This window comes from Tachypleus tridentatus, chromosome 10 (genome assembly GCF_004210375.1).
Source record: "Tachypleus tridentatus isolate NWPU-2018 chromosome 10, ASM421037v1, whole genome shotgun sequence".
In the NCBI taxonomy this organism is placed as follows: Eukaryota; Metazoa; Arthropoda; class Merostomata; order Xiphosura; family Limulidae; genus Tachypleus; species Tachypleus tridentatus.
In genome coordinates, this window is record NC_134834.1 from 28,172,972 (window position 1) to 28,245,060 (window position 72,089).

At 35.1% G+C, this 72,089-nt stretch overlaps 3 long non-coding RNA genes across 3 annotated transcripts; all 3 read right to left on the reverse strand.

Annotated features, from left to right (window-relative positions):
* Positions 1 to 4,691: 4,691 nt before the first annotated feature.
* LOC143228035 (uncharacterized) lies at positions 4,692 to 5,427 on the reverse strand. Its single transcript, XR_013015152.1, has 2 exons — positions 5,272 to 5,427; positions 4,692 to 4,990 (listed from the first exon to the last, which is right to left on the reverse strand). It is a non-coding gene; the product is annotated as an uncharacterized LOC143228035 (long non-coding RNA).
* A 13,056-nt stretch (positions 5,428 to 18,483) lies between these two features.
* Positions 18,484 to 35,106, reverse strand: LOC143228037 (uncharacterized). The gene is made up of 2 exons (XR_013015154.1): positions 34,585 to 35,106; positions 18,484 to 18,586 (listed from the first exon to the last, which is right to left on the reverse strand). It is a non-coding gene; the product is annotated as an uncharacterized LOC143228037 (long non-coding RNA).
* Positions 24,715 to 27,142, reverse strand: LOC143228036 (uncharacterized). The gene is made up of 2 exons (XR_013015153.1): positions 26,517 to 27,142; positions 24,715 to 26,144 (listed from the first exon to the last, which is right to left on the reverse strand). It is a non-coding gene; the product is annotated as an uncharacterized LOC143228036 (long non-coding RNA).
* Positions 35,107 to 72,089: the final 36,983 nt, after the last annotated feature.

Consider the following 72,089-nt stretch of genomic DNA (forward strand, 5'->3'; position numbering starts at 1 on the left):
GTATGGAGTAAAATAGATCCATGAGTATTTGTATGGAGTAAAATAGATCCATTTGTATTTGTATGGAGTAAAATAGATCCATGAGTATTTGTATGGAGTAAAATAGATCCATGAGTATTTGTAAGGAGTAAAATAGATCCATGAGTATTTGTAAGGAGTAAAATAGATCCATTTGTATTTGTATGGAGTAAAATAGATCCATGAGTATTTGTAAGGAGTAAAATAGATCCATTTGTATTTGTATGGAGTAAAATAGATCCATGAGTATTTGTATGGAGTAAAATAGATCCATTTGTATTTGTATGGAGTAAAATAGATCCATGAGTATTTGTAAGGAGTAAAATAGATCCATTTGTATTTGTATGGAGTAAAATAGATCCATGAGTATTTGTATGGAGTAAAATAGATCCATGAGTATTTGTATGGAGTAAAATAGATCCATGAGTATTTGTATGGAGTAAAATAGATCCATGAGTATTTGTATGGAGTAAAATAGATCCATGAGTATTTGTATGGAGTAAAATAGATCCATAAGTATTTGTATGGAGTAAAATAGATCCATGAGTATTTGTAAGGAGTAAAATAGATCCATTTGTATTTGTATGGAGTAAAATAGATCCATGAGTATTTGTATGGAGTAAAATAGATCCATTTGTATTTGTATGGAGTAAAATAGATCCATGAGTATTTGTATGGAGTAAAATAGATCCATGAGTATTTGTAAGGAGTAAAATAGATCCATTTGTATTTGTATGGAGTAAAATAGATCCATGAGTATTTGTATGGAGTAAAATAGATCCATTTGTATTTGTATGGAGTAAAATAGATCCATGAGTATTTGTATGGAGTAAAATAGATCCATGAGTATTTGTAAGGAGTAAAATAGATCCATGAGTATTTGTAAGGAGTAAAATAGATCCATTTGTATTTGTACGGAGTAAAATAGATCCATGAATATTTGTAAGGAGTAAAATAGATCCATTTGTATTTGTATGGAGTAAAATAGATCCATGAGTATTTGTATGGAGTAAAATAGATCCATGAGTATTTGTATGGAGTAAAATAGATCCATGAGTATTTGTATGGAGTAAAATAGATCCATGAGTATTTGTAAGGAGTAAAATAGATCCATGGGTATTTGTATGGAGTAAAATAGATCCATGAGTATTTGTATGGAGTAAAATAGATCCATAAGTATTTGTATGGAGTAAAATAGATCCATTTGTATTTGTATGGAGTAAAATAGATCCATGAGTATTTGTAAGGAGTAAAATAGATCCATTTGTATTTGTATGGAGTAAAATAGATCCATGAGTATTTGTATGGAGTAAAATAGATCCATGAGTATTTGTATGGAGTAAAATAGATCCATGAGTATTTGTATGGAGTAAAATAGATCCATGAGTATTTGTATGGAGTAAAATAGATCCATAAGTATTTGTATGGAGTAAAATAGATCCATGAGTATTTGTAAGGAGTAAAATAGATCCATGAGTATTTGTAAGGAGTAAAATAGATCCATGAGTATTTGTAAGGAGTAAAATAGATCCATGAGTACTTGTATGGAGTAAAATAGATCCATGAGTATTTGTATGGAGTAAAATAGATCCATGAGTATTTGTATGGAGTAAAATAAATCCATGAGTATTTGTAAGGAGTAAAATAAATCCATGAGTATTTGTATGCCAGTGAGAATTGTTGTAGCAGCATATTTGATATTCTGTGATTTAACCCACCCACTGTTGAATTTACAAACGTTTTTGGTTTGTTTAATGTTAATCGGAAACCTATACAATGAGCTATCTGTGATCTTCCCACCACGGGTATCAAAACTCAGTTCCCAGCATTTTAAGTACGGAAACATATTTCGGGGAGACTAAATATCAGTTTCTTTTCTTTAAGTACTTCGTTGATTTGGAATATCTAAATGTTCATCATGGCTATCCACGATTTCACAATTGAACAAGGCAAAATTTAAAGTTGAAAACTCATTAATGTGTGTATGTTAGCTCACTTTCATTGTAACCCTTGGAAAGTGGGCCTCAGTGGTACAGCGGCATGTTCGCGGGACTTACAACACTAGAAACTGGGTTTCGACACCCGTGGTAGGCATGTCACAGAGCGACCTTTGTGTAGTTTTGTGCTTAATTACAAACCTGGAAAGTGTGACTCAAGCAAGTTACAAAGTCCAAGTTCATTGGATAAGCTAAATTGAAAGGGGGAACGCTTGTGTATGCGAGATAAATAGTTTAATATACATACGGCTAAAATGAGTGGTATTTTTCGCATACCGAAATTATGAAACGGTCAGTGAGTATTACTACATAAACTGATTATGCTTTACAAAATCAGTCATTTAACAGTTAGGCTTCGAACGTCTCAACTTGATCAAAGAAAGGATGTTCACTTTCCATTACTACGCACGATAGTGTTTGATAAAAGCCTGTTCAATATGTTTTTCTCAACTATAGAAACTACCTAATCATTTTAACTCGTGCAGAATAGGGTCAGCAGAAGCCTTCTGAGCTCCTTCCTCTGTTGTTTAGGATTTTCTTCAGTTAAGGCTCTTTAAAAGCATGAAGTGATATCATGGAAGATTATACGAATATATATATATATTTATACCTACCAGATCTAACTCACTCCACTCAAAGAGAAGTGCGTCATTAACTAGCTTTTCTAGCGAAATTTAAAATAATCCTGTGAACATTTAATGAACAGTGACTGGGAGAATACAGAAGGAAAATAATAAGTCACATCACTAAGACTTCACAACTTAACACGTGGTAAATAGCTCCTTTAGCAGTCCTGATGTCTAGCCGTGATTACTGAGCAGATAATGTCTTCTGACTAAGCATTAACAATTAATGGGATGCTGTTACCTTGACATTTAGGGGATTAACTTCTTTTGAAATTCGTTTTTTAACATTTGAAGACTGGCGTGTACTCTAGCAGACAAAACGTTCTTAAGTTTATATAACGTAATTCCTTTATAAAATTAATATCACACGATAATCACGCTCTAACAACAACATAACACGAGTCGAGGATTACACACCTGTGAAGAGGAGAAAATGAAAGAATAACGTTTTTTTTCTGTTCATTATTACGATGGTGGAACTTCTTATGTTAAGGACGTACTAATTAATTAGATCTGGAATAGTGTGTGTCCGCCGATGGAAATCAAACCCCGGATTTTAGCATCGGAAAGCCAAAGATTTACCGCTGTCCAGCAGTGGAAAGTTAGTCCTCGAAATATAAATATTTAATCTACAGAAGGTTTGTTCGTTTGTTGTTAAGTACAAAGCTAGACAATGGATTATCTGTATTGTGCCCACAATGGGTATTGAGACCCAGCTTTTAGCGTTATAAGCTTGCAGACTTACCTCTGAGCCACAGAAAGAAGCAAAAATAGGGAAAATCTCTGTATCTCAATTAACATACAAGTTTATATTGTTTTCAGGTACCACTAGTCAATCAAATTATTATCGTGTTTAGCAACAATGCACATTCTAATGAATAAATTATCAGTGCTTCTTAAAACAATGTTGCCCCACTCCAGTAGCATAGCGATATGTCTGCGGACTTACAATGCTAAAAACCAGGTTTTGGTTTCCGTGGCGGGCAGACCACAGATGACCGTTTGTGTATCTTTGTGTTTATAATTACACACAACCAAATTTAAAAATATTAAAACAAATACACGAGTTTGAAGGGTATCACATAGTTTCATCACTGTTTACCCTTCTAACCACGAGGTCAAATCAATTGTTACGATATTCCTGTCAGTCACATAGAACCGAAAATTAATAAAAAAACAACAAAGGGAGCAATAATAAACTTTTCTGAATGACAGACTGTGATTGGTGTTGTTATTAAAGCACGAGCTTCACGTTCTATATATATTTTCCTTTGTAGACAATTGTACCTTTCTAAAATTTCTTAAGAAAAAAAATTGTATCTCACATCTGTCTCTCTTAGCTGTTGGAATGTTTCAGGTACGATATGAAATTGATTTAATAAAACGAACGTCTGGTATTAAAACCTACACATGGCTGATTGTGGAAATGTTGAACGAGTTTCATAGTTTTAGTTTGAGCTATAATTACAGCGTTATCAGGAACTTCAACTCTGTTAGTTTGAGATTAGGATGATTAGAGACTTCATCTCTGTTAGTTTGAGATTACTGTTATTAGAAATTTCGTGTCTATTAGTTTGAGATTACTGTTATTAGAAACTTCGTGTCTATTAGTTTGAGGTTCCTATTATTAGAAACTTCGTGTCTATCAATTTGAGGTTCCTATTATTAGAAACTTTGTGTCTATCAGTTTGAGGTTCGCATAATTAAAAACTTTGTGTCTATCAGTTTGAGATTCCTATGATTAGAAACTTTGTGTCTATCAGTTTGAGATTCCTATTATTAGAAACTTCGTGTCTATCAGTTTGAGGTTTCTATTATTAGAAACTTCGTGTCTATCAGTTTGAGGTTTCTATTATTAGAAACTTCGTGTCTATCAGTTTGAAGTTCGCATAATTAGAAACTTTGTTTATTAGTTTGTGATTATCACGATAACTAGTGATGGCAGTAAATATTGTTTGTATCTTTAAATTAAGTAACTCGGTTGGTCTGTAAGTTAAGTGAAGTATATCATTATAAAGGTATCACAACCAAATATCTTTCAACAACAATATAGTTCTTGAACTCTCTTACACCTCATTTTATTCTTATAAGTTTTCATAAGCATATATAACATATACGTACATATTGTAATAAGTTAAAATGCACAAAAATCATACATATTTTCAATTCGAAACGAACTGGACAACAAGTTTTTCACCATAAGCCACTCCGATTCATCGTAGCTGTATTCAAATCTATTTTCGTTTGTTTTGAGCTGATAAAGATTTTGGTTCGTTTTACAGTTTCGATCAAATTGTAAAAGAAAAAGCAGCCATCTTTATCTCGTTTGCGTATTACAACTGCACTCTTCTTGAATTGTTGCAAACATACAAACAACAAAAAATAAACTAAATGCAACAAACATACAATAAACTAACTGACAAAAAACCAACAGATATGTTACCCTTTATCGCCTACTTTATTACATAGGCAGACGTACGGATTGATCATTCTCACCGCCGCCAAACGGTTCGAAAAATGCACAAGGCTTAGTAATGCTTATAAAGTTGTTATCTTAGTTATGTGACCGTAATACTAATAATAAAAGTTTCAAAAACAATCATTTTCTGTGTCCAAGAGCATCAACTTACGCATATCATGTGATCAATCGGTTACCGTATCAAATCATCGTCAATCAGAAGATAATGAATGTTATGCCTGTTTGTGATTTATAAATACCAGCTAAAGGATGAGTCCAATATGAAGGGGCCCTGCATGGCCAAGTGGTGAGGGTACTTGACTTGTAATTTGAGGGTCGCGAGTTCGAATCTTCGTCACACCAAACATGCTCGCCCTTTCATCCGTGGGGCGTTATAATATGACGGTCCATCCCATTATTCGTTGGTAAAAGAGTAGCTCAAGAGTTGGCGGTAGGTGGTGATGACTAGCTGCATTCCCTCTAGTCTTACACTGCTAAATTATGGAAGGCTAGCGCAGATAACCCTCGAGTACCTTTGCACGAAATTCCAAACAAACCAAAACAAGTGGCTAAAGTAGTTTTTTTGTTTCTCTGGAATTGAATAAGCAAGATACGAAACATATGCATGCTGTTGAAACAAATCACTCAAATAGGTTATATATATACCATTGAATATCGAAACTTTAATTTTAATTTGTAAAGTAAACTTCACAGTTTAACACAAAGTCAGCGTATTTAAGATTTTTTAAAATATAAATTTGCAGAAACTTTTAAAGTTACACTATTTGATTTTTTGGTAGAATTTTATCAGGGTTATTGAAATTCTATATCCGAGCACAGTACTTCAGAGACTTGGTTAAAGGAATACTACAGCGCTTCTCAAAGTGTGGGACGCGCCAAATAAATGATTTCTAGGGGAGTGCGAGTGATTAGGGTGAAATCAATAGATCATTAATCTAAAATTAAGTATTTTAATACGAATTTCATTAAGTGAAATAATAAGTAATTACTTCAATATATACAACATTTTAATACGCATTTGTAGATTAGAGTGCGTCATGATATGTAAGGCGGTTCCAGATTTTTTTTACAACACACTGAAGTGTAGACTGTGAAAAAACAAAAGCTTCCTTATAAAGGGAAGAGCAGAAGCTTGATAGTACTGTTGAAATCCTTCCTCCTCTCTCAAGAAAAGAAGTGATGATAAAACGAGTCATGGCTTTTTGAAAAATCTCACTGTTAGCTGTTTTGTGTCGGTTTTAAATTATTTGGAAAAAACCCATTAAATTCAGATGATTTACTAACACTATATTTAAAGTGGTAACGACAGTTGTTTTTTTTTTTCTTCACGGACAAACTGGGAAGTTTGCTTCTAAAAAAAGATAGGGTCAATCTTTTGAAAGCTCTCGAGCTCACGGGTTTTAACATGTATTACGACTTCTTGAACTTACGTGTTTTTCTGACATTATGAATTTTTATATAATCATAGTTTAAGTATATTCATTAGGTCAGAAAGCTAAACAATGAAATATCTTTGTTGTGCCCACCATGTAACTGAATGGTGGTGTTTTTGCATTACGATCCTTTAGTTCTCCCTTTAAGCTACTGGAGGGAGACACGTTAATTAGACAAGTCTACCATAACATAATGTATGTTCTATTATCTTGCGATCTCGTGAATTAGTTGTTATTTTGCGAACTGATGCACTTCGACTGTTTGAGAAACTGTGGGGGGGGGTATTAGTACAAATAGATGAGAAGTTACACGAACAAAAATACACCCCCAAACACACACACACACACGCATTTAACTGGCAAAAAATTTGGCAATTTTATTTTATGTTTCAAAGTCTCTACGTATTAACCCCTTCTTTAGGGCGTTAACTACTTGTAACCCAGTCTTGCAGACAATCCATTTTTTCATGTCTACATCGATCGACAAGTTAAATAGTGTTCAACGTTTTAAAAAAAAACATCTCTTCAACAATCATGGGAGGGGTAACAAGCGGTGTCTACCAGCTGTAATATCTACCGAGTAACTGCAGGTAATATATATATATTACTTGCATACGTAAGAATAAATCACAAAGTGAGAGAAATAAATAAGAGAGTTAGTCATGTTTCTGTAAAAGACTGTAAGCCAGTCTTGTTGCTGCGGGATGCTTTAATTTTTCCTTTTAATACTTGTATGTTTACAGTTTGACAATGTATATATTTTTTGCTTATTAATAAATTTCTTTGTAGTTCAGCACAAAGCTGCACAACCGGGGTAGTATCAATGTTGTGCCAATGACGGGTATCGAAACCCAGTTTTTAGCGTTATAAGACTTAATACTCTCCCTCTGTGTGAGGGTGGAGTGAGGCTTATTAACAGGAATGAAAATCAGTGTCGTCGAAGGCGATATATTCTGTTATTGTTTATTGTTATATAAAAAGTTGTTGATTGGTTGATTATTGAATTCATCGCATAGCTTCTCCAAGTCTAGTACATGCGCTAATCGCCTCTAATCTTGAAATGATAGACTGTATGGAACTGAGATAGTCAATGTTGTGAAGCTGTCACGCTACAACGCTCCCACGTCTGAAAGGAAGACTATATTCCATGAAGGATTTCGATTCCACAACCAGTGACGTCCAATCTGAGCCACCTCTTCACCGAACCATGCTAGCTGTAAATATGTTCTCTTCGTTTCTTAGCGCATATAGTCCAGTGTGCAGCTTTGGTTTAACAATCTCCATTTCTGTAGCAGAACTGTACGTAGGAACAAAGAGTTTGTTTGTTTTTGTTTTTGGAATTTCGCACAAAGCTACTCGAGGGCTATCTGTGCTAGCCGTCCCTAATTTAGCAGTGTAAGACTAGAGGGAAGGCAGCTAGTCATCACCACCCACCGCCAACTCTTGGGCTACTCTTTTACCAACGAATAGTGGGATTGACCGTAACATTATAACGCCCCCACGGCTGGGAGGGCGAGCATGTTTGGCGCGACGCGGGCGCGAACCCGCGACCCTCGGATTACGAGTCGCACGCCTTACGCGCTAGGCCATGCTAGGCCCGGAACAAAGAGAATCTAACGCTTTGTTCTAAAGTATCTAATTCCAAACTATCAAATGACACGTTCCATAACTGAGTTAAAAACTCAACAATTTTAGTAGTTTTCATCATATGCTTTATAAGAGTGTGTAATTGTATTATTATTATTATTATTTTATGTTGTACAGAGGTGTTTGCGAACTTATACTGCTAGAAACCGGGTTTCGATACCCGTGGTGGGCAGAGCACAGATAACCATTTGTGTAGTTTTGTGCTTAACGACAACAGTTTTGATATATAAATATTGTGATTTGTAATTTCTGGTTTAACTATTAGTCTAACCTTTACATTTTGAATTTTTGATCTGAAAGAAAGGCTTCGAATTATAGCAACAATAAAACGGAAAATAAAAACTTTATTCAGTTACTTACGTTCCATTCAAACACCTGTTAGACCCAGTTGTCGAAAGTACATAACATCCGATCCCACTCAAAGTGTACTCTGAAGAGGGCCGAAGAATACAAAAACTAACAGCTGTTTAAATGTTACTTAGCATTTTACTACTAGAGGGCACCACTGAGAGAAAAGTATTAATAGCTAAATTTATAACAACAGAGATGTTAGTTACAAATAATCTTAAAACGCCCGCACACAATAATAAAAACTAATTGTCCGATACAAAACTTGCAGTAGTTTACTATCAGACAAAAACACAGCAAACAAACGTAGCAAAAGCCAATTTGACTTTTATAACAATGACAACAGACTCGTTCCTTCAGTGATGACGAGAAACCCACTTGTTGAGAAATTTATATGCAAAAACGGCTCGTTTGGGCTGAGAAAACCTTTGTGAACCTGACGATGACCGAAGAAGGTCGAAACGTTGTTCGCTCTTCTATGTAAAGTGTTTTCTCAGCCCAAACGAGCCGTTTTTGCATATAAAAGACTCGTTCCTTTGGAATAAGAATTGATTTTATACATCAGAGGGCAAACTGAGTTAATACTTTTCTACTACTTGAAACGAGTTGAAATTTGTAAGTTTAATTGTTTGAATTTCGCGTAAAGCTACTCGAGGGCTATCTGCACTAGCCATCCCTAATTTAGCAGTGTAAGACTAGAGGGAAGGCAGCTAGTTATCACCACCTACCGCCAACTCTTGGACTACTCTTTTACCAACGAATAGTGGGATTGAACGTATCATTATAACGCCCCCACGGCTGAAAGGGCAAGCATGTTTGGTGTGACGGAGATCCGAACTCGCGACCCTCGGATTACGAGTCGAGCGCCACCTGGCCATGCCGGACCAAACCTTATTCATTGTAATTTGTGTATTTTTGCTTTAGTTTAATTGGCCCGGCATGGCCTAGCGCGTAAGGCGTGCGACTCGTAATCCGAGGGTCGCGGGTTCGTGCCCGCGTCGCGCTGAACATGCTCGCCCTCCCAGCCGTGGGGGTGTATAATGTGACGGTCAATCCCACTATTCGTTGGTAAAGAGTAGCCCAAGAGTTGGCGGTGGGTGGTGATGACTAGCTGCCTTCCCTCTAGTCTTACACTGCTAAATTAGGGACGGCTAGCACAGATAGCCCTCGAGTAGCTTTGTGCGAAATTCCCAAACAAACAAACAATTTAGTTTAATTACAGCTAAATTTTATCCCATTTAAAACTACCAATAAATACACTTATAATGTTATTCTACGACCTAGAATTAGACCTTTTTAAAAACACCGATAAACTTTTAATATATTGTTGGACAAAATGTTTATTAAAGTGTATTTATCTACGACTCTTGTTAATATACTTTGGAATGAAATGCAGGGACATATACGTTTGGATAGTGAGGTGCATGCGCATTTTCAGGACAGACAAAACTGAGTAATGTTATGTAGATTATGTATATTAATTTGATCTTCCATATAAGTGGACAAAAATATTTCCCTCACTTTAAACTATAGAAATATTATAAATGACAGACAATCCCTTAGGTAGAGTGAGGTAAGACTTGATGCGTTCCTACTATATAGTAGTTCAAAATTAGGGACGTTGTCAAATAGCCTTCAAAGATTTGTCTCAAATACAGGTGTCATATTCATATAACTATGAAGAATTGTCCAGCACGCTACACTACACGGTTTTAACAAAATCCTAAACACTCATTTAAAGGTTTCTAAATTTTTTATCTGCAATCTTCTTTGGGTAAAGCTTTGGATTTGGGGGCTGGTGAACTTATTCAAATTTGCGCGATACTAAGAAATATTCCCTTTAAATTGTGGAAATTTTATAATAGTGGCAGTTGATCCCTTAGTGATGCTGGGTTACCCTGGAGTTCCCACTTGATGATATTTTGTTCTCTGCATGACTCAACTGACTTCAAAATTTATGGAATTATTGTGATCATTTTAGAATTATAGATTAGAAAGAATAAACAAGAATATATTTCTTCTTACTCAGAAACATGTAACTCACAAATAGCCGAGAAACAACCAATGTGTCAGTTTGTTACGTGAAAAACAACCAAAGTGTCAGTTTGTTACGTGAAAAACAACCAAAGTGTTAATCTGTTACATGAAAAACAACCAATGTGTCAGTTTGTTACGTGAAAAACAACCAAAGTGTTAATCTGTTACATGAAAAACAACCAATGTGTCAGTTTGTTACGTGAAAAAAAACCAAAGTGTTAATCTGTTACATGAAAACAACCAATGTGTCAGTTTGTTACGTGAAAAACAACCAAAGTGTTAATCTGTTACATGAAAACAACCAATGTGTCAGTTTGTTACGTGAAAAACAACCAAAGTGTTAATCTGTTACATGAAAAACAACCAATGTGTCAGTTTGTTACGTGAAAAAAACCAAAGTGTTAATCTGTTACATGAAAAACAACCAATGTGTCAGTTTGTTACGTGAAAACAACCAAAGTGTTAATCTGTTACATGAAAAACAACCAATGTGTCAGTTTGTTACGTGAAAAACAACCAAAGTGTTAATCTGTTACATGAAAAACAACCAATGTGTCAGTTTGTTACGTGAAAAACAACCAAAGTGTTAATCTGTTACATGAAAAACAACCAATGTGTCAGTTTGTTACGTGAAAACAACCAAAGTGTTAATCTGTTACATGAAAAACAACCAATATGTCAGTTTGTTATGTGAGAAATGTTTGTTTTTCTGTTTGAAGTTGAGCCCAAAGATAAACAAAGTGATATATGTGTTCTGCCTACCACGGGTATAAAAACTCGGTTTCTGGTGTTGTAGATCTGCAGATGTACTGTTGTGTCACGGTTTCTGGTGTTGTAGATCTGCAGATGTACTGTTGTGTCACGGTTTCTGGTGTTGTAGATCTGCAGATGTACTGTTGTGTCACGGTTTCTGGTGTTGTAGATCTGCAGATGTACTGTTGTGTCACGGTTTCTGGTGTTGTAGATCTGCAGATGTACTGTTGTGTCGTCACCAAGCAGCACATGAAAACAAGCAACACATCACTCCTCTATATGAGAAACAACATGACCACTGAATAAATGATACTGAACGAAGTTACAAAGAAGGCAGTTAGAGTATACGTACTTGTATTTAAATACGTATGTAGGAAAAATTAAAGTACTTGTATTCAAAATTATTAATAACATAGTATTCGTATTCACTGAATACTTTAGTGAATGTTTAATGTTAAAGCAGTAAATGTAAACTTTTGTATTCAATAAATTTCTAGACTCATAACTACATCAGCTGCACGTTCATTTCTCTTTTAGTATAAACTTCGTTCCCACGTGAGAACCAAGTTTGTACTGAATGGGAAATTAACACATTACTCTATAGAAAACAACGTAATATAATATGTCATTTGATAGATGAAAACCTTAGGTTTCTATTTGGAATATAAATAATATAGAATTGAACATAAGAGAAAACTGAATGTGGTAAACGGGACGTGACTTTCTATTTCATAGCTGTGTAACGAAAGACAGTTGAAAGCTATGGAAATTATGCTTTGTCTGAGTGATGATAATATTATAATGAGTAATTTATGTTGGATTTCGTACTTCTTGGCGGCGTGGTAAATAAATGGATGCGTAGAGAAAAAAGTTACATTCAGGGAAATTCGGAATTTTTTAAATGATACCTTATAAAATTAAGAACTTAAATATTATATACTTATAAAAAGTGGATTATAAGCTACAAATTTTTGCTATAAAGATTGGTATAACGTCAAAAATTAGTTTAATTAAATTGTGAATGTAAAATATTAAAAACATCGTGACAGGACAGTAAAAGAGGCGAGAGGGTGAAATCAGGTCAGTACTCTCCAATCATTTCCAAAGGGCCCGGCGTGGCCAGGTGGATAAGGCATTGAATTCGTCTTCCGAGGATCGCGAGTTTGAATCCTCGTCACACCAAACATGCTCGTCCTTTCAGCTGTTTGCGTGTTATACTGTGACGATCAATCCCATTATTCACTGGTAAAAGAGTAGCCCTAAGAGTTGGCGGTGGGTGGTGATGACTAGCTGCCTTCCCTCTAGTCTTACACTGCTAAATTAGGGAGGACAAGCGCAGATAGCTCTCGTGTAGCTTTGTGCGAATTTCAAAACAAACCAAACCACCTCCAAAGCTATTGTATTACGTGGTTATTAACCCAGACAAATCACTTGAGAGAATCTGAGATGGTAACTAAAGTGTCTTCGGTGGTACATGAACACTTCATGATTCCTACTGCTAGACCTAATCATATCAAAGGAAAGTATAAATGCTATGATCTGACTATTTCTACTTTGGGAGAAAACACTTCTAGTTCTAACCTGCTGACACATCTGAAGGTAAGCCTTTTTTATTGTGTTCACTTATTTAGTATTATATGTTTATTATTTTTATTGTAAACTATGTTCTATACTATGTAACTGAGATATTTATATATTATAATTTATGTTGTGTTTTTATCTCCACCTGGAATAGCGGTAAACCTTCGGATTTACAACACCAAGATCAAGGGTTCAATTTCCCTTGGCGGACACAGTAGATAGCTCAATTTGGTTTACTATAAGAAAACACACACAGATTTTTTAATATTAAAAAGTATATTTTATGGTTAAATATAACTGAAATACGTTTATGTTTTTGTTTTTCTAGTGTAATTATGAGACAGAGCTACAAAAGTCTACATCTGGATCTGCCTAGGTGCAGCAGTCTACAGTAGCACCGTACTGTACAGAATTAACAGAATATGTCTACACATCCTCATCAAAAGCACATCACTAATTAACCCTCGTCAGAAGCACATCACTAACTAACCCTCGTCAGAAGCACATCACTATCTAGCCCTCGTCAGAAGCACATCGCTAACTAACTCTCGTCAGAAGCACATCGCTAACTAACCCTCGTCAGAAGCACATCACTAACTAACCCTCGTCAGAAGCACATCACTAACTAACTCTCGTCAGAAGCACATCACTAACTAACTCTCGTCAGAAGCACATCACTATCTAACCCTGGTCAGAAGCACATCGCTAACTAACTCTCGTCAGAAGCACATCGCTAACTAACTCTCGTCAGAATCACATCGCTAACTAACCCTCGTCAGAAGCACATCGCTTACTAACTCTCGTCAGAAGCACATCACTAACTAACTCACCAATTTTATTGCTGATACATTGAAATCTTTTCCCACTCGCAACCATTTGTCCACAACGACAAGTTTTTTCGATACTGCAACTTCTGTCCAATATCAATGTCATTATGGTTATCTGGAGTAGCAGAAACACGAACAACTTTCTTGGAGTCAGTGGTCATTTTATACTTGACTGGGAAATGAAAGCAGTTAGCCATGCTGGCATGTCAAGAGGCTTCACACATTTTATAACATTTGAGCTCAGTATGATGAAATAATACATCTCTAACATTAACAGTAAGGTGTTATATGTGACATGTGATAACGCATCCAACTTTATCATGTTTTTCTGCTTGCCTGGATTTAAACCGTAAACACTATCTAGTGCGAGAAAAAGTGACTCACAAGATGAGCTTTTAGGTGAATCTGAGTCATAAGATAATTTATCCGAAGATGACCCCTAGTTTACCAACACGCTACAATCTGTGGTCTGGAATGGCATGAAAATTATTTGGACCACTCCTGAAAGTAATTTTTAGAGCATCAATCATCGTGTTATACATTTGAAAAGAAAGGCAAGCAACTGATCTACTAGAAGGACAGGTCAGAGTTCAGTCGGTAATACCAACACGTAGGAACTCAGAAGTTGGACAATTTAGAAACTCGTACATCAAAAGTTGCTTTTCATGACAGACCTACTTTGGTCACAGTACTGACACCTTTTAAAGAGGCGACATATTTCATTCAGGCTCAGAACACTGTTATCTACAGTTATGTAGTGTCATGTGTTTATAGATCGATGCCTGCGACTAATAACATGCAGTCCAGGTATAATTTCAACTATGTGTTGAAGATATCTGGTGTTTCACTAGACCTGTGGACTACAAATCCAATCATGCAACATGAAATCAAAAACGATTCTTCAACAAATAATCCAACAAACATGGATCCAAAAGAGGATTATAAGCCCTTTCCCTCACAAAAGATATAAACTCTTTCGTTTTTTTGTTGTCTCTAAGAAACCAGCCACCTCATCTTCAGACGACACAGAGATCAACATTTACTTCGATTGTCCTTGCATTCCAGAAGAACGCAGCCTTATAGATTATTGAAGGGTCCATTGTATATTGAAAAATAAAAGTATTGAAATGTTATTGTTTGTTAAAATTTTGCTTGTTTCAGTTTTTTGAAACGTTTGTTTCATGAAATAAAAGTATGGACATATTATCACCTGCTGTTTCATCATCATTGTATATTACCTGACAAAGCATTCATGAGTACATTCCTATCTATCCGTATTGAAGTACTTAGCATTGTTTCTGTATTGGTATTAATAAAAATATGAAGCGTTCCTGTTTATACCGGATTTACAATCTCCTGGTAGATACACAGGTTACAAAAGATATTTTGAAAAACTCAGCGATTTAAAATGATAACAAATCTAGTCTGGAAAAAAATATCAGCACACAAACGGATATATTGGTTGTTTCTCATGTAGCAGACTGACATATTGGTTGTTACTCATGTAGCAGACTGACATATTGGTTGCTTCTCATGTAGCAGACTGACATATTGGTTGCTTCTCATGTAGCAGACTGACATATTGGTTGTTACTCATGTAGCAGACTGACATATTGGTTGTTTCTCATGTAGCAGACTGACACATAGGTTGTTTCTCATGTAGCAGACTGACGTATTGGTTGTTTCTCATGTAGCAGACTGACATATAGGTTGTTTCTCATGTACCAGACTGATATATAGATTGTTTCTCATGTAGCAGACTGACATATTGGTTGTTTCTCATGTAGCAGACTGACATATTGGTTGTTTCACATATAATAAACTCTGCTTCTGACTTAGTGATGTGTTTATTATTCCTTATGTAACAGACTTCTGATAGAGCAGACAATCTTGAGACAGAACTGTTGAGCCACTAGTACAATAAATATTCATCATGCGACAGACCCCTTGAAGTAGCTGTACTGAAAGCATGAACTCAGAGTGGTTTTAATGTATTGGAAATTAATTCACATACAGCAAAACTAATAATAAAATGAACACAGAAAGTGTCGTAGTTTCAGTGTATTGTTAAATAAATGATACACAGCAAAACTAGTGATAACATTAACACAGAAAGCGTAGTAATTTCAAATGTACTGATAACGAGCGTAAAGATAAGAAAAGGAAAACCACATTTACCAGCTACATAACGATGTATATTGACGTAAAGATAAGAAAAGGAAAACCACATTTACCAGCTACATAACGATGCATATTGACGTAAAGATAAGAAAAGGAAAACCACATTTACCAGCTACATAACGATGCATATTGACGTAAAGATAAGAAAAGGAAAACCACATTTACCAGCTACATAACGATGATGCATATTGACGTAAAGATAAGAAAAGGAAAACCACATTTACCAGCTACATAACGATGTAGGAAAACCATATTGACGTAAAGATAAGAAAAGGAAAACCACATTTACCAGCTACATAACCATATTGACGTAAAGATACATTTACCAGCTACATAACGATGCATATTGACGTAAAGATAAGAAAAGGAAAACCACATTTACCAGCTACATAACGATGTATATTGACGTAAAGATAAGAAAAGGAAAACCACATTTACCAGCTACATAACGATGTATATTGACGTAAAGATAAGAAAAGGAAAACCACATTTACCAGCTACATAACGATGGATATTGACGTAAAGATAAGAAAAGGAAAACCACATTTACCAGCTACATAACGATGTATATTGACGTAAAGATAAGAAAAGGAAAACCACATTTACCAGCTACATAACGATGTATATTGACGTAAAGATAAGAAAAGGAAAACCACATTTACCAGCTACATAACGATGGATATTGACGTAAAGATAAGAATAGGAAAACCACATTTACCAGCTACATAACGATGTATATTGACGTAAAGATAAGAATAGGAAAACCACATTTACCAGCTACATAACGATGGATATTGACGTAAAGATAAGAAAAGGAAAACCACATTTACCAGCTACATAACGATGGATATTGACGTAAAGATAAGAAAAGGAAAACCACATTTACCAGCTACATAACGATGTATATTGACGTAAAGATAAGAAAAGGAAAACCACATTTACCAGCTACATAACGATGTATATTGACGTAAAGATAAGAAAAGGAAAACCACATTTACCAGCTACATAACGATGTATATTGACGTAAAGATAAGAATAGGAAAATCACATTTACCAGCTACATAACGATGTATATTGACGTAAAGATAAGAAAAGGAAAACCACATTTACCAGCTACATAACGATGTATATTGACGTAAAGATCAGAAAAGGAAAACCACATTTACCAGCTACATAACGATGCATATTGACGTAAAGATAAGAAAAGGAAAACCACATTTACCAGCTACATAACGATGTATATTGACGTAAAGATAAGAAAAGGAAAACCACATTTACCAGCTACATAACGATGCATATTGACGTAAAGATAAGAAAAGGAAAACCACATTTACCAGCTACATAACGATGCATATTGACGTAAAGATAAGAAAAGGAAAACCACATTTACCAGCTACATAACGATGCATATTGACGAGTTCATAGAAACGACAAAAGAAACGTAGCAACTTACGTGTTTCGCATACCGGTGTTTAAAATAACACTGTATTTCATAGGTTTTCTTGATAACTGTTGTCTACTTGAATGAATTCGACGTATTCGTAATATGAAAACACTCACTACATACCAGATCCTCTCATGGTATTTGTTGTCCAGTGATATACGTTAAACATGTTGTGACAGTAAGAATGGTTTGTTTGTTTTTGAATTTCGTGCAAAGCTAGCCCTCCCTAATTTAGCAGTATAAGACTAGAGGGAAGGCAGCTAGTCATCACCACCCACTGCCAACTCTTGGGCGAATCTTTTACCAATGAATAGTGGGATTGACCGTCACATTATAACGCCCCACGGCTGAAAGGGCGAACATGTTTGGTGCGATGGGGATTCGAACCCGCGACCCTCAGATTACGAGTCGAACGCCTTAACCCCTCTGGCAATGCCGGGCCTACAGTAAGAATGACGTGATATTTTTAATACGCAGAATTAGTCACCCTAATCTTTTCAAAAAGCGGTATGTCTGCGAATTTACAACGCTAAAAACCGGGTTTCGATGCTTATGGTGGGCAGAGCATAGATAGCCCATTGTGTAGCTTTGTGCTTAATTCAAAATAACAACAACAACATCTTTTCAAATATTAACGTGTAGTGCGAATAACAGATATAAAACCAACAATTCTCAACTTCGAATCTTTTACTCGAGAAATGTTAACGAAACCAAATCGAATGTGTCGAATTGAAGCTTGTAAGGTCCAAGATTCGAGCCCCTTAAGTTCTTTATGGAGTATTCAAAATAATTTCACAATTTTATCAAAATTATATACTTGATATATTTATATGGATGGCAGAAAGAAAATGGCACACACACAAACACAATAGTGTCAGTTATGCATAAAAATAGCCTTTCCATTTTTTTCATGACATATAACTTTCTAACCAACAGTCTTCCCCATTTTTGTCAAACATAGAAAAATCAAGAACATTTATTGATCATTAAAAAGAGATGACATCGAGGGCGCACGAAGTCAGATTTTAATCCCACGATGGTAGCGACACCTCACGATAGCCGCTGTCACACGCACAAGAATTAGGTGAACATCTTATGCAATGTTCAGCAGCTACTATGAATGTCTATCATGACGAAAAGGGCATTATACCAGGGAGTGGCGCTGCAGGCTGGTTCACAGTTCTTAACACATACCGGTCAGATGATGTGGCATCGCTGATATTACATGTAAAATATTTAGAGTGCAAATAGTTAAAATAGGTTACCATAAATTCATATATATAGATATATTTATAGATTATGAGTGGCTTTAAAACGTTTCTGATGCATAATAAACACTAGATCTGTGACAATTGTGTCACATTAAAATTATACTGTTCAAGTGCTCTACAGGTTATCTCGGTAGGCCCGCGATAAATCTACTGATTTACAACACAAAAATGCGGACTTCTATTCCTCACTGTGGACAAAGTACACTTAGTCATCGCGTAGCTTGGCACTAAGAAGACAACAGTTTCACGGAGGCTTTGGCCAGGTGATTAGGATGCTCGACACGCAATCTGTGGGTTGAGAGTTCGAATCCCCGTCACACTAGACATGTTCGTCCTTTAAACCGTAGGACGTTACAAAGTCAAGGTCAATCCCACTATCCGTTGGTAAAACAGTAGAACAAGAGCTGGTGGTGGGTGGTGATGACTAGTTGCCTTTTCTCTAGTCTTACACTGCAAAATTAGGGAGAGCTAACTCAAATAGCTTTTGTGTAGCTTTGCGCGAAATTCAGAAAGAAACAATTTCATGAATTATTTATTACATATTATAACAGGATATTTGCTGCATGACGTTTGTTTCTGTTTATTTGTTTTTCAATTTCGCGCAAAGACACACGAGAGTTATCTCCGCTAGCCGTCCCTAATTTAGCAGTGTAAGACTGGAGGGAAGCCGCCGTCAACACTTGGGCTACTCTTTTACCAACTAATAGTGGGATTGACCAAAACATTATAACGCCCCACGGCTGAGAGGGCGAGGATATTTGGTGCGACCGGGATTCGAACCCGCGACCCTCAGATTACGAGTCTTAACTACCTGGCTATGCCGGGCCACTGCATTACGAAATAATAAAAATATAATGGAAAGCATAATAACAAAGACAACAATACAGAAAGAATAGTTAGTACATAAACCAAAATTCTGGAAGTTACTGTATATATAGATACACAGGTAGAGAATTAAAGAAAAATAAATGCTAAGTCTTCCCCATAAGCAAACGTGTGAATTTCAAAAGCTGTGGTAGAATGACAATTGTTTTTTTTTGCTATCTTCCTTAAAGTTGTTTTCGTTTAGTTGCTATCATCTATATTTGAATATTTTACTTTACCAACAGAAAAACATAGGCAAAGACCCAGAAATTGGCAGAGTATCAAACTGGTATATGAGAAAGATGAACACGCATGTTTGGTTGTTTTACAATTTTTCGCGTATGCTTACACAAAAGCTAACTGTGCATGACCGTTGAACCGATAGACGAGAGACAAAAGGTAGCTAGGCAAACAGTACCTGTCGGTTATCATTTTCTGATCCTACTAGTTGCTCTAAAGTGTGGGTCGCTTTGGTAACGGTTTGTTTCTAATTAAAGACAAAGCTACACAAAGGAATATCTGTCCTCTGCTCACCATGAGTATCGAAACCCGGTTTCTAGCTGTAAAAGTCCGCAGACATGCCACTGTACCACTAGGGGGCCTTTGCTAACAAAAAATATTAATTCTCAGTACGGTCAGCTAGAAACTAGGCTACACACAATCTATGCAAAAGTTACAGTTTTTTAATAGAACCAACTGATCTGATCATGTGTTTTTACTACAATATTTATTTTTTCTAAATTTGATTTTTTTAAGTTACTCATTAACACTCGAATCAGTTGTTTAAGTCATGTGTCAATTATAAACCTTTTTTTTTTTATCTGAGTTGACATAATTACCTCAATTACCTCTTTCTTTCTTTGTGAACCTGACGATGACCGAAGAAAGTCGAAACGTTGTTCGCTCCTCTACATAGTGTTTTCTCTATCCATACCAACAATTTTTACATTTATATTTTTCTTTCCAAGTGGGTTTTCTCGTCATCACTGATTTCTATATCAGTGTTATTTTCTGAAGTATTTTAATGTTTATTTATATATCTAATCTCAATACAATCGTATAACATATTATGTTCTATTATGATAATTATAGACTAGTCGTAACATAATATGTTGACATGAAATGTTTTTCCCAGGAATGTAATAACTCCCAGCTCTGACCATTAATATTTTTCTCTAAAAATATTCCATTTGAAAAGTCCTTACGCAAGACTGAGAAGGTCCTTCATGGCTTCCCGGTTGTCATTTGCTGCCAAACTGCTTAATTATTTATCGGCACATTAAAACTTCCTTTTGGAGGTACGTGGTGGACATACCTCCTTAAAATAACCTCACTCACAATTACCTACAGACGCGACCAGTTTGCATCTTTGTTACTTTTTGCGAGTCTCGTACGTTTCCTTCCTTCCGTCAATCGTTCGAATCCTAGAATTTAGATGGAACTTAATAAACAACGATACAAGTAACGGACTGTAGTTGATAATTGACAGGAAATTATGTCTTTAACAACCGGAATGGTCGTTGCTCCGACTATCGTATTCCACGAAATGGAAGAACAAAAAAAAATGAATATTTTTTTCCCCAAGTAACTTTTTCGTTCTTACAGTATTCTTCCGCGGTTAGTTTTTTTTTTTTTGTCATGCACAGCCAGTTTGTACGTGCTTATTAACGCGGTGTATGTATTCATTATCAGATTCTTTATATGTTTCTGTACGCTATTCATGTTGTTATCTATACAGAAACAAATACGTTATAATTATGTATTCATATGTGACACTTAGAAATTTTTTGCACCAACATTTTTTTTCTTCTTAGAAATATCTACAAACTCGTCATATTGGTGTAAACTATAGGAGTGATACACTACAATGTCGTCATAAGGGGGAGTAAACAGTTGCTAGAGATACCCCGCGAGTGTGCGCCTGCATCTGTATTCACCAAGTATATGTAAAGGTAATCGGTCTGGTTGTGAACGCTTTCCTTGGTTGTGCGCGTTTGTTCCGCATTCTTGAATGAGCAACATTCCACACTGTGAAGTCGTATTGGAGATTATCAGACACGAACTTTAGACACGTGCCTGCAAACATGCTAATACATCTAACTTTACTCTGATAACGATAAACATTACTTCGTTATACAACCTGTATTATTTGCATCCTTGTGCAGTACATACTTTGACTTCTTTGTATTAAATTGAAAATGTTTATATATTCGTCGCAAAGTTTAAGTTTACCATATTTATATAGATATCTATATAGATGCATATGTGTATTCGTTAGAAGTACAGTTCATTCCATTTGCTAACCTCTGTTTCTTTGCAAGCTTTTTTTGTTTTGTTTTTAATATAGTGGCCTTATCGTTTATTTACACAACAGCATAATAATATTAAAGGTTTTCTCTACGGTAGCCAGCAAGAAGAGACATTAACAATAATTTATTATTATATAGATTTGTGCTTAACAAAAAACCTAATAACAGTAGTTCAATTACTTGGGTAGTTGGAATATCACTATGTAGCAAAAATGGTGTTACATAGTGTTATGGGAAATTAGTTCAATTCAATTAGTTGATTATTTTTGTGACAATCGAATTAATCGCAAATAGTTATAATCAGAAAAATAATGTCAATTAATCGATTAGTACACGCGATACAGATCGATGCAATCATTGCTCGTGGGAAGTCAATTGCATTACCTGCATTAGAGTACACGAACTTATATTAACACTATGAAACTTATAGTGAAGTCAATCCCCATGTAATCCGAGACTGATAAAACTAAACACAAATATTAACACTATGAAACTTGTAGTGAGGTAAATCCCCATGTAATCCGAGACTGATAAAACTAAACACAAATATTAACACTATGAAACTTATAGTGAAGATAATCCCCATGTAATCCGAGACTGATAACACTAAACACAAATATTACCACTATGAAACTTGTAGTGAAGTCAATCCCAATGTAATCCGAGACTGATAAAACTAGACACAAATATTAACACTATGAAACTTGTAGTGAAGTCAATCCCCATGTAATCCGAGACTGATAAAACTAGACACAAATATTAACACTATGAAACTTGTAGTGAAGTCAATCCCCATGTAATCCGAGACTGATAAAACTAAACACAAATATTACCACTATGAAACTTGTAGTGAGGTCAATCCCCATGTAATCCGAGACTGATAACACTAAACACAAATATTAACACTATGAAACTTGTAGTGAGGTCAATCCCCATGTAATCCGAGACTGATAACACTAAACACAAATATTAACACTATGAAACTTGTAGTGAGGTAAATCCCCATGTAATCCGAGACTGATAACACTAAACACAAATATTAACACTATGAAACTTGTAGTGAGGTAAATCCCCATGTAATCCGAGACTGATAACACTAAACACAAATATTAACACTATGAAACTTGTAGTGAGGTCAATCCCCATGTAATCCGAGACTGATAACACTAAACGCCATATTGTCAAGATTAACACCAGAACAACGACTAAACTCCACAGTAAACAAAACGTCTCCAACACAAAGAATTAAAATTAAACTAAATATTACTAAACAGTTCGTTTACAGATAACAATATGTAACACAAATTTTGTTCCTGGATAGTATGTGTTATTTCTTAATTTCTTATGTTGCAAAAGTACAGAAAATGGCCATTATTCCCTTCAAACTTTGCTTTTGTGACCTGGATAATGAAATTTAGAAATTAACTTATTTTCTATGTAAAAACGGACAAACTTGCACATTTTTATTTACATAAGGTCTGAATAAAACAACATATGAATCAAGATTTACATGTATTTATACTAAAGTTATACAAAATTGTTTAGAAGTGAGTAGTTTTTCTAGATTTGCGACTGTAATTTAAATCGCTTTCACGTATCGGTCCCCAAACATAGTCTCCCATCATGTTTTCGTTATATACTCCCAGATCACAAAATTAAAGTTTGAAGAGAAAAATAGGTCTTTTCCATTTACTTTAGGCACAAGCAATTGGGAAATAACACTTTCTGCCAAGGAACAAGAAAAAGTAAAAATGTTGTTACATAGCGTAATTTATTCATCGCAAGTGTAGTAAACCACTAATTCAACCGTACTGAGGTCTATACACTTAAAATGGTCTATGTGGTATCGACGCCATCTGAAGTGTAATTAGAATAACCAGTTTTATCCCAGTGAATATATTTTAGGAATGCTATCGAAGCATATTAGTTATTGTATTCAGAGATAGTGATTTAACTATTTGTACGTTCATATATTTATATATATGTATATACGCGCGCGAGAGAGAGACACACGTACGCTTTTTCAACACAACTGTTCATGTGACGTTAACACACTGATACTTACTAAACATTTTTGGTTTTAGCTTTTTCCTGCATGATATTATAATGAATGAAATGTTGTAATATTGTGACGGTAAACCAAAGTTTGGAATTTTAATATTCCTACTGATGAACAGAGGAGAGACATGTGAAAACGCGCTTAAGTATTTCAAACGTGTAATGTGGAATTTAATTTAAAATATATAAATAACTTGTGGTATGAGAGAAGAAAGATAAACATTGGGAGATGTTACCGACTTATTTACTTGATAAAAATACATGCGCTATCAATACGTTTCATAGTCCAGGGTGGCAATACATTCATTTATCTCAGACTAAAGAAAACGTTTGGCTAGTGAACGTATTTCAGAATTGGAAGATAGTAAACAATTTACCAAATACGGTTCAAAATAAATAATATAACAAGTTATTATCTACTGTAAACCAACGTGCAGATAACTTGACAATGTGTGCATTAAGTATATATATATATATATGTATGTAATCTTGTTGATCGAAAGGTGTGATATGACTTGATTTAGCTATCAACATTTAAAAACGTAGAGATAAACTACTAAAACTAACAAAAGAGAATCCTAAATATCCACGGCACTTGAAATTCCTTTAGGCAGGATTAGGGTAAATTAATCTGCGAGACCTTTTTTATTGGTTTTTGAATTTCGCGCAAAGCTACAGAAGGATTATTCGCGCTAGCGCTTCCTGTTTAGCAGTGTAAGACTAGAGGGAAGGCAACTAGTCATCACCACCCACCGCCAACTCTTGGGCTACTCTTTTACCAACGAATAGTGGGATTGACCGTTACATTATAACGCCCCCCACGGCTGAAAAAGCGAGCATGTTTGATGTGACGTGGATTCGAATCCACGACCCTCGGATTACGAGTCGAGTGCCTTAACCACCCGGCCATAGTTTTTAATTAGCTATATTTTTGCGCGCCAGTAATAACAAACCTAAAACGCAAGTATACCTGATTCGATTTTATTACTTTTCAGGATTTCTTCCAGCCTACCCTCGAATCGAAATTCCTTTAAACAGAATTAGACAAAATTAATCTATGAGACTTTGGTCGTGGTCTATTCATCAATCGAAAGGATATGACCATCTGAGTCCAAAACTGTAATTAAATCTTAAATCGGTCAAGAGATAACAAAGCTATGAGCTAAAAGCTTGCACTTAAGAAACAAAATAAAAAGAGTATTGGATAGCCCTCGTATAGTTTTGCGCAAAATTAAAAACAAACAAATAAAATCTGAAGGAAAAAAAAGATTCGGCCGCAGCTAAAGTTATAAAGTTTACATTTACAGCTTCTAAACTAGAATAGGATAGTTATGAAGGTAGAACACCATGTGAAACTAGAATAGGATAGTTATGAAGACAGAACACCACATGAAGCTAGAATAGGATCGATATGAAGGTAGAACACCCCACGAAGCTAGAATAGGATAGTTATGAAGGTAGAACACCACACGAAGCTAGAATAGGATAGTTATGAAGGTAGAACACCACAGGAAGCTAGAATAGGATAGTTATGAAGGTAGAACACCACACGAAGCTAGAATAGGATAGTTATGAAGGTAGAACACCACACGAAGCTAGCACAGGATCGTTAAGAAGACACAACAGCAAGTGTGAACATGAAGTACGTCTCTAATATGCTATTTATTACACTTGTCTCATTCCTCTCAGGTGAGCGTAGAGAAACACATTGAAATGACCATGTTTGTTGTAAGGCTGAACACATAATAAAAAGTGGACCAGTAAGTGACGTAAGAAAACAATGTTTGGCAGCGCTTTGACGTAACAAACAGAACGATTTTCGAAACCAATTAAAATAACTCTTGTATCTTGAACTATCTATGGCTTTTGATTATTATTTCAAGTTCTTTGTGCACCAAGCTGCTTGAGGGTTACTGATTTTCGTGATTAGAATCTAATCATACGACTTACACAAAAACATTCACATTTCTACTATGTTTCTATTGCATTTCAACACATGAAATAAGTAGTTTCACACTTTGCTCTGGGAGTCGTAATAGGAAACACACGCAAAACTATTCAACATGACACAATATATATAAACAAGTCAGTAACTGGAGAGATGACGTAGACAGGATGCAATGATAACCGATAGGACGTATGTATATCCATCAAAATATTTCTGTTTTCAGACGGTGACAAAATATGACGCTATTCGTGTAAAATGAAGAAAAGGGTTATTTATAATAGACATCGTGGTTATAAAAATATACTAATCAAACGTACGCCAGCCTGTAAATAAAGAAAAAAAGACGTTTTTAGAGGTGAATAAGCGACAAACTAAACGTACAGTGTTATTAATAATATTAATATTAATGGGTTTATGATCAAGTCAAGCGATATTAATTTACTTATTTTGTTGTTTAAATCTGTATAGTTTAACGTGTGGGCAAAACATATATTACGTAAAATAATTATAGAAAGTTGTAGCTCACAGAGCATAGTATTCTACGAACATTAGGCCTAACATGCGAGTTAACCTTTTGTTTTGTATGGCGTTCCTGTAGGAACTTCTGTACAGAAATAGACGTACGTTTGTAAATATTAACCACCTATTTGATAGCATAATGTAACACATACAACATTTATGAGTACAGTACTTACTCTAGTGTCGTTATAAGAGTATACGATAACACCATCGAACTTGTCTGTACCCAGGTTGAGGTATCTTTTCCATTCATCTAATAAACTTCATTCACAGTTCACGTGGCACTGCTAGAATTGCTCTGCAGAGCACACGTTGTCACTTCTTATGAATGACGTGTTTCTCTCTCCTCGTGCTCTGCACGACGTGGGCGCAAGACCATAGCTTGGTACTGTACAGTAAATACGTCTATGAAAGACGTCAGTAATGAAAACGTCGCAACACGTGGGCGATGGAGTTTAGAAATTGAACATTCCACGAAGGCAAATCCGTAGATCGAACACATGTGCACCAGATCGAAACACGTTAACTTACGTGAATTTAAACCTTCAGGTTTATGGCAGTTTGTTCCACCGATACGCATATAATGTAATTTCTCAAAATTGTTGTTACAATGACCATTCATATATTATTTTCCCGTTTAAATAGTGCAGCGAAACCGGTTATTTCTAAACAATAAAAGATTATCGCAATTACTTTCGGAAGACGAAGGGGAATTGTCTACTTTTTTTTAATCTCTTTCGGGGGCACGTGCCACAATTAGAATGTTGTGTTTGTTTGTTCTGAATTTCGCGCACAGCTACACGAAGACTATCTGCGCTAGCCATCCTTAATTTAGCAATGTAAGACTAGAGGGAAGGCAGCTAGTCATCACCACCCACCGCTAACGTTTGGGCTACTCTTTTATTCACAAATAATGGAATTGACCGTAACATACTAACACCCCCATGGCTTAAAGGGTGAACACGTTTGGTTTGACGGGATTCGAACCCGCGACCTTCAGATTACCATTCGAGTGTCCTTACCACATGGCCAGATAATTAAATGAGGAGACTAATTAGTCTTTACATACATGGCTGTATGTATTCTTTATTCTGTGTGACTCGGTAAAGTGTGGTTGCTATTTAATCCCATATAACCAAAACTCGATTTCATTTCATGGCCAAGCGCGTAAGGCGTGCGACTCGTAATCCGAGGATCGCGGGTTCGCGGCCGCGTCGCGCTAAACATGCTCGCCCTCCCAGCCGTGGGGGCGTATAATGTGACGGTCAATCCCACTATTCGTTGGTAAAAGAATAGCCCAAGAGTTGGCGGTGGGTGGTGATGACTAGCTGCCTTCCCTCTAGTCTTACACTGCTAAATTAGGGAGGACAAGCGCAGATAGCCCTCGTGTAGCTTTGTGCGAAATTCCAAAAAAACAAACAAAACGCTTTGATTTAGTTTGCGTGAATCAGTTATCAGCTGTAAAATAACTTGTAATTGATCTTAATTATAGTATGATAATACAACTAATACCTCCGAGATATTACCCTCCCAGTGGCTTTTTTTTTTTTATTTTCGCTTTGTGAATGTTGAGACTAGTTAAGATGGGACGCGTGTAGAGTTCGGTATTCCGAAGCTGGTAACCCGGTTTCGAATCCTTGCGATATCTTAGAATGCTTTCCGCACTTTAAGTTGTGGTTGCCTTATAAGAGTGATAGGCAACCTCTTGACGTGTAAGGCAGTTTGGTGGGGCATTGCTAACTGATTACCCTCCCTATGAGAAGTAATTCAAAACTGGGGCCTAAGATAAATTTAGAAGCTTTCTGTTCAATACCAAATACCAGTTGGAATTTCAAATTAATGCCCTTTACAACTGAAGTTAATATATTTACTACTTGCTATAAAAATAACTTTTATACTTAAGGTGATTAACAGAAAACAGGAAGATTTCAAAAAATAATTGTGCTTTAAAAATTTTAATAAACTCTAAAGCATTTAGAACAGTTTCATATAGTAACGATAAATAATCTTTCTTTGATAACAAAGTTTCATCATTGATAAATTATCTGTTAACAGTACGATATTCGTTTTGTGATAATACACATTTATATTAAGCCCCTCAGTGGTACAGGGATATTTCTGCGGACTTACAACTCTAGAAACCAGGTTTCGATACCCGTCATGGGCAGAGTACAGTTAGCCCTTTGTGTAGCATTACGCTTCGCCACAAACGTATATTAACGGTATTGGTTACGCCTGCCATCTTTTGACAAAAATAGAATTTTGTTTTACAAACCATATTTAAAAGTAAAGTTAGTTGGTGTTTTAAGTTGTTTTCACATGATACCGATTATAAGAGAATTTAGCAGTTGATATCCATATTATTTGGAAGTTCACCTCATGTAAAAAAAAAAAAAACAACCAAAATCCAAAATACTTTAACATTTCCCTTACCGTGAACTGAAATGCTACCAAACAAAAAAATATAAAACGAAAATGAGTTTCTCGTATTTTTTTATGAGAAGGCACCAGATGGACTTTCGAATCAAGTTGAAATAGGCTTAATGTGGTGGAATTTACATGCGAAAATAATGTTTACAAATTACGTGCTACATTAAATCGAACATGCAAGTGGAATACATAAACAGAAATGCATACATTAAATGAAAACTTTCAATCATGATAGAGCGTATACGTGTGTTAATGAGTATTTTATTGTACTCCACGCGTATTTGTGTACGTTATTTAGACCTAAACTTTGTTGACAGATGCCAGTAACGCATTTTTAATTCAAATAAATAGGCAACATAAAAAGTATTTTTTCCTGTAGTTTTTGAGAAAATGTGCCACTAACATATCGACATTTGACACGTCACATGCTGTGACATTTCAGACTTCAAACTGTTACATGATGTAACACCTTAACGCAGTGGCATTGGCACACTCTTTATAGCGGTGGCGCTGAAAGTCATATAAGAAAACTGTAAGATTCATAATGGTGAAAAAACAGTGATTTATTACTGTTTTTTAAAACAAATGACGTGACCTGGTGATTAGAAAATTCGACTCGCAATCTGCAGGTCACGGGGTCGAATCCTATCGCTCAGCATGCTCGCCTCTTTCAGCTATGAGAGCGTTTCAATGTGATGGTTAATCCAACTAGTTGTTGTTAAAGAGAGGCCCAAGAGGTGGTGTTGGTTGTGTTGACCAGCTAGCTGTCTTCCAGATTATCTATCTCTTCAAAATTAGGGACGTCCAATGTAAATAGCACTCAAATAGCTTCGCCCGAAATTCACCAAAACAAATAAACCAGTAATATAACACGCAAGTAGGTGCACAGCATATCTTTACTTCAAGCCAGGGTATGCTTACACACGCCCCTGTTTTACCATCCTTGCTTTTGCGCAGAGCTACAAGAGAGCTAGCTATCTGCGCTAGCCGTCCCTAATTTAGCAGTGTAAGACAAGAGGGAGGTAGCTAGCTAGTCATCACCACCCACCACCAACTCTTGGGCTATTATTTTACCAACGAATAGTGGGATTGTCTATCACATTGTAATGTCCCCACGACTGAAAAGGCAAGTATGTTTGATGTGACGGGGAATCGAACCAGCAACCCTCAGATTACGAGTTGAGTGCCTTAACCACCTGGCCATGTCACAAGTTAAACAGTCTAAAATGTTATAAAGACATTTCAACTAGAAGTTTAAGTATTTGATCTTTAAAAAAATGTCCCCCTTTGGGACAGCGGTAAGTTTATGGACTTACAACGCTAAAATCCAGAGTTCAATTTCCGGCAGTGGATACAGCAGATAACTGAACGATAATGCTCTAAAAGCAAACAAACAAATTAAAATCTAAATACCTCTAATAATCGTTTGAACTTTGACCTCCAATATTTCAGCCACGGTAGCAAGTCGTAAAACCACATTTTATTGCTACGATTTAACACGCCAAATAAAACAGGTGAATCACCCGAAGTTAGAAATAAGTTGGAAGTTTCTTAAAAACACCACAGTTTGAACATTCGCAGCAGTCCTTGCCCTCAACCTTCAAGATGATTAGAAAAACTTCTGATTCGTAAAAATTATATTTATGCTGGCAGCCATAACAAAATATTTGTAGTAAGGCTAACAAGTTACGAATGTCTAATTATGAATTCTGCATTTAACAAACAAACAACAACAAAACCGAATCCATAACTAGACATTCGAACGTCATAGGTTATGCAGCCTCCATACTGGAATATGTGAGATTAGCAAAACAAAACGAAAAAAACAAAAAATCTCGTATAAGCAAAGTGAACGAACATCCACATGAACAAATCTGTGAAAGCCAGTGTCCGGCCGTCGACATGAAATTCCCTCAGCAACAGTCACGAATAGATCAAGGTCGGCTGTTTCTACTTAGCATGCTTGTATGATCAGTCAGGAATTTTACTTTCTAGCATTCGTGGCGCGAGTTTTTTGTTATTATTATTCACGACACGATCATAAGGCGTGAAATACAGCTTTACTTGTCTCTACGCGAAACTAATCGGTGAACAGAAAGAAAAACAGAGTCAGGTTATGTCTTGGAACAAACCTTTTTCCTACCTGCCGTGGACCTCCTCGTTAGAACCTTCGAGCTTAGCGTTTAGCAACGATTCAGTCATCTGAGACATATTGACACTGAAGACAGTTTTAACTGTTGAAGTAAACAGCACCGAGTGACTGCCCGATAAAAGGATAAGCGCTATAAACTTGTCAATATGCTCCAATCTACGCTGACAAATTAGTTCGAGCTAAGTCAATATGGCCGACGTTACGAAGGTCGCTTGGTAACCGCGTAGAAACAATGACGTAAAATACCAAGGGAAGATGAGTGAGCTAAGAATGTAAAGGATACACTCCACAGAGGTCAGGACAGTTGCTGTAAATGTCAGGTTGGGCAGCGTACTGGATGATAGTGCGTCATACAAGTCGAGTAAGTAAACAAACGAGGGCCCAAAGTGCTTCAAAAAAAAGAGATAAAGTAGGTATTTCCAAGAAAGTCACTTGTTTTACGGATGAACAAGGTTTTCGTTCTTTAAACGTTTACAAATTAATAGGTCAGCCACAGCCTATATTGCTTATTTCTTTAATGAATTTCGAAACATTATAAATGCGTTTTATAGACAACTTAGCTGCATTATAGGTACTAGAAAGTGTAACTTGTGGATATTTTGTCTAACTTTGAAACTGACGCTACTGTTATTTGATATTTGTGAGGTGGCCGTGTGCAGTTGAGAGTCTGTGGCCAGATGACGCTTGAATGTAGGAGGTACTGACCAAGTGAACCACTTAGCGCATGCGTAGTTGTATTTTAATCGTCAAAATTTGTGAGTTAAGTCATAAGTGTTTTATGTGCGCAAAGATGTTGTTACGATATCCTATTTGAATATTTGAAAGACTGTTGTTGTTAGATAGGTCAACTGTAAATATTTAAAAACAATTTACGAAGCCTATTTGAAACTAAGAAAAGACTATATACAGAGGACACTGAAAGAGTAGGGCTCACTAACCCTAAAAAGACACTTTTCAAGCGTAATAAAGCAATCATTTTGGGAGGGAGGGCTTGGTAGATGAGATACATACAAGGGTAAAAAGCCATAACCACTTTAATGATAAAAAATTAAACAGTGAATTATTTTTTATACTGTAAAGTCTTACAGGTTCCCGTGTTCTACTTCTTTCAAAGCTTCTTTCTTCCGTAATAAACAAAGTGTGCAATCTCGTGCACCTTCTGTGGTTATTGACAATTTTTATGTCCTATCAAAATGGCACTTTGGGGGCATTATGGTCGGTTTGTTTTGAATTTCGCGCAAAGCTACTCGAGGGCTATCTGCGCTAGCTGTCCCTAATTTAGCAGTGTAAGACTAGTTATCACCACCCATCGCCAACTCTTGGGCTACTCTTTTACCAACTAATAATGGGATTGACCGTCACTTTATAACGCCCCCACGGCTGAAAGGGCGAGCATGTTTGGTACGACCAGGATTCGAACCCACGACTCTCGGATTACGAGTCGAACGCCTTAACCCACCTGGCCATGCCGAGCCCATTACCTTAGGAAGGCAGAGCCCACCCAAACACTCCCTGTGCACGTCACTTCTACAGTATTTCATGTCTGCGGTTGGTGGAAAAACATATAGTTCTGTTCTTGAACTAAATTTTCTGAAAATATAGAAATGATGTTTGTTTATAAATTTAACTGAAGCAGAAAAGAAACAAACGACTGTTCTCAAGCGTTTTGGAGGCCTGGCAATCTGAGGGTCGTGGGGTTCGGATCCCCATCACATCGAATATGCTTGCTTTTTCGGCCGTGGGGGCATTACATGTAACGTCCAATCTCTTTATTCGTTGGGAAAGGAAAGCTCATGAGCTAGCTGAGGGTGGTGCTGGCTAGATGTCTTTTCTCCTGTCCATCACTTTTAAACGAAGGACTGAGAGCACAGATTGCTCTCGTGTAGCTTTGCGCAAAATTTCAAAACAAACAATAAAGTGCTAGTACAACCAAAGGAAGAGACAGTGTATTTTTGTTACCATAATTACCTACATGGACATGACCTCGAAAGGGGTTCAAAGCGAGTGGGCGAAATAACTCTTTCTTGTTGTGATTATAACAACGTTACCCCAGAACCTGTAACATACGCTGGAGAGAGGAAGGAGTGAAATACTCCTGACCCTTTCCGTGTCTTAAATGACCAAATCCGATACTAAGATTGTTTGTTTTGAATTTTGCGCAAAGCTACACGAGGGCTATCTGTCCTAGCCGTCCATAATTTAGCAGTGTAAGACTAGAGAGAAGGGAGCTAGTCATCACCACCCACTACCAACTCGTAGGCTACTGTTTTACCAACGAATAGTGGGATTGTCTGTAATATTACAACGCCCCCACGGCTAAAAGGGCGAACATGTTTGGTGTGACGGTGATTCGAATCCGTACTGAGGGGGAGAGAGATCCAGACATTATATGTTCAATTTACTGACTATACATTTATAACGGTGGGAAAGAAAAGCAGATCAGATAGGTAGCCATTGTCTTTTACCCTCAGTGTATTACAAGGTAAAGTTACACCTCACGCTCAGTTGTTCTGACGTAGATCTGCATTTTGGCGAACATTTAGGTGATATATACATATGTATAAGTTTCAAATAAAACAAAGTGTAGGAAGTGAAAGAAGTCAAATTAAATTTTTGAAATTGCATTTTCAAAGGCGTGCACATGCTTTTGTTTTATTCGAGCATTGAAAACAATCTAAACCTAACGATTAACCAGAGATTATTGCTGCCAAGACTAAACCACCACTTTTGTTGTCAGCGATTGTTTACCTTCGTGAGAAAATCTCATGAGCTCTGTGCACGATTTGTGTCCGAAAAACAGCTAATATTCTAACATATATATGTATAGACTGCACAATACTCCTGTGAAGCTCCTGTCTCGAGCTCCATGAGAAGCAAATTGAAAAACCCTTACTATACTGACCCTTTTCACAAGCCACTGTTACAGTAATTAATTAAGAAGCTGGCCCATATTAGATCTATCTTTCATCACCAATATCAGTTGTTCTGCTCTATAAATAAAGTCATGTCATTGGTCTTGAGTTATTGTCTGACGTAGAGATAAACATCCAATACTCGGTCAATGATTGATAAAACACACCCACTTAATTATTATATTCAAAAAGAAAATAATTACTTGGTTCTTCCTACTATCTGAAGTCCACTTTTGAATAGAGTAACACATTTATTTAAGATGCATAGTCGATTTATTTATAAACAAGATGTCCGGCTGTTACCTTTACCAGATCCTCACACACGATAAGAAAATTTTGTTAAGATAGTTTTTGAACACTCTGTATAACACCTAATCACTTAGTCACAATCTATGAAATTACTAAGGTTTTGTTATGCCATAGCATTATGGCAGTTTTACTCTTAGGATTTTCATACAGTTCACATTGGTTCTGCGTGGAAATAACATTCAAACTGGCTTACCATAAACATTCTCCAACCTACTTCTTCATCACATACTTTGTAAACTTTCGGAATGAAAAGTTCCGCTTCAACCTTTGGTGAAAATTTTCCTGACTCTCTTTCAAAACATTTACTAGGAGAAAGTTCTACTATACTTTTCTAACAAAAATTCAACAAAGCGACGAATTCTTAAAGTGTTTTCTGTTATCTAAATGCGGTGACATTTATAACGTAATTAACGAAACCAAACGCAAAAATGTCACTCTTACCTGCATTATTTCAGGTCATTACTATGCTCAAGTCACGTGCGTACTGCAGAAAGGTGGAGCGATACAGTATGGTGGATAAAAAGAAAGAATTTTAGAAGATTTAACCTCGTCTGCCGGACGTCTGATCGAATAGGAGAGCCTCTTCACGACGACCTACAGTTATTTGCTCTTTAAGCTAAGCCGCGCGTGGAACACAGGCGGACCGACTACCGAAGACACCAGACACGAGCTAGCAGACGAACAAATACGTTCCCCTCCTCTGCAACAGACAAATTAAGTGCACCTGTGCACGCGATCGAACGTCATCTACTGCAGTCGCGATAGCCGTCACGTGACGTACATATCGGTTAATGATGACGTCACAGCTACGTCAGAAGTCTGCATGAAATGTCGTCGACTACGATTGATACTTCCCAAGAAAATGAAGGTTTCGGTATCATGTTTCTCAGGATTTGTTGATTTAAGCAATAAGATAACGCTAGAACCACAGGCAGAATTAAAGTCTGGGTAGCTCGATGTTTGCTGAGAAATGAAACGAAAACACTCAGTGAAGTAACTGTTTCGCAACTTTGCGTAAATAAATTTATTTCAAATAGCCATTTCTCATCTTCTATGAAATTAATACCGTAGATACTTACGCATTCAAGTTAAGGTTGTGTGCAGGTGAGAGCAAGTAGTCACGTATGTACTAAAAAGTACACCAAATCACGTGTCTAATTTGTGTTTATTTTAAAATGCAAAACTCCAATATGGGTTATATTAACTGAGCTACCCAGATATCGAACCCAAGTTTCAGCGCTATAAGCCACAGATTTCCGCTGAGCCACCAAGAGGGCACATACATTTGAAACATGGCGTCAGTAAACTTTTTTTTTTACAATATTTTTCATTCATTTTTATGCGGAAAAATGAGAACATAATTTATATTTAATCTTGTTAAATAAAACACTCACTTTTGAATTTAATTTCAAAGTTTCTTCACGAAATCCATGAGTTAATTGTGAGCATAAATTATGACAAAAAAAAAGAAGAGAGAGAGAGAAAAGATATACAAGATAGACCTAAAAAGCTCAAACTTGAATTAATTAGTTATGGATACAGTTAAGTGACCAAATCTATTGAATTCTGTCCACCACTAAAGTAGTTAAATTAACACATTTGTCCAAAGATGTTGATAAGAGTCAAAATAAATTATTAAAATTATTTGGATTCGCAGTTGAAGATATGAAAGAAGAAACACGATTAACATTTAAATTTTTTTTTAGTATATATTTTATGGAGCAATCAGCTATATCCGTATTTCACTTTATTCGGCTTAGAGTATCACATTCCATGTTTTTCGTCAGATAGCACTGTTTCACTGTTTCTATTTTTTAAAACATAAGAATAACATTGTCTGTATCTGTTTTTCATTCCGCTGATCTAGCTCTAAGAAGACGGAATCACCACCACCAGTATAATATAAAATAAAGTTTGGGTGAATTTTATGCTGAATCATTTTCAAAGTAACTTATTTGTTAAGCCTTAATTACACTTCAAAACTCTGGTTGCACGTTGTTTTTTTTATTTTATTTTAGAGAAACTATTTATGTATCTATGAAATTCGAAAGAGTGTATCCTTTGAGTTAAGTCTTTATTAGAATAATGTGTTCGCCGACAGAGATGATGTCCTTTTCGAAGCCAACATTTCTTTTCTCTTGTTGTCGTCAGTTGAAATAATGTTGTTGTTTCTAAATGTCTTCACAACGTAAATGATTATTTTCAATCGGCCTCATTAATCCAAATATTGTTGTATCGTATGTTGCCCAAACGATGATTTATTTGATTAAATGTTGACGTTGTTCGAATTACTTTCTTCTATTCAAAAATTGACGAATTTTAAATTGTTTTATTTAGTTGATATGTATTTATTATTTAAATAACTTAATTTTTTAAACATTTTCTACCTCAGTTAAGTATTTTTACACCTCTTTCAATTCAAACACTGCTAATTTTCTACCTATATTTTTAGGTCCCGGCATGACCAGGTGGTTAAGGCACTCGACTCATAATCCGACGGTCGCGAGTTCGAATCCCAGTCACACCAAACATGCTCGTCTTTTTAGCCGTGGCGACGTTATAATGTTCGGTCAATCCCACTATTCGTTGATAAAAGAATAGCCCAAGAGTTGGCGGTGGGTGGTGATGAATAGCTGCCTTCTTAGTCACTGCTAAATTAGGGACGGCTAGCGCAGTTAGCCCTCGTGTAGCTTTACGCGAAATTCATAACAAAACAATATTTTTCTATTATTAATATTAAATAATATTAATATATTAATAAAAATATTAATTATTTTTCTTCCTAGATTAGCTTCTTTATTACAGTTCACAACCCAAACAGCTTTTGGTTTTAGACAATAATTTCAATCCCGTTGCTTTTAGTGAAAAGTCTCTCTAAATAATATACTTCTATGTTTTTTATCTATTCGCTTGATCCGCCACCCAGGGACACAGCGGTACGTTTGCGTAATTAAACCGCTAAGGTCCGGGTTTCGATATCCGTGGTGAACAGAGCACAGGTAGCCCATTGTGTAGCTTTGTGCTTAATTCTAAACAAACGAACAAACACTTAGTATGAAATTGATGTCCTTTTATAACCGTATGAGACCCCACGCTGGTACAGCGGTAACACTATGGATTTACAACGGTAAAATTAGGGGTTCGATTCACCTCTGTGGACTCAGCAAATAATTTGATGCGGCTTTGCTATAAAAAAAAAAATACAAATAAATATAACCGCGTGCTCCTATTGCTGTTACCATTTAAGTAACATTTGGAATTCTATGAGAACTATTTTCTTTTAGTTCTTGCTTTTTTTTTTAATTTCGCGCAAAGCTACTCGAGGGCTATCAACACTAGCCGTCCCTAATTTAGCAGTGTAAGACTAGAGGGAAGTCAGCTAGTCATCACCACCCACCACCAACTCTTGGACTACTCTTTCACCACCGAGTAGTGTGATTGACTAAACATTATAATGCTCCCACGGCTGAAAGGGCGAGCATGTTTGGTGCGATGGGGATTCGAACCCGAAACCATCAGATTATGAGTCCTTATCCCTTAACCCACCTGGCCATGCCGGGCTTTCTTTTATTTCTATATTAGCAGTTAATTAGTTTTAAGGTACATTTATCAATTCAGCGTGCCGGTCTACGCATCGAAAGATCCAAACTTCGATCCTGCGATTGCTTTTGAACACACTGCATATCTTCAGTTGTAAGTTGCAAAAGTGATAGTCAATTGCCTCTTGGGTTAATAGTAGCCAGGTGATCGGCGGAAGCTGCTGACTGGTTTCTCTCTCTTTCGTCAACAGTTCTGAATTCAGATGACCTTTATTTCTAAATATTGGAGTTTTTTTACCTGTCCAATGTGTTGCATAAGGCGCTGTATAATAAATACCAAATACCAAACTACATTGTATATCAGCAATAATAGTCTTCAAACTACAGCGGCCTATTATAAGCTGATGGGTAGGATACTCGACTCATAAACTAAGGGTCACGGCTTAGAATCGAATGTTCTCGCCTTTCCAGCCGTGGGAGTGTAATAATATTTCGGTTAATCCCACTGTTCAGTAATAAAGAGTGTCGAAGAGTTCGTGGTGGGTACGGGTGACAAGATGCCTTCCATCTAGTTTTTCGCTTCGAAATTTGGGACGGTTAATGAAGATAGTCCTTGGATAGCTATGTGCGAAATTCAAAACAGATAAACAAACAAACTATGATACATAAAGACCAACGACTAAAGTGCTGAAGACTTTCGAAACGTTTCTTGTCCATTGAAACAAATGTTACCAGAAACTACTTTGTTCAGGATTTTTGTCTGAGAAAAAGGATAAAAAAGACATTGTAATAAGCGCTTTCTCACTTTTTATAGACTTTTGGCTTTAGATTTAAAAACACAGGTACTTAAGCAGATAAGTGAGTCAATTATTATCTTATATAAAGCAAGGTACACAGCATTTAATGAGGTTATTAGGGACTTAATAACAAAAGAAAGAACGTTAACTGAGAGTGTTCTTCATACAATATTTACTTTCTGAACGGGTGCCCTCAGCTAATAGAAGTAGGAAAAAACATAACGTGAGTTTCAGTGCTTTGGTTTTCTGAATGCGAAGGTCCTATTGGTTAGGGCGTTCAACTCACAATTAGCGGGTTGCGAGTTCGAATAATATTACCAAACCTACTTTTCTTTTCAGCAATGGGGTCGTTATAAAGTGATAGTAAATCCCACTCTTCGATTAAAGTTGCCTAAGAGTTAACATTAGGTGGTGTTGACTAGCTTCAATCTATTACTTGTAAATTAAGGACTGCTAGCACAGACAGCCCTCAAGTACCATTGCGCGAAACTCAACAAAACAAGCAAACATTTTTTTAATATACAGATTTTTTAAAAATTGAATGCGATACTCGTTCTCATGACAACAGAAGTACGAGTTGTTTATTACTCATCCATCAAACAAATTTGGTGTCACATCATGTAAGCTAACAATAAAAAAATAAAATGGCGGTGTATGAAGAACTATGTGTCTGTGTGTGTGTAGAGGGGTGGGGTAACAGCACAGCCGTTTTACACCCCACATTCTAAACAGTCTACGTGTTTACGCACCCGAGAATGTTATATTCAACATTTTATCCAATTCATATTTTTTAGGGTAAGTCCCTTTAACATTATCATAAGAAAATTTAATTTCTAAGTTGTTTTTTCTTGTTTTGTTAGCCTTAACATGCATGGACAGAAGAGAAATTGATATTACTAAAACCACGTGTTTATTGCCTGGAAATATAAAGAAAGCGTGAAACACGTGTGATGCTGTCAAGTGACAAGATACATGAGTGCAATGAACTGTAGTTTCATGGATTGTAATAAAGTTCTTCAAAGAGTCGTCTACACTCGTTGATTTATAAGACAAATCAACTTGACTGGAAATTTTAGTTTGGATTGTAGATAAACATGAGGCAAATCGATTCACCAATGACAAGAAATGGATGACAATTTTATTGGTTTCTTTTTTCATTTAAGGATGTATTAGCAATCCAAACAGATAAGGTTGAAAAAACAGAATTCTCTTTCATAAACATTAACAGATAACACTATGTAACACAAATATTGTTCCTGGAGAGTATGTGTTATTTCTTGATTGCTTATATTATAAAAGTACAGAAAACGACCATTATTCCCTTCAAACTTTGCTTTTGTGAGCTGGATAATGAAATTTAGAAATTAACCTATTTTCTATGTGAAAACGGACAAATTTGCACATTTTCATTTGCATAAGGTCTGAATAAAACAACCTATGAATCAGGATTTACATGTATTTATACTAAAGTTATACAAAAATGTTTAGAAGTGAGTAGTTTTTCGAGATTTGCGATTGTAATGTAAATCACTTTCATGTACCAGCCCCCAAACATAGTCTCCCATCATATATATGTAAAAACTACTCGTTTGGGTTGAGAAAATATTTTATATAGAAAAGCAAACACCGTTTCGACCGTCTTCGGTCATCGTGAACCTGACGATACATATTTTTCTCTACCAGTGGGTTTTCTCGACATCACTGATTATTATTTAGTCTTCCATCATGTTTTCGTTATACGCTCCCAGGTCACAAAAGCAAAGTTTGAAGAGAAAAATAGGTCTTTTTAATTTACTTTAGGCATAAGCAATTGGGAAATAACACTTTATGCCCAGGAACAAGAAAAAGTAAAAATTTTGTTACATAGTGTAATAATAGTAAGTCAAAAGAATAAATAGGTAAAACTATATCTGTTAGTCAATTTTTAATCCATGTATCTCTTTGCCTATCTCGGTATACAGTTTAAAGTTAAGGACAAAGTTACACGAGGGCTTTCTGCACTAGCCGTCCCTAATTTAGCAGTTTAAGACTAGAGAGAATGCAGCTAGTCATCACCACCAACCACCAACTCTTGGGTTACTCTTTTACCAACGAATAGTGGGATTGATCGTCACATTATAAAGTCCCACGGCTGAATGGGCAAGCATGTTTGGTGTGACGGGGATTAAACTCTCGATATTCAGTCGAGCGCTCTAACCACCTGCCTATGCTGGGCCTAATAATATATGGTTATTTTTATATGATATTACAGTTAATTAACGGATTTTTATTATTATAACAGATGGTAATAGCTGACAATATATGGTTATTCTTATATGACAGTTAACTGACGGATTGTTGTTCTTATACTATACGACAGTAACTCATGGATGACGGTTATTAATTACATTGTATGACAGTAACTGATATGCCTACCCGTGGTGCAACGGTATATTTGCGGAATTAAAACGCTAGAAAGTGGGTTTCGATACCTGTGATGGACAGTACTACTGTGATGGTTGTACTACTTCACATTGTACTAGGTAAAGGGGATTACTTGAGGTTGTACTACTTCACAGTGTGGTAAGTAAGGTTTTTATACTTAGCAACATTAAAAGAGTCAATGACTTCTTGCTTATCAACCAGCCCACACATTCCATTGTAAGGAAAATGTTTAAACACATTTTTCTCTTTTCTTGATGATTTTGTAGTGACATCTAGTAGAGGAAGGAAGGACGATTATTATTTCTTGATCGCTGGTTTTTGGTAAAAAAATTATTAAACTTTTAGTTTTACCATGCAGACACAAAACACTGTAAAATCAAGCTGACGAGCTTATTTATCTGTCGAAATGATACACCTGAAGAACTATATCCCTAAAAATACAGGAATCTCTAAACATTAAAGACAAGAAACTAAACATAAGCGTGAAATATTTGTTTGTTTTGCATTGTTCTTGTACAACTTACCTGTAGGAATACGTAGAAAACATAATTACAATGTTTTCATCTCTTGGTTTCGTTTTAAAAGCTTAATAAAATAAAACTATTCTAAAACATGAAAACTTGACCATAACATCAGTTTAAACAAACAACCAGTCTCTGTATTTGTGTGTGTTTGAACATAACATCAGTTTAAACAAACAACCAGTCTCTGTATTTGTGTGTGTTTGAATATAATATCAGTTTAAACAAACAACCAGTCTCTGTATTTGTGTGTGTTTGAACATAACATCAGTTTAAACAAACAACCAGTCTCTGTATTTGTGTGTGTTTGAACATAACATCAGTTTAAACAAACAACCAGTCTCTGTATTTGTGTGTGTTTGAACATAACATCAGTTTAAACAAACAACCAGTCTCTGTATTTGTGTGTGTTTGAATATAACATCAGTTTAAACAAACAACCAGTCTCTGTATTTGTGTGTGTTTGAACATAACATCAGTTTAAACAAACAACCAGTCTCTGTATTTGTGTGTGTTTTGAACATAACATCAGTTTAAACAAACAACCAGTCTCTGTATTTGTGTGTGTTTGAATATAACATCAGTTTAAACAAACAACCAGTCTCTGTATTTGTGTGTGTTTGAATATAACATCAGTTTAAACAAACAACCAGTCTCTGTATTTGTGTGTGTTTGAACATAACATCAGTTTAAAGAAACAACCAGTCTCTGTATTTGTGTGAATGCATTTTCACATTATTTGTTTCCTTTCCAATATTATTTATTCGTTACTATGGCAAAAAGAAGTTGTAAGAATGACCCAAACATATTCTGTTATATTTTTAATAAATTTGTTGTAAATAAACAATGGCAAAGCATTGCAGAATTTATGAAAAAGCGAATTACGCAAATTTTGGAATACAACATGAGGAGCAAAATAAACCTTGGGCCACGCACTACGCTTGTCTTTCGGAATTCTAGTGCTTTGACTTTAGTCCGAAACTACAGAGGTGACTGCTACTTTTGTTCATGTAACGTGCTTGTCTTTCAGAATTCTTTTTTGTCGAGGAGACAATGGACTAAAGGTAAGAATAGGTATTTGTAAACTACAGAGGTGACAGCTACTTTTGTTCATGTAACGTGCTTGTCTTTCGGAATTATAGTGCTTTGACTTTAGTCCGGAAACTACAGAGGTGACAGCTACTTTTGTTCATGTAACGTGCTTGTCTTTCGGAATTCTAGTGCTTTGACTTTAGTCTGGAAACTACAGAGGTGACAGCTACTTTTGTTCATGTAACGTGCTTGTCTTTCGGAATTCTAGTGCTTTGACTTTAGTCCGGAAACTACAGAGGTGACAGCTACTTTTGTTCATGTAACGTGCTTGTCTTTCGGAATTATAGTGCTTTGACTTTAGTCCGGAAACTACAGAGGTGACAGCTACTTTTGTTCATGCAACGTGCTTGTCTTTCGGAATTCTAGTGCTTTGACTTTAGTCTGGAAACTACAGAGGTGACAGCTACTTTTGTTCATGTAACGTGCTTGTCTTTCGGAATTCTAGTGCTTTGACTTTAGTCCGGAAACTACAGAGGTGACAGCTACTTTTGTTCATGTAACGTGCTTGTCTTTCGGAATTCTAGTGCTTTGACTTTAGTCTGGAAACTACAGAGGTGACAGCTACTTTTGTTCATGTAACGTGCTTGTCTTTTTCAGAGGTGACAGCTATTCTATGTGCTTTGACTTTAGTCTGACTTTAGTCTGGAAACTACAGAGGTGACAGCTACTTTTGTTCATGTAACTTTTGTGAATTCTAGTGCTTTGACTTTAGTCTGGAAACTACAGAGGTGACAGCTACTTTTGTTCATGTAACGTGCTTGTCTTTCGGAATTCTAGTGCTTTGACTTTAGTCTGGAAACTACAGAGGTGACAGCTACTTTTGTTCATGCAACGTGCTTGTCTTTGAATTCTAGTGCTTTGACTTTAGTCTGGAAACTACAGAGGTGACAGCTACTTTTGTTCATGTAACGTGCTTGTCTTTCGGAATTCTAGTGCTTTGACTTTAGTCCGGAAACTACAGAGGTGACAGCTACTTTTGTTCATGCAACGTGCTTGTCTTTCGGAATTCTAGTGCTTTGACTTTAGTCTGGAAACTACAGAGGTGACAGCTACTTTTGTTCATGCAACGTGCTTGTCTTTCGGAATTCTAGTGCTTTGACTTTAGTCTGGAAACTACAGAGGTGACAGCTACTTTTGTTCATGTAACGTGCTTGTCTTTCGGAATTCTAGTGCTTTGACTTTAGTTCGGAAACTACAGAGGTGACAGCTACTTTTGTTCATGTAACGTGCTTGTCTTTCGGAATTCTAGTGCTTTGACTTTAGTCTGGAAACTACAGAGGTGACAGCTACTTTTGTTCATGTAACGTGCTTGTCTTTCGGAATTCTAGTGCTTTGACTTTAGTCTGGAAACTACAGAGGTGACTGCTACTTTTGTTCATGTAACGTGCAAGACTACAACACTCAAAATTAAAAGGGAAATTCCTTATCCAAGTCTTCAATCTACTATAAGACCTGTTGGTCATGGACCTGACATATCTCTATCTACTCCACCGGAGACTCTTGATACAGTTTCATCTGATTCTGAATCTCATGTTAATGGAAACGATGATTAGGAAATTAATTTCTGATGAATAAGTTCACAATGACAAGTTTAAATAGAAGTGTGGGTTGTCTTTAAATATGTTATTGACATTTTTAAGGAAACAACAAGGACCCAAATTACTAAAGTATTGTTGATAATATGCCCAATGAATTCAAAGAGTGAATGGTTGTAACATGAGCTTGAACGTTTATTTCCTGCAGCCACATGTTGATTATTTCCCTGGAAAATCTCGGTGCCGTCAAGGGGAAAAGGTTTCATCAAGACATCAGGGAAATGGAGAGAAGATAAGGAAAGGTGAAACATTAGCATGATGGCTGATTACTGCTGTTCATGGCCAGGTGGTTAAGGCACTCGAGGGTCGCGTGTTCGAATCCCGTCGCACCAAACATGCTCGCCCTTTCTACCGTGGGGGCGTTATAATATATCGATCAATCCCACTATTCGTTGGTAAAAGACTAGCGCAAGAGTTGGCGGTGGGTGATGATGACTAGCTGCCTTCCCTCTAGTCTCACACTGTTTTTTGAATTTCGCGCAAAGCTACTCGAGGGCTATCTGCGCTAGCCGTCCCTAATTTAGCAGTGTAAGGAAGGCAACATCACCACCTTTTACTCTTTTACCAACGAATAGTGGGATTGACTGTCACATTATAACACCCCTACGGCTGAAAGGGTGAGCATGTTTAGTGCGACCGGGATTCGAACCTGCGATCCTCAGATTACGAGTCGAACGCCTTAACCCACCTGGCCATGCCGGGCCCATTAATTTAGAATAAATTTTTGAGTTTTTCCAACATGTATGACCAAGGGGATAGGGCACTCGACTTGAATCCCCCGTCATACCAAACATACTCACCCTTTTAGCAGTGGTGGCATTATAATGTGACGTTCACTTTCACTATTCGTTGGTACAAGAGTAGCTCAAGAGTCTTACACTGCTAAATTAGAAACAACTATCGTAAATAATTCTTGTGTGGTTTTGCGCGAAATTCAGAAGACAAAAGCAACCTGTCTTCAACCGAAAACTATACTTACTGGGTAAGTCTGGGTTGTGTCACGCGCTAGTTCAGTCGTTAAATCTGACTGAGCATCAAAATAAGAAAATAAGAACTACATAGAATGGTGTAACAGTTTCAGGTTCAACTACTGCATTAAAACGTGCCATTCGCAGCTGTTCTATAACTTAGACGTCAAATATTTACTTTAAAAAACCAACAAACGATAAAAAAACGTCAATATATTCAAACATCTTAAAAGCCACATCAATATAGAACAAATAAAACCGTGTTGAATGTTCTGTCATTTCGGTTATTTGTTATTGTTCTTCTATGTATTAAAATACTGTCACTGACTATCAGCTTTCTTGAGCTAAAGAGTTCTAAAGATATTAAAATCATGTTTTCGGGGCCTAACATGGTAGTTATGGGAATTTGCGGGCCGCGGGTTCGAACCCCCGTCCCATCAATATTACAAACCGATTCAGTCGTGGGGACGATATACAGAGATGATCAATTCGAGTATTCATCGGTAAAAGAGTAGCTCGTGGTGTGTGGAGCCTTCCATCTTCTTTATCGCGACGAAAGTGGAGACGAGTAGGACAGATAGCCCTCGTATAATTTTTCGCGAAACTTGAAACAAACCAAACATATTTCGAGAACTGTTTTGAAGAATACCGAATCTCAACCAATATTAAGCTATATCTTCAGTCCTCAAAATATATGTTAAACTTCACTTTTATTACGTAAACATCAAGCACAAGGGGTATTCTATACCAGACTGGATAGCAGCACAAACTGATGACTGTTTTATTTCTCATATAAAAGCAGATTTCTATACCAAACTGGATAGCAGCACAAACTGATGACTGTTTTGTTTCTCATATAAAAGCAGATTTCTATACCAGACTGGATAGCAGCACAAACTGATGACTGTTTTGTTTCTCATATAAAAGCAGATTTAAAGTCCATGGACAATAACAAGATTATTTTATTTATGGATCTTGTGAACACATTATCCATTCCTGCGTGATAGTTTAACTTAAAAATCCATTTTAAACCGATAACTCTGCTTCTCGAATGGTATTGAACTTTATCATTTTCAGGTACGCGAATTGCGTAATGACGAGTGAAAATTTATGAAACCTGATTATATCGTAGCTACATACATACTTATATTTAAACAGTAAACCTGCTCCACATTGATGAGAGGAAGCCGCTATTAAACACAACTTTAGAAATATAATATTTTGTTCTTTCAGTATGTACTGCACATACTGCACAATGATGTATATACTTGCTCACAACCTAATGTTTATTTTGAATTATTGAAAAAAGTATATAAATAAATTAGTTATATGCACCTATTCCCACAAACGATTTATTATACGTATTTCATTTATAAGTAAAATGTATGTTTCCGTATGAGAACGGTATCTTCTACCTCCATTTTGTTCTAAAACTATTTGTCATCAGATGTTTAAACAATGGAAACCAATGTAAATAATAATGACTGTGAAAGTAACGAAATTAGATCACAAATGATCTACTGATACAAAATACAATAGACTTTTTTCTGTCTGAATAATTTATGTCTTTTCTGTGACTTCAAGTACACAATAGATCCTGTGTAATTAATAATATCTTTAGGGATCATCTGTATAATTCTCCAAATCTTGTAAAGAAGGAAACGCGATAATGGAACAAACGTCCGACGTATTTTTTTATGAGAGATCCTGTATTAACTCTCGATTTGTTTCTGAGAACACGTTACCATGTCCTCCCGATGGATTTGTTTTGGTTTAGTTTGTTTTGAATTTCGATGAAATCTACACGAAAGCTATCTGCGCTAGCCGACGCTAGTTTAGCAGTGTAACGTCAGAGAAAAATCAGCTAGTCATCACCATCCACCGTCAACTCTTGGGCTACTGTTTTACTAATGAATAGTGGGATCGACCGTCACGTTATAATGCTTTCACGGCTGAAAGGACGAGCGTGTTTGGTGTGCTGGGGATTCGAACCCGCGACCCTCGGATTACGAGTCGAGTACTTTAACCACCTGGCCATGTCGAGCCTCTTCCGAAGAAATGTTTCTCATTCAGTACAGAAACAGATAAAGCTAGGAAAGCAAAGTTAATATTACCGTCTTTTTTCCAAAGTATACTGTGAATGAAACGTATATTGATATTTACGTTTCTGATTTTTCTTCTAATCGTTTCATGAAATCATAGAATAATGAGGACATAATATCAAGAACAAGACTAAAAAGATTTTTGAGATGCGAACAGTGGAGAACAAAGTACAACGTAAAGTACGAAATAAATATATAGACCGTGTGAACGACATTTAAACAACACACAGGGTAAAACATTCTTATTTTAAACATTTTAAAAGAAACTGAGGAATAGTGAATATTGTACTTTTAAAAGGCAACACTTATTTTATGGTAAATGTAAATAGTGAAATTTAAAACACATATAATGAACTCTTGCTTATATGATACCAGAAAACATTTTTTATTACGCAGTGTGCAATCTCCAACTTCGCGAAATTTTTATCCTGTTTGCATGTAGATTTGCAATAGGGGTCACGACTTTCTCGTCTCTCCTTCGTTTTTTTGTCACAGAGAACTTTATTTTTCTCCTTTCTCAAAGTACAGATATGACGTCATGGTTATGTCACACGCGGACCTAATACACTGACGCCACGGGTAATTAAAAATAATCTTTCTACCAATCTTCCAAGAAAAGTAACTTTTAAACTAAATAGGTAAATCTAGAAGCATTGAAACTCAACGTGACAAGGAATGTGAAGGCTTTGAACCCAAGAAACAAATGTTATTTACTTTTATTACGTAAGTAGAAACACGTGAACCTTATTGATAATACACAAATGACTTACCAATGATTAATATCTTTCATAAACATGATCACACTCCAATTGTTCGTCAGTCAATACTTGAGCTTCCAGTTGGCGCTCTTCCCGCTCTAGAAATATTATACTAAAAGCCACATCCTAGATTTCGTTCTTGATTTAACTTTCTAGATTTATCCAGTTAAATGAAACTGAGGATTAAGCATGAGAATAAGTGGTCAGAAACAGGTATACATTAGAGAAACCTTTGTTAATATATACAAAACATATCTACACTGACAAAGTTACGTTGGGTAACCCTCTATCGTAATATACTCAGAATACTTGCAATAACAGAGATATGCTAAAGAAAAACTCTTTTAACATACACAGAGTTAAACTGGATAACGATCTGTCGTAACATGTCTGAAAAATATACATTAAAACAATTATGTTAAGTGACTCTGTTTTAAGATATCTGTAAAAGCTACACTAATACAGACATGGTAAACACATCTATTGTAAGATACCCAGAAAATCTACACTAAAGGTGATATCATAAACAACCCTCAAATGCAAAATACCAAGATAAGCTCCACTAATAGAGATATGATAAATAACTCTATTGTAAGATATCCAAAAAAGCTACACTACTAGATATAAGATAAATAAAACTCTAATGGAAGATACCCAGAAAACCTACACTAATATAGACATGATAAACAGCTCTATTGTAAGATACACAGAAAATACACACTAATGGAGATGTAATAAACAACTCTCAAATGTAAGATACCAAGATAAGCTACACTTATAGAGATATGATAAATAACTCTGTATTGTAAGATACCCTTTAATGTTACACTATTAGAGATATGATAAATAACTCTACTCTAACAGACCCATCAAAGCTCTGTTGATAGAGATATGATAAATAACTCAATTTTGTAAGACACCTGAAAAAGCTACACTAATACAGATATGATAAATAACTCTGTATTGTAAGATACCCTTTAATGTTACACTATTAGAGATATGATAAATAACTCTACTCTAACAGACCCATCAAAGCTCTATTGATAGAGATATGATAAATAACTCAATTTTGTAAGACACCCGAAAAAGCTACACTAATACAGATATGATAAATAACTATTGCAAGATACCCAAAAACGCTACAGTAAAAGGGATGTGAAAAATAACACTCTATATTAATGTACCCAGAAAAGCTACAGTAATAGAGATTTGATAAACTTTCTATTGTAAGGTATCTGAAAAAGCTACACAGAAAGATATATGATAAATAATTGTGTATTGTAAAAACACAGGAATTCTAAAGTAACAGAGATCTGATAAACACCTCTATTGTAATATACCAAGATTAGCTACACTAATAGAGATATGATCAATAATTCTCTATTAAAAGAGATAACTCTCTATTGTAAAATCCCAAAAAACTACCCTAATAGAAATATGATAAATAACTCTTATTGTAAGATACAAATAAAAACATACTAATAAAGATATGATAAATAACTCTATTGTAAGATACAAAGAAAAACATACTAATAAAGATATGATAAATAACTCTATTGTAAGATACAAAGAAAAACATACTAATAGAGATATGATAAATAACTGTCTATTGAAAGAAATGCAAAAAAGCTACAATAATTGAGCTATGACAAATAACTCTTTATAGTAAGATAACAAGAAAAGCTACACTAATTGAGGAAGGATAACTAACTCTTTATAGTAAGATACCCATACAAGCTACATTAAGAGATATGATAAATAACTCTCCATTGTAACATATCCATAAAAGCTACACCAACAGAAATGTGATAATAACTCTATTATAAGATACCATGAGAAAACACACTAATAGAGATATCATAAATTACTCTATTCTAAGATATCCAAAAAAACATACTAATAGAGATGTGATAAATAACTCTCTATTAAAAGATACCCAGACAATTTATACTGATAGAGATATTATAAATAACTCTCTATTGTAAGATATCCATAAACCTTCCCTAAGAGAGATATGATAACACTGTATTGTAAAATGTTTAAAAACTTCCCTAATAGAGATATGATAAATAACTCTATTATAAGATACCAAGAAAAACTGTACTAACAAAGGTATGATAAATAACTCTCTCTTGTAAGATACTCAGAAACACTACAGTAATAGGAATATGATAAATACCTCTCTGTTGCAAGATACCTAAAAAAGCTACCCTAATAGAAAAATGATAAATAACTCTATTGTAAAATCTCCAAAAACAACCATAATAGAAATATGATAAATAACTCTATTGTAAGATACAAGAGAAAAAACACTAATAAAGATATAGTGAATAACTCTATTCTAAGATACCCAGAAAAACTACATTAATAGAGGTATGATAAATAACTCTTTATTGGAAGATACACAAAAAAGCTACCGTAAGAGAGATATCATAAAACTCGGTATTATAAGATACTAAAAAAATTTACCCTTATAGAGAAATGATAAATAACTTTCTAATGCAAGATACCCTTTAAAATTACACTATCAGAGATAGGATAAATAACTCTCTGTTGTAAGATACCCTTTAAAGTAACAATATTAGAGATATTATAAATAACTCTACCCTAACAGACCCTTCAAAGCTATATTAATAGAAATATGATAAATAACTCTCTATTGAAAGACACAGAAAATACCTAAACAAATAAAGATTTGAGAAATAACCATTGTAAGATTTCCTGAAAACCTACACTGAAGGTTATGACAAATAGTTCTCTATTTTAATATACCCAAAAATGCAACACTATTATGGATATGATAAAAAAACTCTTTATTGCAAGATATCCAAAAAAGCTACACAAAAAGATATATGATAAATAACTCTCAATTGTAAAAACCAAAAAAAATCTATACTAATAGAGATATGATAAACACCTCTACTGTAAGATACCAGGAAATCTACACTAATGGAAATATTATAAACAACTCTAAATGTTAGATATCAATATAAGGTACACTAATATAGATATGATAAATAACTATTGTAAGATACCCAAAAAATCTACCATGATAGAGATATGATAAATAACTCTATAGAAATATACCAAGAAAAAAATATTAATAGAGATATGACAAATAATTCTTTATTGTACAATACTAAGAAGAGCTACACTTATAGAGATATGATAAATAACTCTATATTGAAAAATAGCCAAAAAAGCTACACTAATAGAGCTATGAAAAACAATACTCTATTGTAAGATACATAGAAAATCTACACTAATGTAAATGTCATAAACAATTCTCAAGTATAAGTTACCAAGATAAGCTACACTAATAGCGATTTGATAAAGAACTCTCTATTGTGATATAACTAAAAAAGCTACATTAATAGAGATATGACATAGAACTCTCTATTGTAAGATATCCAAAAAAGCTATACTAATAGATATATGATCACTAACTCTGTATTATAAGATACCAAGAAAAAACATGCTAATAGAAATATGTTAAATAACTCTACTAATATACTATATTAATAGAGATATGAAAATACCTATTGTAAGATACCAAGAAAAGCTACATTAAAATGGATATAATAAATAACTCTCTATTGAAGGATACCCAGAAAATCTACACTAATGGAGATATTATAATTATTTTAAATGTAAGATACTAAGATAAGCTACACTAATAGAGATATGATAAATAATTCTCTATTGTTAGATTCCCAAAAAAGCTACCCTAATATAGATATGAAAAACAACTCTTTTGTAAGATATCAAGAGAAAAACACTCTAATATAAATATGATAAATAACTCTGTATTGTAAGATACCCAGAAAAGCTACAAAATATAAATATGATAAATAACTGTCTATTGAAAGAAACCCAAAAAAGCTATGACAAATAACTCTTTGTAGTAAGATAGCAAGAAAAGCTACAGTAAAGAGGCATGAAAAATAGCTCTATCGTAAGATACTAAAGGAAACAACACTAATAGAGATATAATAAATAACTCTCTATTGTAAGGCATCCCAAACAGCTACACTAATAGAGATATGATTAATACCTATTGTAAGATACCCAGAAAATCTACCTTAATGGAGATATCAAAAACAACTCTCAAATGTTGGATACCAAGATAAGCTACACTAATAGAGATATGATAAATAATTCTCTATTGTAAGATACCTCAAAAAGCTACACTAATAGAGATATGATAACTTTCTTTTGTAAACTCCCCAAGAAACCTTCCTAATAGAGATGTGATAAATAACTCTATTGAAATATACCAAGAAAAACATACTAATAGAGATGTGATAAATAACTCTTTATTGTAAAATCCCCATAAACTACCCTAATAGAGATATGATAAATAAATCTATTGTAAGATACCAAGAAAAACATACTAATAGAAGTATGATAAATAACTCTTTATTGTAAGATACCCAGAAGACCTACTGTAATAGAGATTTGATAAATAACTCTCAATTGCAAGATACACAAAATAGCTATTGTAATAGAGATAAAATAAATAACTCTCTATTGCAAGATTCCTAAAAACATCCCTAATAGAGATATCACAAAAACTCTCTATTGTAAGATACCCAAAAAATTACCCTTATAGAGATATAATAAATAATCATTGTAAGATACCCAGAAAAGCTACACTAATAGGGATATGATAAATAACTCTCTTCTTTAATGTACTCGAAAAGCTACACTAATACAGATACAATAAAAAACTATCTATTGTAAGATATCTGAAAAAGCTACACTAGTAGATATATGATAAATATTTGTTTATGGTAAAAAAACACCCTATATTTTCTAAGAAAGATACTGTGAATAATGTTCAGTTGTAACATACTTTGGAAATATACACTGATACTGTGAATAATGTTCAGTTGTAACACACTTTGGAAATATACACTAACAAAGATACTGTGAATAATGTTCAGTTGTAACACACTTTGGAAATATACACTAACAAAGATACTGTGAATAATGTTCAGTTGTAACATACTTTGGAAATATACACTAACAAAGATACTGTGAATAATGTTCAGTTGTAACACACTTTGGAAATATACACTAACAAAGATACTGTGAATAATGTTCAGTTGTAACATACTTTGAAATATACACTAACAAAGATACTGTGAATAATGTTCAGTTGTAACACACTTTGGAAATATACACTAACAAAGGAATTGTGGATAATGTTCAATTTTAACATACTTTGGAAAAATACACTAACAAAGATACTGTGAATAATGTTCAGTTGTAACATACTTTGGAAATATACACTAACAAAGATACCGTGAATAATGTTCAGTTGTAACACACTTTGGAAATATACACTAACAAAGATACTGTGAATAATGTTCAGTTGTAACACACTTTGGAAATATACACTAACAAAGATACTGTGAATAATGTTCAGTTGTAACATACTTTGGAAATATACACTAACAAAGATACTGTGAATAATGTTCAGTTGTAACACACTTTGGAAATATACACTAACAAAGATACTGTGAATAATGTTCAGTTGTAACATACTTTGAAATATACACTAACAAAGATACTGTGAATAATGTTCAGTTGTAACACACTTTGGAAATATACACTAACAAAGATACTGTGAATAATGTTCAGTTGTAACACACTTTGGAAATATACACTAACAAAGATACTGTGAATAATGTTCAGTTGTAACATACTTTGGAAATATACACTAACAAAGATACTGTGAATAATGTTCAGTTGTAACACACTTTGGAAATATACACTAACAAAGATACTGTGAATAATGTTCAGTTGTAACATACTTTGGAAATATACACTAACAAAGATACTGTGAATAATGTTCAGTTGTAACACACTTTGGAAATATACACTAACAAAGATACTGTGAATAATGTTCAGTTGTAACACACTTTGGAAATATACACTAACAAAGGAATTGTGGATAATGTTCAATTTTAACATACTTTGGAAAAATACACTAACAAAGATACTGTGAATAATGTTCAGTTGTAACATACTTTGGAAATATACACTAACAAAGATACTGTGAATAATGTTCAGTTGTAACACACTTTGGAAATATACACTAACAAAGATACTGTGAATAATGTTCAGTTGTAACACACTTTGGAAATATACACTAACAAAGGAATTGTGGATAATGTTCAATTTTAACATACTTTGGAAAAATACACTAACAAAGATACTGTGAATAATGTTCAGTTGTAACACACTTTGGAAATATACACTAACAAAGGAATTGTGGATAATGTTCAGTTGTAACATACTTTGGAAATATACACTAACAAAGGTATTGTGGTTAATGTTCAATTGTAACATACTTGGGGAATATACACTAACAAAGATGTTGTTGTGTGTTGTTTTGAATTAAGCACAAAGCTATAAAAGGGGTTATCTGTGCTCTGCCCACCACGGGTATTGAAACCCGGTTTTTAGCGTTGTTAATCCGCAGGCATACCTCTGAGCCACTGGGAGGGGCACTAACAAGATACTGTGAATAATGTTCAGTTGTAACATACTTTGGAAATATACACCATGAAATATACTGTGAATAATGTTCAGTTGTAACATACTTTGGAAATATACAAGAAATATACTGTGAATAATGTTCAGTTGTAACATACTTTGTTCATGTTGTAATGTTCAGTTGTAACATTTGGAAATATACACCATGAAATATACTGTGAATAATGTTCGGTTGAATAATGAAATATACACCATGAAATATACTGTGAATAATGTTCAGTTGTAACATACTTTGGAAATATACACCATGAAATATACTGTGAATAATGTTCAGTTGTATACTTTGGAAATATACACCATGAAATATACTGTGAATAATGTTCAGTTGTAACATACTTTGGAAATATACACCATGAAATATACTGTGAATAATGTTCAGTTGTAACATACTTTGGAAATATACACCATGAAATATACTGTGAATAATGTTCGGTTGTAACATACTTTGGAAATATACACCATGAAATATACTGTGAATAATGTTCAGTTGTAACATACTTGGGAAATTTACACTAGAAAAGTTATTCTGGATAATGTTCAATTGTAATACACCGGAAAAAATCTAATCAATCTTTAACCGATCACGAGTATAAGTAAAATTTAGTATAGTTTTATTCTATCGTCAGAATATGGATAATTCTACCACTACGCATACATCAACCCAATAGGCATTAAATAATGGAAACAATAAAAGGCTACTATTAAATTCCCTTCCCAGTACAGTGGATTAATACAGACGTTTTTGGATTGACTAGACAGTTAAGTTTATTATCTGACGCAGACATACCGTAACGTATTACAAATATTTCGATACAAGCAGTTGTTAATAACTCTGTTCCTTATAACTGAGCCAATGTCTGGAAAAGGTTTCAAAATCGACTATAAAAAATCGTCTAGGTAGCGCTGTGGCGTTGTAGAAAATATGCAATTGGCTTTCATTTCTTATTGCTGACGATTCGTGCCAAGAACGCTGTCTAACTTCTAATTTCGAAAACTGCTCGTGCTATGCTGACGTTTTAAATACGATTAAATGGTTACAAAAAACAAACAATCAAAAAGAGCTCTCACTTTAGAATGTACTTAATTCATTTCACGTTTAATACACTCGTGTAAGTACGTTTCAAATAACACAACAGTGATAGATACAACAATAATAAAAAAGTATTATTCACCAAACGCAATATTTGATTTAGATTTTAAATGATATGTGGAAACATTAAAATGCTTTTCAATATACCCTTAGTCTAATGACAGTCCTTGTGTGATTATTGTTGTTGTTAAAATAAGTTATTTTGTGCTTTAATAAAATTGTAACTTGAAACAATTATATTGCTTCTTTTAAGATTTTTACGAATTTGTAACACATGCGCAGGTTTAATTTGCATGATAGTTGGAAAACATGACTCAATCACCATTTTTATGTCAACAAACAGACAATTGAATGTAAAATTTCGTACTTGGAACGATACATATATACACTACAAAAATTATAACCGGCGCAACTTAACGACTTCATAGTACTAAAAATTAAATTACAATAAACTCGGGACACAGAATTATACTTTCCAAAACGGTCTTACCTATTCTACATACAAGTAAAACCTTATTGTTTACTGCAGACTTCAAATTCTCATAATAATAAATGTAGTTATTCATTTGTTTTCCTAGCGCAAAACTGCACAGTAAGTTATCTCTTTTTTTGCCGATCGCGGAGACTGAACCTAGAATTTTAATGTTATAACTCCCAAAGACATCTTTTAAGCCACTGAGGTACACGGTAATAATGGAAAGGAATGTTTCGTTACTTTTTTTTTTTTTCACGCAAAGCTACACTAGGACTATCTGCGCCATCTGTCCCTAATTTAGCAGCGTGAGACTAAATGGAAGGCAGCTAGTCATCACCATCCACCGCCAACTCGTGGGCTACACTTTTATCAACGAAACAAAAATAATTAAACTTAAATAATATTGTTTAAGAAATGCTTTACATCGGTGAAACAAAAATAACGAATCTCGAACTTAAATAACATAGTTTAGAAGTGATGACCTTACATCAGCGAAACAAAAAAGGACGGAACTCGAACTTAAAAAACGTTGTTTAGAAGTGAGTGCCTTACACCAGTAAAACAAAAAGAATGAAACTCAAACTTAATGAAACTGTTTAGAAGTGAGTGCCTTACACCAGTGAAACAAAATGAATGAAAATCAAACTTAAAGAACGTTGTTTAGAAGTGAGTGCCTTACACCAGTGGAACAAAAAGTATGGAACTCAACCTTAATGAAAGTTCTTTAGAAGTGAGTGCCTTACACCAGCGAAACAAAAAGAATGAAGCTTTAACTTAATGAAAATTGTTTAGAAGTGTGTGCCTTACGTGAATGGAACAAAAAGTATGGAACTCAAACTTAATGAAAGTTGGTTAGAAGTGAGTGCCTTACACCAGTGAAACAAAATGAATGGTGCTCAAACCTAAAGAACATTGTTTACAAAACTGAGTGAAGCACCCATTTCAGCGACCTCTCAGATGTTGATAGGTTTGTAATCTCTTCATCTTGAACTGAGTTTTTGAGACAAAATAACGTCTTACTGTAAATAAATAAAAATTCCAGAACAAAGTTGGTGGCTAGAGAACGACATCTGAAAGATAAAAGAGATAAAAAATGGAGTATAATTCAATTTGTTCCACTATGTTGCTCTCACACTAATCTCAGTTATATTTCCCCTGATATATTGACCTCGTACTGCTTCAGAGTAGGTCTACATTAATAGTATATTTGAAATATTCGGGGAGAATATCTCAAACAGTTTGCCTAGACAAGTAAACTGGAATAATTTAGGTCTGTATCACTAAATTTTTAAAGTCGTCAATCCAAAATGTGATGAGTGTGTGGTACTTGATACTCGCCGACAAAGACTAGGTTTGTAACAACATTAGGCTAGACGTGACGTCGGATAGTCTTAGCATACCAGTATCCACCCCCACCATCCGTCTGTGCATTTTGGAGAAGCAGAACATATCGGGCTAAGCAAGATGCAATAAAAATAAGGCAAAAGTACCGAAGAGAAACAAATATAGCTACAAAGAATAAATTGTTTTATCAATAAGCCTCGGAGAAACTGAGACAGATATATAAATATGCCCATAAAAATGTCAACATGATTTTGTTTATTGTCAACCAAATATCTTCTCAATATGCTACGGGTGCTTTACCCACTACGACTGTCGAAACATGGTTTTTAGAATTATAAGCCGATAGACATGATGCTAAGCCACTGGGGTGGGGTGAGGTTGGGCGTTGTGAGTACGTGCGTTTTCACAAGTGTCGGCTACCAAAACATTTCCTGGTAACTTAATATGTGCACCCCGCTGAAACAGCAGTAAGTCTTCGGATTTACAACGGTAAAATCAGGAGGTTCGATTCCCCTGGGTGGACACAGCAGATAGCCAGATGTGGCTTTCCTCTTAGAAAACACACACACACACAAACTTAATATGTGAAGTGTGTGTTTTCCTGAATAGCAGAACAAATAACTTATACATATATTTTTATTTAAAATAGTAAAGAAAACCGCCTGGAAAAATTACTACCGAAATTTTCGTTTTATTAATCTTACACTGTTCCAAGACAATCTTACCGTAGACTAATGCGCAGACGCATTTTTACTTGATTTCATGTTTGAAATACGGATTGTTAAACACGCACAATGACGTGGAAGCAAGAAAAATAATTCATATTTTTTGCCATAAATACCACTTTTAAAAAAATTACTAGAAAAAATTTAAATCTTTTTCTTAACGCTTAAAGTTTTGTCAAAAAAGTTTAATAATCTACAATACAACGAAAGGATTTAGAGACGGAAATTCGACTGGACGATTAAATTTAATATCGTATGTCTTACAACGGAAAGGTTTTTTAAGTAATTAAAAACTAAAACGTTTCATAAGTTTTTAATTGCTTTGAAAAGCAGTTTCACTGTAGATCTGATCACGAAATAATAATAATAATAAATCATTCTATATTCGTTGCTTAATTAATTATTTTATAGCTATTTGGTAAGCAAAATAAACGCGTTGCCACAATCGTATTCTACAAAAAGAATAATACGAGTTTCATAACCATCCAAGCCTGAAATATGGAAGTATTTGTAATTCTTACACGCTTCTGACTTGGAATCTGTAATAAAAAATGAAGCGAGAAGAGTATAGAAGGAAAAACCTTCTGCAGTTTACGTGATTCGTGTCACAAATTTTAGGCCTATTGATTTCTACGTTTCTTTGTAGGATTCCAACATAGAACAGTTAAATGAGAGTACGACAGAAACGTTGCTGGAGAAATGTATCTCAGTACACGTTCAGTAATTTTAACATAGAACATTTTTATGCACTTTGACCCTTCTAAACATACTGGGATACTTCTGTCCGTATGGCTTACGTGTAGTGAATTCCTGTCGAAAAAATAAACTTTTTTATTATATAAAACAAATAAAAGAACTAAATTATAAAGAAATAACTATTCTTTAAATTTAGTTCTTTTTAAAGCAGAGCTGCATAGTGACTTATCTGCGCGCTGTCCAATGCAAGCATCTAACCTCAAAATTTAGTTATAAGCTCACAAGTTTACTATTGATCTGTCGGAAGGCTGCTATATAGGACCCCCGCTAGTACAGCGGTATGTCTCTGGATTTACAACGCTAAAATCAGGGGTTCGATTCCCCTCGGTGGGCTGAGCAGATAGCCCTTTGTGGCTTTGCTATATGAAAAACACACACACACTACTATATATTTTTTTCCTTTAACTACATACGTCAAAATGAGACAAGTGAACGCCATCCGGTGTTAGAATATATAATCTAATAAACCATACGTGTGAGTTACTGGGATACATGCAGCAATAGATTAAGACGATTAAGGTTCATACCAATTTTCATATAAATTTGCTCAGTTTCGTCAAAGTGTTTGCGCTTTAAGCTGTTCCTCTTACCAAACCGGCGACGAAGAGAGATAATACTTTATGAGTTTAGTTTCCTAAATTAAAAGAACTGGAGTGAGAACAAAAAAACATGATTTTCATGAAACCTGCCTGTCATACGCCCTTCTAGAAGCGCGTGAAAAACCTGAAGATTCATTCCTTTCGGTAAAGTCTGTTTTCTTATTCGGAGCCAAAGTCTTCTCGAATGACTTTGATAACTACTTAGAATGCTAGCACTTCTCTTTGGTCGATGTTACATCTGTAAAACAATCTCTCCTTTTTTGTCGATTGTTGTTTCGTAAAGCACAGAAAGGTCGTTCAATGGATGTCGAGTATTTAGTATTCCACAATGCACAGAGCCTGTAAAGCACACCAGACAGTACACCACTTACTCTTTGCAATGAAAGGCCAACGCGTTTTCCCGCGATCATCAGACAGCATAACTGCAACTTGTTCTCGTATAAAAAAGTGACGTTTTAAAGTTTAGTTCTTTTTAAAATAAGCTCGTGTGAAACTGTTTTATCATTTTCCGAAAATCCATTTACGTAACGAGGTTTCAATAATTCCTGACCTTTAAAGTATTTTGTTCGTTTAGAGTTAATTGCCGATTGTTTTGCTGTCGGCTTTCTGTCCACCACAAGGAATCGAACCTGAAATTTTAGAGTTAAAAGTCTATAAACTTGCTACTGACCCGCTGTGGGTTCTCTCCTCTCTCCCGTAGTGTTCATTCATTTGCTAAAGTCGCCCGCATAATCAAGTATCAGTTCTTTCCATTCTCAGTAAGTTCATGTAGCGGATCGACGAGCGCACAAATATACAAAGCAGAGAAGAAAAAAAAACACGACAAAAAAACAACAATATTCTACAGGTCTTTAGTCTCAGTAGTTAATGGTTTATCCAAAATAAAAAATATGTATTTATCTGTAACTAACAACTCGGAAATAAAACCAAAGCTATGATACTTTTCTTTCTTATCGCCTCCGTGTTTTAAACGCAACCGCCGAGCTCGTCCAACATTCCTACCTCCCGCAAGAGTGTTACTCCAGACAGACTAGCTAGATGTTTCGCGAAGGCCGGTTTGTGTCTCGTGGATCATTTAACGCGGTCGACCTGCGCCGCGCCCATATAAAAAGGAACAATGCTGCTATTTTGGGAAAGAGATTTTTAGAATTCTCAACGCTCGCAGACTATGATCGTTCGTGTGTTGAACAGCACGAGCTAATGAAGCATGGCCGAATTAGGAGGTTTTTCGCGTGAATACAAAGGAGTTTAACCAGAACGCTTGAGTGCTTTAAAACAGCAAGTAATCAACTCTTATTGTAGATAAATAATTAACCGTAAAGATGAAAGTTTGTTCTTATGCTAAATGTCCAGTGTTATGTTGTATTGAACCAGAACAAGAGTTTGTAGCGTTTGTTTTAAAGTAGAAGTTTCGAGAACTCGAACAATATGAATAAAACGCAACACTGATTTCTGATGGTTTGTGCTTCCAGATACTAAAGAATGAGCAATTCATTATCTGAATTACGTCACCGTCTTTACGTCATCATACAAACACAGAGGGCGCATTGTGTGTTTATATTTTCATTACTTTGTGGCCGATATTCTCGATAATGAATTTCTTTGATGTTTCAAATAAAAGTTTCAATAACAGTTCCAAATCATGGCCCGGCACGGGCAGGTGGTTAGGGCATTCGACCTTTCAGCTAATCCCATTATTCATTTGTAAAAAAGCAGCCCAAGAGTTGGTAGTGGGTGGTGATGACTAGCTGCCTCCCCTCTAGTCTTACACTGCTAAATTGGGAACGGCTAGGACAGATAGTCCTTGTGTAGCTTTGCTCGATATTCAAAATAAACAAACAATCCAAATTATATCCACCTATTGAGAGGTGAATATAATAAACTTATTAAAAACTCATACATGGAAGCTTTAGGGTGGTTAAAAGTTTCGCAGCCATTTTTGCTTACAAACAAATAACAACATTATTTTAATATTTACTCTCACGTTTTCAAAAAATGAGTTATGATATAATAACACAACAAAATGTTCACTCCATATTAAAACAAGGTTAAAATGGGCATCAGCTGTTTTACACAGACAGCAGAACTTTAACTAAGAGGAGTTTCTGTGAAGAAAATGGAGGGCTTCTGAAACATCATTATTTAAACCGTCTTCTTAATTAAGACTTTTAAGTACAGCTTTACTGTATCTGTGGCTAACATTTAACCTTGATCCACATTTACAACTTTGTTTCATCATGAATACACTGTCTACATAGTGAATCACAGAAAACAAAACAACCTTTTTTCTGTGACGTATAAAATTCAAACTACTAATGTTCTTGTATCATGCTTCTCAATGGATAAATATTGATTGATGAAGCATAAAACAAGCAACTAGTTTTTAGTGTCTTAAGTTTCATTAACAGTATCGATTAAAATGATTAATCATTCTCTATATAAAAGATTTTAGTGCAAAGATTATTTTACATTATTGGGTAGTATATGGGCTAAGACTAACCCAACCCTTCGAATCGGTTAAACCGTAAAATATTATCAGGATAACAGATGGAAAAAAATAACAGTAACAATACCAAAAAGAAGAATGAATGTATTCTAGTCAACACAAGTATTACGTTAATTTACTGGTATCGAGATTGTAAAAGAAAAACTACATTATTTTAGTTCTGTTCTATGTTGGTAGCTGACTTTGATTTGAAGTTTTTTTTTCAATACATCCACCAACAAGTGAATCTGGGGTTCAGCTTTCGTAAACAAACTTCCAAAGACCCTCAAGTAATTCTTGTCAGTTTCCGGTCAGTGGCTGTTCGCCAGACACAAGAAAGCAGACTTTTAGTCAAAATACCTGAACATTCACAGATGTTCTGTTAACGTGGGTGGAAATGAATGAAAAATGATTTTCCAGTCCACAAATGACTCGAAACCATACTTTGTAATAGTGTCCCAGGCACATACAAGTCTAGTGGACTCTCCTACGTGACTTTTGTCAGAGCTTAGCCTGATAAAGAGGATGGTCAAGGCCAACAGACGTATGACCCGGAGACGTTGGTCGCGTCTGGAGGGTTTAAAGAGGACGTGAAGGTTGACTCTAGATAACAGGATGCACTTTTTTTTTTTTTTTTCGTTTCTAGGCGTCATAACGATCTAATTAATAATAAAGTAAGCAGGCAGTGCGTTGATTTTTTCCTAATGTTTCCTAGATCAATGTATTTTGATTATTTTGATATTGAAATATTACACTATATAACACAAATTTTGTTCCTGGATAATTTATGTTATTTCTTAATTGCTTATGTTGTAAAAGTACAGAAAATGGCCATTATTTCCTTCAAACTTTGCTTTTGTGACCTGGATAATGAAATTTAGAAATTAACCTATTTTCTGTGTAAAAACGGGCAAATTTGCACATTTTCATTTACATAAGGTCTGAATAAAACAACATATGAATCAAGATTTACATGTATTTATACTAAAGTTACATAAAAATGTTTAGAAGTGAGTAGTTTTTCGAGGTTTGCGACTGTAATGTAAATCACTTTTACGTATCAGCCCCCAAATATAGTCTCCCATCATGTTTTCGTTATACGCTCCCAGGTCACAAAAGCAAAGTTGAAGAGAAAAATGGGTCTTTTTAATTTACTTTAGGCATAAGCAATTGGGAAATAACACTTTATGCCCAGGAACAAGAAAAAGTAAAAATTTTGTTACATAGTGTAATGATCTAAACGATTACCTACCTAGCGCTAGAGATTGCAGCTACACTGTAGTTAGATGTCAGTAAATCATTCCAAAAGTAAACTATTGTATTCGTATTTTGTATTATGTATTAAGCACAAAGCTACACAATGGGCGATCTGTGCTCTGCCCACCACGGGTATCGAAACCCGGTTTTTAGCGTTGTAAGTCCGCGGACATACCGCTGAGCCACTGGGGAGGCAAAGGTAAACTCAAATAAAGGTTAAATAGCTCAAATAATTTTCAAGGATGAAGCTTCTGGTAAAACAAAACCAAAAAATAAGCCAATTTTCGAAAATACTCGAGCTTTAAGCAGTTGCCAATGAATCAATTTTTGCTTCCAACGTAAGAATTCGAAAAGAAACATTACTTTTATTTCCATGAATTTTTTCTCTCTGTCGGTGAAAACATCGTATTAGCATGACTCACAGACGTGAGAACAACAGGTTGGTCTAAATTGACTTAAAATTGCTCGCATACATTTTTGTGTAATTCTTTCTAAACTGAGTGAAAGGTAAAGCACCTCGGGTAATATCTTTCTAATATAAGAAAAGCAAGATTGTTCTATAGGATTGCTTGTAGCCTTGTCATGTCAACTTTCCCTTTTCTCTCAAGGGTGAAGAAGATTGGGTGTCCTTGAAGAGCGAGCGAACTATAATCTCAGGATAAGCTTCAACCTTCCCAGGAAATGCTCGTGATTACGATTTGTAATAAGCCCTCGGTAACATACAGTGTATTAAAAAAACAATAAACTTACACACAGATGGACCTAGCGTAGTCGGACAATTATTTTTCTTTTGATGAAATATTGTTCGATAACACTACGTCTTTACCGATCTGTGTGTAGATGTTGTTTTTAAATGAAATATATCCCCCACTGGTACAGCCGTAAGTCTACGGATCGATACCTCTAAAATCAGGAGTTCGATTCCACTCGGTGACCTCAGCAGATAGCCCGATGTGGCTTTGTTATAGGAAAACACACACACACACATTAATTACATATATTTTGATAAGACATATCATGCTAGATAATAATCTTCAAGGGTTATTTGGGCATCATTTTTCATACTTGTAACCATAATCAACCCCGTCACACCAAACATGCTCACTCTTTCAGTCGTGGGGGTGGTATAATGAGACGGTCAATCCCACTATTCGTTAGTAAAAGAGTAGCCCAAGAGTTGGCGGTTAGTGGTGATGACTAGCTGCCTTCCCTCTAATCTTACACTGCTAAATAAGGGACGGCCAGTGCAGGTAGCCCCTGTGTAGCTTTGCGCGAAATTCAAAACAAACAAACAAACAGTTTTGACATGCTTGAAAGCAAAATCGTTTTTAACTTCTAGGAAGTTGTTTTGTGAGTGTTTTGGAAATTCGTACATCTACTTTAATCGTCCCTAATATTCAACTGATAGATTAGAAAAAGGACAGCTAGTCAACATCATTCACCATCAAATCTTGGAACAGCTTAATCCAATAATTTAATTTAAGTGTCGTTTTTATGGAGTATCTGCAGCCTCAAAGTATGGAACCCTTGTTTTGTGACAACGGTACACAGTTTGTAGATCTTTGTATCCACAGTCCATTGTTAAACACGTCCTGCCTTCTGTGAAAGGCGTGTTGTTGTATTCTACTTGAACGACACAGTTATTGCAAAAGCAGATGTAGTTAGGGGTATATTTGTATTCTATGATGTAATCTGGGGCTTCATACAAAGTCAGAATGGGTGCTTGGAATGGTCTGTAAGGCGAGCTGTATAACATATATTTTGTTTATTAACGTAAGATATCACGAAACGTGGGTGGTGGATAATTTCCGCTAGTTTCTGGTAATGACGATAGAGGCGCCACTGTAAAAAAAAACTGTTTGATACTGCAATCATTATTTTATATTACTGCATGCACGCATCTTGGTGACGGTAGAGGGTGTTGTTGTACTTTATATATCTCCAGGAATCATTTGAGCCTTTGACGCAGTGATATCCTCCAGTTACTGCGCTACAGAACGCATAATCAGCAGCCAACACAGAAGAGAGGTCAGGAAAGCGTAGTGACCAAGCATGATGAAAAGATGGGAAAGGGTCAGCTTCTCAGTGGGAATGTAAAAGAGTCTTAACTCGTGTGCACAAAAGATGTCGCTCATACGTTACAAAGTTTCCTTATATAGACTGTGTCCAATACCCATACCGACTTTATAACCACCTAGTCGTAATTTAGAATAGTGAAGGAGCTTTGTTGTAACATATTTTGTCAGTCAGAATAATAAGTCACAATTACTGATTTATTAATAAATATGCCAAGTTTACTTTTTTCTACTGACACAACTGATCATGTAATAATTGAATACGGGAAATATCACTTTCCAGTTTCGAAACAGCCGTATTTATTTTCTCAATACTTTTTGGGGCCCGACATGGCCAGATGGTTAAGGCGCTCGGCTCGTAATTCGACGGTTGCGAGTTCGAATCCCTGTCGCACCAAACATGCTCACCCTTTCAGCCGTGGGTGTGTTATAAAGTCACGGTCAATTCCACTATTCGTTAGTAAAAGAGTAGCCCAAGAGATGGCGGTTAGTGGTGATGACTAGCTGCCTTTCATCTAGTCTTACACTGCTAAATTAGGGACGGCTAGCGCAGATAGCCCTCGTGTAGCTTTGTGCGAAATTCTAGCGTTATAAGTCCGCAGACATATCGCTGTGCCACTGGAAAACGAAACTAAAAACAAAATTAAAGAAAAATAACAGAAGAGTTTGAAACTGTCTTTTTTTTTTTCTCTCTCTCTCTTTTATGCATATGTTCATATAAATCAGGAAATACAACTAAAAGTTTCATTGTTTTGGACCACGTGTTCGAAAACAGCTAAGTCGTCCAGAATGTTTCGAAAGCACACTAAATTGCAGATTCCAGTTCGGCATTGTTCCAAATTTACAAGTGAGCTCACTTGGAGAAAAACGTTCAAAGTTCGTCAGACCTTTCAGCAATGTTCTTATTTATAGCTAGAACAATTAACTTTGGGTTATAGTCTTCACGCGTGATAACTGAAAACCAAGTAGCAGGCTGACTTATGAAGTGAAACCGTAAGGCTATGTACAATGTAATACTTGCCTTAAGCTATACTGGCTTGGATTCTTGTCACATGTTCAGCCAGATAAACATCTTAATTTAATTGGTAAGAAGCATAAACAATTATAAAAATAAAGAAGTCTGAAAATTTCGGAATGGTATTGTACATAAAAATAATAGTGAACATTTGAAATAAATCAGAAATATGCAGAACAACAAGAATAAAGAAACGAGTCGAAAGACAACAAAACTTTTGAATATTTGTTGCATGTTGGTGGTTCTAAGCAAAAAGTTTGTTTTTCTCGCAAAGGGCTATTCATATTAGCTCTCCCTAATTTAGCAGTGTAAGGCTAGAGGAAAGGCACCTAGTCAACATCATCCACCGTCAACTCTTTACCTACGAATAATGGGATTGATCGTATCATTATTATGTTTGGTATGAGGAGGATTCAAACCCGCGGTCCTAAGAGTGGTAGTCAAACGCCCTAACTACCTGGCCATACTGGTCGTCTTATTTAGGACAAAAGAAGTATTCATATATTTACAAAGTATTAACAGCTCGGGTATTTCTAGGTAACACCACAAAATTCAAATAATAAACTGAAATTATTTTTAACGTTCGTCTGTGTATTTGAATTGAAAGATTTAGCTTAATTAAACAGGTAGTTTTATATTTAGAACTTTACGATGTAAAACTCACATTTCAAAATTGAAATATTTAGTTATCACATAATTATAAATACAGCAGTTCATAAATTATATCTTTAAATTCGACGTACTAAAGGTGTTCAGGAGGCTCATAAGCTTACGGCTGAACCTTCTAAGTACATTTATTTTTGGCAAAAAACCACGAGTAGACGCTACAAAACTCTTTACCTACCATAAGGTGTGGTTATTTTTTTCTCAGATTATTAAGGTTATTAAAGATGCTGAAAATGGTTACATTTCATCATATTTTGTGCTAGTTTATTTTCACTTCTTAGCTCCCTCACGTCCTCAGCTGGTAAAGCGGTAAGTCTACGGATTTATAACGCTAAAATTAGGGGTTCGATTACCCTAGGTGGGTTCAGCAGATAGCCCGATGTGGCTTTACGAAATGAAAACAAACATACCTCCCTCAAGGCAAATGAGAGGTATCGAATGCCCTAATCTGAAGTAAAATGAAATAATAAAACTCAAATAGTATAAATTAATGTATGAAAGCAAAGAATAAATATGATCAAATTAATCAGCCAACAAAGCACATGCATTTGGCATTTTCTCTCTCCGGTATAGAATATTTAAATAATTAGTGTATATTTTTATGCGATATTAGAGATCATGTTATTACACACGTTTATGATAAAATGTATATCTAATCAATAATAATCAATTAACAATCTCATCAGTTAAACTCATATCAAATATTTTGAGTAAAAAATTTATTCGTATGTACACCTTTTATTCTAATACTTTGTTTCTAGTCTGTCCTAAAAATGCACGTACGCTTTAACGTATATAAACAAAGAAAGGATGTGAAAAATACTTTAGTGCACATGTTGTAAAACAACGCATTAAACTTACCAAATTTCCACCAGGTGGCACAGCAGGATGACTGCGGATTTTAAATGTTAGAAACCGGGTTTCAATATCGGTGAAGGGCATAGCATATACAGACCATTGTGTACGTTTGTGTTTAATCATAAACAACCAACCAACTTATCAAAATTTTCATAAAGTTTAACTTTAGGTCGTAGAATAACATTATAAGTTTATTTACTGATAGTATTAAGAACGATATTTAGGCTACTTAAACTAAAGCAAAATATATACACAAGTAACTGTGTTAATTTATTTCTTTATCGAATATAGCTGTACTTAAAAAGGTTTAATTAATGTTAGGCCTGAAACAAATGGACTTTTAAATTTTGGTATGCGCGAATATAATTATTTTGTATCATTCTAGAAATCTTGTACTTAAAGAAGTATTGTTGCAATAAAGATAACAATTTGATCGCAAATGTTATGTGGGTTTCTATCAGTTTACCATGAACTTTTTCGACCTTTGTCTTGGTGTTGTGACCTTTCTCGTCGTTGTTTTTAATTATTTCATAAGGTTTCGTTTCCAGCTTGGTTGAACGCGTTCTAATGGTTAGCATATTCGTATTGCAAATCCGGAAGACCCATGGGTCGCGACCCGCTGCTCCAAACATTTGTTCTGCACTTTCGAGGTGTGGGCATACTACATGAATGACAGTGAAATTCCACGATTCGATCAGGCAAGACTAGCCCAAGAATTAGCAGTGGATGCTGTTAACAGTTATATGTACAGATAACCCTCATATATATGGATGCTTGAAAATGTAAAACAAAAAAACTTTTTTCTTAGGCTGGAAGCAAATAAACAAAATTCACTGTTTTAAAGGCCTCTTGTTTTGTGTATGTGTGTGTGCGAATCATAAAACTAGTCCATCGATGTAAGCCTTTTCCTCTGTGTTCTGATGCACTGATGGTTGTTAGAAATTCCAGCGACGTGCTAACGCAGTTACGCAGTATGCAGCTTAATAGAACGTCGTTTACTCTGGTAAGAAGTGTACTCTCAGCAAATATGCGATAATAGCTCTGTTATTAACGTTACATGTGTTTCTAAACTCTCACGTATTGATGATTTCCCCTCGCCCCACATAATATCAAGCCATCGCGTATGCGAATTTTATAATGGATTTTATGTTTTTGTTATAAAAATAACTCTAGTTCCAGGTATCTATCTAAATCTGTACTCATCCGGCGATTAATAAACACTGAACCTTAAATAAATAGTCATTAAAATAGCACCCTCTAATATCTGGCAATTAACTCTTTCGTGTCAATCTGTATATTGGAAGATCTTGTCAGGCTGAATATTTGAAATGTTAAATTACGTGGTGTAGGCTTAATACATTACAACTGTAAACTATACCTATTGAAAATTTGTTTTAGATTGTGGGACTATGTTCGATATTTTGTTATCCTGCTAACTAGATCTAAACGACGGCCCGGGATCGCCAGGTGGGTTAAGGCGTTCGACTCGTAATTTGAGGGTCGCGGGTTCGAATCCCGGTCGCACCAAACGTGCTCGCCCTTTCAGCCATGAGGGCGTTATAATGTGACGGTCAATCCCACTATTCGTTGGTAAAAGAGTAGCCCAAGAGTTGGCGGTGGGTGGTGATGATTAGCTGCCTTCCCTCTAGTCTTACACTGCTAAATTAGGGACGGCTTGCACAGATAGCCCTCGAGTAGCTTTGTGCTAAATTCAAAAAAGAAAGAAACAGATCTAAACGAACTTGTTCTCGGTATTTAAGATATTAAACTGGTATAAGTTTCCCGCTGTGTTATAAGACACATATATTCATGAACATAATCAACTTTTAACAATAGGTAAAATTAGAATGAAGCCTATTATAATGAACATACCACTTCACATAAGCCAGCATTTACAACTCTTTGTAACTGCGAAAAAAAAAAAGAAGGTTATTAGGTTACCTGGGATACGAAATATACAGTACTCAACCAGTCCCGTTTCGTTATTTATATATAATGTATTTCAAAAAACATCAGCAGTTATGGTGTGAACCGCGTTAAGCAAATGAATTTTAATTATTATAAGTTTTATTTAAGTCATTTACTAATCTACTTTTCGCAGTAATAACTAATAATAAAGTACTATTCATTTTAAATTTCAACATGATTTTTTTTTTTACTTATATTTGCCATAAATGTTTGAATTAACTTCACTATCATTCAAAAGAAATGTCAAAAATCAGCAAACTAACTTTCTAGTTTATGGAGCGGGTCCCTCAATCACGGCGTCGATGGGAGAGAACTACATTAGTAATTTCAAAAACTCATGAATATATTGAAATATGTCAACCACAATATATATCGCATATTTAGTGCCGAAGAAGCCTTTTACCAATAGCAAGGATCATCAGATCACTTTGAAAACTTCATAGACAAAGTGAGAGCTGTGTGGTACACACACTCTCCCCTCCAGGGTTTTGGGTAATCATATGTACCCTGGAGGGTCAGGTACGCTTTGACCTTTTCCTCCTTCCTTTACTTATATGATCATGCAGCGTTTGTTGGTATGGCGGCTGCTTTAGGGTCAGAGTGGGTTGAATTTCTACGACCCTTTTCAGGGCAATGTCAATGCACTGGTTTCATACGTTTATAGATATTCTTTACCCTACCAGTAGGAAGTCTAGTTTGATGGTGGCCTTTTTTCTCCTCCCTTATATATATATTATTATTATTTTCCATTGATTTATTTTTTATGTTTAAAATATATGTTGATCGGGGAGAAGTGTTTAGGACTATCTTCATCATGCATGCGGTACTTGTCTAGTTCGCATAATAACACATTTTTCATTCAATTTTTATCAAAATACGTTATTGTACCATATATGAGTCTACCTACTATGGTTGGTATGTTTGAATATTTGTGTATGAATTTTGATAATGTGGTTCTCGGAACTCTGTATACTGTTGTAAGGAATGTGTTTTGTATTGTTTGTAGCTTGGTTTTGATTATTTTGTCACTTACAGTAATCCAAGCTGGAGCTGCATAGTCAATTACTGGTCTAATGTATGTTTTGTAAATATTTATTATATTGTCTGTTGATGCTTCACTGTTCTTACCAGTTAGACTCCTAGCACAGTTGATTCTTCGCAAGACTTTACTTTTAATTTCATTTAAGTGGTTAATCCATGTTGATTTTGAGTAATAGGTTAGACCTAGAAATTTTACCGATGTGGCAGTTTGAAGTAGTGTTCCTTTCATATATATTTCAGGCTGTAGTTTTTTGTGCTTTGTCAGTTAGGTAAATACGTCTAATTGTGTTTTTACTGTATTTATATTTTTATTATGTATTTTTGGCACTATTTACTTATTCTATTTAATGGTGGTTGTATGTTTGTGGCTGCTATTGTTGGTGTTGTAGCACTTTACCAGACCGCCACATCATCAGCAAACTGTGAGGAGAATCCATGATTAGGATCCTTCAGTGGTATATTGTTTACATACATAATGAAGAGTATAGGGCTAACCCTCCCTCCCTGAGGGACACCAGCTTCTGGAGTAAAGTACTCAGATCTCAAAGGTTCACCACTACATTTATTCTATATTTTCTGTTTTCCAAAAAAGTTAGATAACCAGTGAATAATTCCACGTTGTAGTCCCATTTCATGCATACGGAACCTCAGACCATTGTGTCAAACGCTTTCTCGATGTCAAGAAAGCAGACAACAGTGCACTGGTTTTTGTTAAAGCTATCTATTATCTCTTCAGTTAGTCTGACTAAGTGGTCAGTTGTTTGTCTAAATTTTCTGAAGCCATTTTGTTCTTCTGATAATTTAGAAGTTATTTCCAAGTATGTGGAGAATCTATTGCTAGTTATGCATTCTAAAATTTTATGAGGTTTATCGGCTGGCTTTCCTTCCTTATGGAACATTAATATATTAGCATGCTTCCAAGAAACTAGTGTGTATCTAGAGAATAGTGACAGATTGAAAAGTGCTTTTGGGTGGTCAAACAATTTCGGAATGCCATTTTTTTAAGAAGATGGCTTGTATCTCATCTTCACCAGGAGATTTGTTTTTATGATTTTAATTGCTTCATGAAGTTAATGTATGGATATTTCTTTCGTTAGGATCGTGTCTTCGTGTATTTATATCAGATATACTTGTTTGAAAAATTGGTTTAAATTGTTCTTTATTATTTAGTATATAACTTGTTACTTTGTTGTAAAAATAGTCACGAATTTTCTCGAGCTGTTTGACACGAC